The sequence below is a fragment of the Vidua macroura genome, chromosome 2 (assembly GCF_024509145.1).
Source record: "Vidua macroura isolate BioBank_ID:100142 chromosome 2, ASM2450914v1, whole genome shotgun sequence".
In the NCBI taxonomy this organism is placed as follows: domain Eukaryota; kingdom Metazoa; phylum Chordata; class Aves; order Passeriformes; family Viduidae; genus Vidua; species Vidua macroura.
The window spans coordinates 29,601,743-29,673,831 of NC_071572.1; the positions used below are offsets into that span (position 1 = coordinate 29,601,743).

Below are 72,089 nucleotides of genomic sequence, written 5' to 3' on the forward strand. Positions count from 1 at the left end.
ATTTTCAGGTACAGAACTGTATTTCATTGCTAATTCAGTATCGGTACAGAAGAAAAATCCCACCCTGTTTTAATAATGTACCACTGTTTTCATAAAAGGAAGTAATATAATTTCTCTGGCACAATAAGGAAATACAAACAGAACTTGTTTCATAAAGCTTTGTACAATTTCAATACAGATGATTCATTATAACCTGCTAAGCATAAAAGCTCCAAACATGAGAAAATGGGGAAAAGGACTTGTAGGTTTTTCTTCCTCTGGCGGTGCTTTTCAAGTTTGTTAGTTTAGATTCTACCTGTCCTGAATCAGAAACTATTTGTAAGAATGTGAAATTGTAGCTTACAGAAATAAATTCTTTTATGGACCAGGACATACAAGCAATACCAGCAATATAAAAAAGAGAAACATGCAAGTAGCACTGCTATCTCTGACTCTTAGAGTAGCATTTACAGACCTTGAGTTGGGCAGCTAAGCAAGGTCTGAGGGGAGGAGACAGGAGGAAACTTGACAAAAATGTGACTGAATTTGGTGCATTTCTTAACCATAGATTTTACCTAAGTGCAGCTTTATGCAGCTTTAAGTGCAGGTTTATGGACTTTTGGATTCATCCCTTTGAATAAAATCAGCTCAACTACAGTGCCAAGACACAGAAGAGAGTGGCAATGCTGCTTCCACTCTGCAGAAAAGAACTTCTTCAAAGAAATTAGATGTCTGGGACTTAGCTAAAATTACTAAAGACCATTCTTCTTGCTTTTCCTGCTGCTAGGGAGATCCACTATTGAGAGTGGAGCATGGGCACACAGAGCCACTTGGAAGGGAGCTCCATAGAAAGGTTGGGAGTTCAAGTGCTGTAATGCACATCCCTCTAGTTATTTCTGCTTTCTTTTACAGAAAATCTTCTCTGTACAACATATAGGAAGACACTACAAAAAGCTGAGAGGCAAACACAGGGCCTCTCTTTTCTGCTGGCCAGTAGGCTGCAGGGTTAGGCTCCCTCTACCCTAAATCCTAATTTCTTGCTTCCTATCTGCATTGCTGGTCCGGTTGTAGTGTGAAAAATGGTACATGGATTTGGGCACACAAGGTGGGAGTGGGGAATGGAGACATTAGATACCTCACAAGGAAGCCTCCCGCTTGCTGAATCACAAAAATATTGTGTGTGTTCTTGCCATTCCATGCTTACAAATAAAATCCTGACAGCAGTCTTGCCTGAAAACTCCTCTGGATTTGTACATACAAGTATCCCTCCATTACTCATCCAAAACTGTAGGTGAGTGATAGGAGCCTACATATTGAAATTGATTTAAATAGCTGGAGTCACAGCTCACCACTGTAGATGACTTTACAGACTTTTGCAGAACCAAAACCTGAGTTACCAAGAGGTTCCCAAGTTGAAAATGTTCACTGAAAATCCTTTTGAGTTAAGGTCTTGCTTAGGCATCTTCAGTGACATTTACGTGCCCTAAAAAATGCCTTTCTGTTTTTAACCCTTTCCCAGAATGCAGCTGATTCTGATCTGAAATCAAAAGCTCTATGCAAGTTGAGGTAATCAATTTGTGCATTCACATGTCAAGGATGTCTTTATGTATTTCTGGATGCAGACCATAGTATGAAACAAAGGCAGTGTCAGCTTCTACCCATAGCACTGCATGCACCCAACTACTGCTGTTTAAATCCGCGTCCAAACCCCTACAAATATCATGTTCTCCTCTTTCCTGCAGTGTTTTATTGGAAAGAAAGCTTGATATTAGCACATAAGAATTTGAGTCTTCTCTGAGCCACTAAGTACCTTAATACAACTCTTGAAAGTGATACGAGAGCAAGTACACTGGTCCCCAGAGGAAAATCATCATTTGGTTCATATAAAAGCTTTGTTATTTCTTTTGAAGCAGTGCACCAGGGGCCCTAGAGATGCAAACACTGATGATCTCTGCTCCTCATATAACTAATGGCCTGACTGGTGCCATTGTTTCTGTCTCTTCTTCTGACTCATACTCCTCCACTTTTCTGACAGTGAACCAAGCCTCTGGCATTGGAGCTAGGTTGTCTGCTCTGGTGAAACGATGACGGCTGACTGAATTTCCTCTTCGACCTGACGGATTGGATGGACCAGCTCGTCTGTCCACATGTGCCATTGGAATCAGCTCTTGGCGCTGCTTTGCTTCCAGTGGCCGTATTCGGGGCTGGGATCTTGATGTAAATGGCAACACAGCATCAGAGCCACTTCTATGCTGATCTAAAGATAAATAGACAAATAATTCATTTTCTAAAGAAGAGAAGAGAGAAATGTCATGGTATTGGAAAGGAGAGATAAAGGGTATTCAATACAATACCCTGGAACTGAAGCATTTTAAATAATTACTATAGAATAAGGAAGCAATCAAGAACTAAAAATAGCCCTAATTATTAATTTTCATCTCAAAGCTGATGTTTAAAAAATTTTATTTACTTTATTGCTGCTCTGAAACCCCAGAAGATAAGCGCATTCACTTAATTTTTTGTGTCTCGCAGACCTGCCCAATGCCTTCACTGCAAGGGTGAAAGGCAAGAGTGAAATGCAAGAGTGTTCCTTTATGTAATTTGAATTTTCCTCAAATTTCACAGGTGTTAAAAAGAATTTTTAAATCCTCAGAACAAAACAAAAATGTGACAAAGGAGAAAATTCTGGTCCATCAAAAATGAAGTTTGCCAGTGACCTGTGACTAACAAGTGGGAAGAGAACAGTTTCATCTGAAACCAGAGGTGCTTTGATTACTTTGGGTGTGTCAGATCTGCTCCTACCAGCTTGCTTGGCCACAAGTACATTGTAAAAATTTGCCTGCAAGAGGCCAATAACTGGCATTCTCATCCTGCTGAGGTTATAGAATATACCTTTTCACTTTCCTAAAGCCACTTGTAGGAACATAGTTAATGTAAGAAACAACTCCTAACAATCTAAGCTAGGAGATTCTGGGATATAAACACTACAGTCTATGAACAGTAAAATTAGTCCAAATCCTGATACCATTAAAGTGCACATGTATTGACTATGGTCACAGTTTCAAAATGTAAGAAATTATTGCAGATCCATAACTAGTAAATTATATTAAGCTAATGTTTATTTCACAGTTGGCACAGTAAAGCGCTGCTGCTCATAGGCCACATGGACATACTACACCCTAAGCAGGATAGGATTTCTCAGATTTCCAGGGCTTCTACTTAGCCCTTTGGGAGCACCACTGCTACAAAGTGTGAGTGATATATATACTGCCAAAGAAATAATTCATAAAATCATAGACTGGTTAGGTGTGGAAGGGACCTTTAAGATCCCTTACTTCTACCACCCCCTTTCATGAACATGGAACCTTTCACTAGACCAGGTTGCTCAGCCCCATCCACTTGCTCATGAACATCTTCAGGGATGGAGAGTCCATAATTTGTCTGGGCAACAACCTCTCTGGACAATTCACTTATATGAGTGGCAGAAAGAACTGATAGGTGACTTAAGGATCTATTTGTGGTCATTTATGACCCTTTAGTTCCTAAAATTTCTGCACATGCTATATATGAGACCTAAATCAAGCCTGCTGGAAGAATTTTTTTCCAGAAGGTCTTCCAGGCATAGACAGAGGAGATTACATTTATCTCTGAAAATGCATGTGTGCATGAATGAGGTTGTCACTCTAATTCCCTACATACTGAGTACTTCTCTTCCTAGTTTCCAAGTGCAATTCATCTCATCCCAACAGTTTATGAGAGGACTTTAGGATGGCTTTTTCCTGCTGAAGACACTTACAGTGGTGTTAACGCTACACAATGGCCCTAAGGTGGGGCCAGAGACTGGACCAAAAAGTTTACTTATTTGGATAGATTACAAGGCAGGGCTTAAATTCAGGCCTATCTAACAGAGAAAAAAGTACTTGCATTCACTGCTTCAGGATTTAGCTCTCTCCCCACTAAAATAATGCGCCTACCTCCCATAACAGCATTTGGTTCCTTGAAAGTATCTGCAGTGCTTTTTGGTCTGAGGCTGCGGTGTGGAATACTTTAACTCTTTTAGAAAGACACATATCTCCTGTGAAGAGGTCCTGATAAACAGGACAAAAAACATCCCCCTGAGTAAAATTTATTTTCCTCTCTGAGCAGATCCTATGGGTTTCCATTTTGCTGTCATTATGTGTGGGCACCCATACAGGACTTTGAATGGAGTGTTTAGGGCAGCAACCAAAGACAGTGAAAGGAAGAGACTTGAGAAATCCAGGGAGAAACAAGTGCAGGAAAATACAGGAAAAAGAAGATAAAAAGGGCCAGTCTGTACATATGTCCTGTAATGCTCTGCACTTGATCAACACAGTCTGTCTTGTTTGTTTGTTTGACTACACTTCTGACTGGGTTCCTCTATCAGCAGCCCCATACTGTGTGCTTGTGTGTATGGAGGTCTGAGTGCCAGCAGCTGGAGGGACTGGGGTGCATCTGTCAGTGCAAAATTACTGGCAATCACCAAGCCAGAGTAGCCATTAAGTGTTAGAACCCTAGATCCTGAGAATTTTAAACTTTCTGTGCTGAAAGGCACAGACCCACAAGAGAATACTATATTTGACTTGAAGCCATAAAGAAACTTCCACAATTAATTGATAACATTAAAATTACCCACGTGTAGTTTAAATAGAAGTGTGTAATATCACAAAGTAGAAAACCTAGAGTTTAAAATTTTAGAATCTAATAATATATATATAAAGCAAAATAGAAATTTTAGGGCAGTAGCTAGTTGCTCTTCTTCATATTCTTCATAAGTTTAGATAGCGTTTTGTAATTAGAAAGAAAAGTCCACATTGCAAGACACAAGTAGTTAGTTATTGCCTTAAAAATAAAAATAATTTAAGTATAATTTCTTATAGTTAATAGATAGTTAAGATCTTAAAAGACAGATAGTTAAGCCTTAAAAGACCTTATATAAAAAAATAGCCATTTTATAACTTGTTAGTAGAATGCTATAAAACTCACAAATTATTAGACTATAATATAAATGAAAAATAATAAACATTTAAGTCTAAATACAAAATACCATCTCAAACACTTCAATTCCAACCTTAACAAAAACAACAACAAAAAAAAAAGAAAAAAAAAACAAACAAAAACAAAAACCAGCAATTCAGTGGGATAAAAGGCTTTGGGACTGCCTATTGGAGCAACCATGAGTCTGGAACAAAGACTGAGGAGGGCAGAAGGTCTTCAGGTTGACTACTGGAGGGAGCAGGAGGTGCAGAGCAGTGACTGAAGATTGAAGAGACCATGGGATCTGTGGTTGGCTACTAGTAAGGCCATAATGTGGACTGGATACCAAAGAGACAGGTCTGCATGTGTGTGTCCCTGTGTGTGAGGCAAGAGGAGACCAGGGGATCCAGGAAGTTGCTCCAGGAAAGACTGGCTGCCCAAGGCCAGGTACTGGAGGGTCCTACAATACATGAAGTGGAGTGTAAGACCATGTCTCTGTGTGCCTGTGTCTGTGTACCAGCAGCTGCTATGGGGCTGTGTTCTCAGGAGCCTACCTGCCCAATGTGCAGATGGAATGTCCAGGGCCAGCTACTGAGCAGAGCATGTATCTCAGGTCAGCTACTGAAGATTGAGACAGCATGTACGTATTTATAATTTTTCACTAACAGTCTATCAGCCTCATGAGCCAGAAAGGGGACAAGGATGAGGCCATTGATGCTGTTTGCATTTGTGTGAGCCCTGTGCCATGTCTGTGCTGCTCTCTGTGTCTGGCTGTGTGTACACATGCACTGAATTTTGGTGTGGGGCTGCCTGTTGGGAATACCTGCTCAGTCTTGGTACCTGCAGGACCTGGGGACATGGAGCTCACCTGAACTGGGCTACAGGTTCAGCAAGTTATAATAATTTTGCATACAGCTCTGTCTGTGGGGCTGCGGGGAATGGCTAATTGGTCAGGTGGAACTGCAGGGATCACACGAATATTTGTTCAAGAGGGGAAAAAGAGAAAAGCAGGAGGTGCTGCAACAAAACAGAAACTGCTGTAGTAATGATCATATAAACAACATAGATAAAACAGAAAGGAGAGAAGGGTGTAGCTCATTTAAAGAGGCTGTTGACTTCCATGGGAAGTAGTACCATGTAGTACTGTTAAATCCACCAAACAACCGGCCAAGTTTCTTTTGCTACTAGAGTAGGATACAGAGTAAAGCACTTCCATTACCTGTAAAAGTAACATGCCTGGTTTTTCTTCTAGTGGGCTGGCGTGGACCCTGAGGCAAAGAGAGGTAGCGTACTTCCGTGGTGTTAACCTGTGTAGGAGACAGAAATGTGTCCAGTGCCTTGGCACTTACATGGTGAAACAGTAAAGAGGTATGGCAATATGCTGCACCTTTACGGACAAATTTTGAGAGGTATGAATAAGATCAATGCTTGGTTTGGATGGTTGAACTCAACGTCAGCTCCAGCGAGAATGCCTATCTGATATAACAGCCAAAGGGTTTTTTACCGTCACCAGAAAAAAACATGTTCTTCTAAGACTCACCTTTCTTATTTCAGGTGAAAAATTTGAATACAACTAATCTATCCAACAAGAACTTATTTCTCTTCCTTAACCATGATTATCTCAGCTATAAATGTCTGTGCTGTTCAATGCTTACCTTTGGTCAGACAAATCTCTTACTGATTGAGAACCCAAATCATCAATGTGCCAGAGGCTTTGCATCAGGCCTTTTTTGATTACACTGTACTTTGTACATGCAAAATCAATGCAAGTTACATTATTTTACTACATACAGCCAGAGTAGCCGATTTCTGACCAATATATGGAGACTGGACACGAAAACTTTGCTGCTCACATGCTAAGTGAAGCTCTTTCTTTCTAAGTGCTGCACGAGCACACCGGGAAAATATCAATTTTAATTACAGCGAAGATCACATTAAAACTTGTGTCTTTCCATATTTACAAAGAAGCAGAGGCATTTCTAAAATTAAAATAAACAGTAGATGGATAACAGGTACCGGTCTACCCCAAGGCAAGCTGTTTCCCTTCCTGCAACTTTGCCTCAGGCTGTGTTCCCGACGGATGAGGATTTCTTGTGCTTGTTTCTCACTTGTGTCAGTAGGAAGATTGTGCCTGTTGTATGCTGGTGCCTGAAACAGAAAATGCAGCCAGCTCATTTTCAGTGCATTTGCAATGTCAATCAGTCTGATCAATCACAGGGCCAAGGGGACATCTGCCTCAGCTCGGTCACTGACCCAACACAGATCTCTTTGGTATCACATGGCAAAATGCAGCCATGCACAAATCTCATTCATGCAGAAGAAGATGGGAGGAAGCATGAACACAGCTGTAAGTCTCAGACCTCAAGGGCTGTGTTTTGATGCCATTTTTGATAGACTCTTGCCTGCTCAAAGTGCGGGTATCTAAAATATACCTACCTAAGAAAGCTGTTATCACCTCTGGGCTTGTCTTGTCTTTGTCATCTCTTCTCTCATCTCATCAACTGTAGTTGGGAGCTACAGATAGGTCCCAAGAAAGAGATAACTGGTTAACTCAGCTCTGAGCTTTGGTACTAATAGTACTGAGCCTGGAGCAAGCTTCAGATGCACTCAGGAACCAAGAATGAATCTCCAGAATGAGATGCACAACTGAGTTTCCTTTCCATACTTGGACAAACTACAAATTAATATTACTCTAAAACTAAGCATCATTTAAGGCAAGCTTTTTAGTTTATTACATACAGCTAGTGAAATGAAGGAAATAATTATCTGCCTTAAAGAGAAAAATTCACTGAAGTTTATAATCCCTCTTAAAAAGTAGAATCTGATTTCAGTTTCATTCGCAAGGGTCCTTGTAAAACTGGTCTGGCGAGCAACAGCTTTTCAGAGCTGAAAAGGAGTATTAGAAGTGGCATTATTTTTCATCCAATCTTTCATTTCCAAAAGCACACCATTCTCAATACTACATAGGAAATGACTAGCATAAATAGGCATTACTGTAATTGATTTTGAAGAGAGAGAGTTCATTTCAGTAAGCTAAGAGATAACTATATATGCAAATTGTCGCTGCTAAGATAAGAAATTGATATCATAAGGATAATTAGCCATGGCAAATCAAACAACGTTAGGAATGAATAACATATTAATAATGCCACATTCAAATGAGCAGGCCCTAGCATTTTCTAGTACACGTGTGTTACATGAGTTAGCCTTGTTTATCGACATAATTTCAAGGTTACTGTAATGTATCCTCTCCCACTCATTGCTGTGGGCGAGCTCTCAACTATTCAGTACCCGAGACTGGATTAAGCAGATACCATACCCTGGGCTGCATCAGGGTCGCTACAAATTTCTGCGAAACAAATCCACGCTGAGGTATTATCACACCACTTTTACAGGGAAAAAAAGCCACCTAAATGTGTAAAAATGAAGCTCGGAGGACGAGGAATTTTTTTTCCTTCTGTTTTTTTTCCTCCTGCGGTGCGGGTAAATGCCGCTCCCACTCAGGGCTGCGCGGTGTTTGCGGCCGCCCCCGCAGCGGAGTTTCGCCGCTGCTGCCGGAGCCCTGCCAGCCGCCGCCTCCCAGCCGGGCTGCGCTCCCGGGAGCCCGGGCAGCCTCGAAAGGCGGCTTCCCATCCAGACAGCCATGCGGCGAGGGAAGCCTGACCTCTGCAGCTCAGCCACAGATTTTCCTGGCTTTTTGCACCGCCGTCAGGGTGAAAAGCTGGTTAAAAATCTGATCAGTGCCCAAGCCCGGGGCTCTTCCCTCCTTGCCCTCCCCGGTTGGCCGCGGGCTCCCAGCGCCCGGCAGGTGCCCCGGGGCCGCGGTACGGGGAGGGCAAACAAGGGCTGCGGGTCCGCAAACAGAGCGCGGCAGCGGCGGCTCACGCACCCTTTGTCGCACTTGGTACAGGTTGTGTGCCAGGACGTCTCTCATGGCCTCCACCTCTGCCGGGGACAGCCTCTGTGCACGCTGGTTCTTGCCGCTCCTGCAAATAAAAGGGGAAATTAAATATGGTATTAATGAGCTGATTAAATACTAATCCCATTAAATAATGCATGGTCTATTTTTAGTGCTAGAACAGAAGACTATGCAGAAGTTTTAGTGATCAGCAACACCTGCAAATCATGCGAATATTAATTTTAAAAGGTCAAATTTTGCTCTTTCATTGTTTTCATCCATATAGTGGGTACTCAAATTGGGCCCTAAGCCCTCATACAGCTGAAACTCTTCTTTCTTAAACCTCCAGAAGTTCCTATTTAAGGATTAAATTAGGCCATAACCAGCTCAGGAAAGCACTGCAAGTTTCCTCCTCTGTCTGAACAAAAACCTCAGCATGGTCTAGCAGTCTGGGCCTTGCCATCTTACTGGATTTTACTGCTTTGAGAAAGTGAAGAAAATCCTTAAGAACAAAAGAGTATTCAATTATGAAGTCTGAGAGACCTGCCCTGTGGTGAGGAGAACATATAGAATTTCCTTGCTACTGAACCTGTTTCTCCGTGTGAAATGAAAGAACCACCTAAAAGATAGTCATCTTCGTGTCTTTAAAAATCTTTGACAAGCCCACAGTCACTTGTAGCTGCCTGGCTTTTTCATCAGCAAAACAGTGGAGGAGGGCTGCTGTGCAATGTTATCGGGTTTCACTACATCAGTCAATCACTGTGAGAGTTAGTGTTCAGATGAATTCCCAGGAAAAGAAAGAGAAATAGATAGTGATCATCCAGGATGAATCAGTCTGAGTTTGTCTTGTTGTTTCTGAATTTTTCCTTTCTCCATTTTGCTTTCTTGCCTTTAAAAAAAAAAAAAAAAAAAAAAAAAAAAAGTGATTGCAATGATTGCAAGTGGTGTTTTTCAGCTAAGTGATGTCCTTAAAGTGTTGTCTGTAAATTGTGCAATTAGAAAATCAATTATGATCTATGTATAGTATTGCCAAAGTTTTGTGTGCATCTATTTCACACTTCCTCTAAAATAAATTTTAAAATTTTAATGGTAAAAGATGATGGATTCAAGCTAAACTGTGATTATAATGTAAACATAGGGAAAAGGTTATAATTTACAATTACATCTAGTTTAATAATATTACTACTGTTTTGTTCTATAATCTACCATGAACATCTTGAAAACTTGTAGGACCAACATGAACTACCTGGATTCTATATTTTACTGCTTCCTACCATCAAGTAGGCAGTGATCCCTGGTGCCCCGGCCCCTGTCCAAAGCCCCTGCAATATAAGAATTAATTCCTGATATATTTCAAGATTTTGGAATGTGTTTTCATTCTGCCATCAGGCTAAAACAGAGGTCTTTTTTTTTCTATGAAATAAAAACAAATAGGGAAATTAACAACAGGTTAAGGTGTAGTATTAGAGCTAGGACTGGGATAAGCAACAGGTTAAGGACCTCACTGAATCATGAGTGACCCATGAGTCTGCCACTGAGATGCTGGCAAGTCAGTGTGACAGAAAAGGGCTGCCTTTCTGGATTTGACCAGAAATCTTATCCCTGATAAATCCTTCCCATCAAATGTTTAATTGACATTCATCAATTCTCAACAATTGCAATAACAATCAAATTAATTATCTACCATCAGGGAAAAAAAGATCTTCACCATCACCCAATTCCAGGCTGAATTGGTGGGTTGGTTGCTTCCTTTTCCACTTGCTTTCAGTTCTCAGAGATACACTGAGAGGATTTGGGGATACTACCAATTTTTCAGGCTTGGGTGCACTGCGCCTTTACTCCCTACTGGGTGTGGTGTGTCTCAGACTGGAGCACAGCCCGTGTATGCTGCCCTCCACACAGGGAAACCAGATTCCTTGCTGTCAGCAACCCCTGTCTGATGTCCCTTTGGATAACAGGGAGACCCTAGACGCGCCTGGGAAAATATGCACAAGCACTGGGGACTGTCAGCAAGTATTGGTCTCTAAAATACAGGCTTGGCTCATTTGTGTAATGCAAATGGAACTGGAATAGTTGCTGCAGGTGGCTTTGACATCACAGGGAATAACTGCCTCCCTGCTTTGTGCTTCACTGAATGTGTCCACAGGGTCTTTATACCTTACAGATGGGAATAAACAGGGGAAAGCATCTAAACAGGGAAAAACTTGACTCCACTGGGGACATTATCAGATTATCTCTACTTTTCCAGCTGCACACCTGACTTTCTCCATATGACAGCACAGAAGTATCCAGTTTAAAGTAATTTCAAATCTTATTATTTTGCTCCTAAAGTGAATTGAATAGAATAAATAAAACTGCTTGAGTCTCAGTTGAGCTGGGGTAGCAAGAGAAAAAATAGCATGAAGATAATCCATATTGTTCTGCAGCACAAATAAAAAGCCATCATTCTTTTAATGGGATTGGAAATTAACCTACCCAACTGGTAACAATGCATGTATATGCTAATAAGGAACAGATTGCTTTTACATTTTACAATACATTAAGAAAGGGCTTCCAAAAAAACCTACACATGTTCAGTATGCTACTAAACCCATAAAGTAATCCTTATTGAAGCAATTTCTTTTGTTCTTATTGAATCTTCCAACATGTTACAACAAAGAGCAGCACAGGAAAAAAATTATATTATAATATGCCATGAAAGCTGTCTCTCTATAATGACTGTCATGACATTATTTCTTTCTTCCTTAGATATGGAGATACTTGATATTTGATACATTGAGACTTGCATAATCTGTGTAATATTATTTTTTATATTATATCTAAAATTTTGAACTTTGTAAACTCTTCATTAATCTTCACTCACCCTGTGAATGAATAACATTATTGTGCACAACTTTCTCATAACTGTATCACCACAAATGACAACACAACAGTTGGTTCTGATCTGTACTGTAATGATATATTCTAAGATTTACCAAAGTCAATATTGCAGCAATATGAAGCCAGCATTAAGTAAACTCAGTACCAAACCATCTTTCTCTCTAATGGTCATATTGCCTACAAAAACGAGCCATAAACTCTCAGTTTAGATAATATGTCCTAGACTCCACTTTTGCCATTTCTATCCTTATGTATAAGGCTTATGTTCTCCAAAATATCATAACCAAATGCTCTGCTTTCATTCCAGCGTGGATTCTTTGTGGATTTGCACAACCCATGGGCAAATTTTCTCACTCCACACTGAAAATACTGTAAATTGGACACCCACTCCACCTGCAGGAATCACACCAGCATGAATGTAATTCTCTAATTCACAGCATTGGAAATCTGCTTTGATTCATATAAAGTAAATTTCCTTGTGTGCATAAAAGCTGCAAAAACTGATCAGAAGTGTGACTGAGAGTTTTCTCACTACTCTGGCACTGCTAATAATGATTTCCATGCCATACATTGGAATTTTATTTCAAATATCCTCTTGTTCATGGCCAGAATTTTATATCTTCACTGAAGACAAGAGACTTTTGGTACACACTGCATCAATGACAGCAATCAGAAAATTTATAAATACATTTAGAAACCTTTTACACAGGTTCATTTAATTGCTGTGGGGAAAGGTAGCAAGAACTGCTGTATTGGCTCAGACCAAAGATCCACCTACTAGCTCAATACCCTGTCTCCTGCAGTGCTCAACAGCAGACACTTATCAATGACCAGAGGTGGAGAAACATGTATTTTCCTAGAATATTCAGAGCCTGCAAGATCATAATGGTTTTGAGCCACAGGCTGTTTTTGTGAAGTTGACACTTCATTTTTAAAAAGGCTTTCTCATCAGAGGATGATGCACAGCAAAATTCAATTATAGCCAGGGTAGAGATGGCAAAAATTAGTCCATCATATCAACTGTTTATTAAAGAATATTTTTCAATCCAAATTCTCAGCTCAAGAGAAAATTTCTGAACTATGCTGGAGCGATTTGTTTATTTTATCATTCCCTCAGGAAAAGAAGAGGGATGTTGTTTGATTGCTATGGATTGTCTATCAACCTTGCACATTTTCTCTTGGCTCAGAATGGTTAAGGGATTACAGCAGACAGAAAGGAGCCTGACATACATGCAGTCTTTTTTAATAGCATCCATTCAGCAAAGAGTAATTTAGAGAGAAAAGGGCTAGGTCTTACACTGCATGCTGACATCAGTACAAGAAAGCAGACTGATCCTGACATGATTAAGCCAGAGTTTCAAGCAAGATTTTAATGTAATATCCAGTTGATATTTGGATTTTCCATTACTGGCAGAGCTCATCATTCAAAAAAGGTAATATGCCAGACCCTACCAGAAGCTGCTGCAAAATGGAGAGTGGTTTAAGGATGTAACAGGAAAGAGCAGGTGATAGCAGCAACAGTGGTGAGCAGGAACCCAGGAAAGAAATTATGGAGGCAAGTGCCTGCAGCAATACCTGTGCTCTGGACAGTGTGTTGCAAGGCAAAGATAAATGCATACATATCAATTATAGTATGCAAGATGGAAGATTTGTGCAACTTTTCTCCTAGAGGGTGTTCCCTCAGTTCCTTCTGGAGATCCTACCAGTTTTGTCCCCTGGTCTGTCTGATGCCAAGTTGCATTACTGTTCAGTAGAACCATAGAACACCTTGCATTTGGTTCCAAACCCCCCACAATGAGCAAGGGACATCCTCAACTCAGTCAGGGTGCTCAGAGCCCCATCACACCTGACCTTGAATGTTTCCTGGGATGAGGCATCTGCCATCTCCTAGAGCAACCTGTTCCAGAGTTTCACCACCCTCATCATAAAAACATTCTTGTACCTAGTCTGAACCTACTTTCTCCTAGTCCTGCTGCTACAAGCCTACTAAAAACTCTGTCCCCATCTTTCTTGTAAGCCCTCTTTAAGTACTGGAAAGCTGCAAGCAAGTGCTCCCAGAGCCTTCTCTGTCTCCTAGGAGAGAGCCTTCTGATCATCTTTGTGGCAGTCCTCTGGACCGGCTGTAACAAGTCCATGTCTTCCCTGTATTGAGGACCCCAGAGCTGGACACAGCACTGTAGGGTCTCACAAGGGCAGAGTAGCAGGGGGGAATCCCCTCCCCCAACCTGCTGGCCATGCTACTTTTGATGCAGGATCTGATTGCCTTTCTGGGCTGCGAGTGCACATTGACAGTTAATGTCCAGCATTTCCACCACAAGTATCCTCAAGTCATTCTTGGCAGGCTGCTCTCAATGTTTAATTGGACAAACTTGTTTGTTTTGGAAATACCAAAATATGGCAAGGTGGTTTGAGTGATTGCAAACTGGAGCAGCAAAAATTGCAAATGCTACAAAGAAATCTGCTCTCAGCAAAAATTCATGACTGGGACAGTGGAGTCAGGACCTGTATGCTACACCATCCTCCAGGTATCTCAGCACCTGGCAGGGATTAACAAAACCCACTGGCCAGGGGGTGATAAGTGATAAGTACATCTGTCTTGAGCCACTACTATGATTTAAAGCAACCAGAGTAGCTTCTGTACCTGACTCATGATTTCTCTTCAGGACTGCCTATCATGGAAAAGAAACAGGAATGTCCATGATTTTAACTTTCATGCTCTGAGCAAAGCACAAGTGTGATGAACACCAAATTGCGCCTTCTCTTTTCATAACTGTCTTCTTTTTTCTTCCATTTCAATTAAGTCATGGAATACCTTGAGTACTTCCTCATTTTTGTCCCTGTCCTCTTGTCCCTACACTGCAAAGGGTCAGGAGGTTGGTACTCACTGTAAAGAAGTAGTGGATGATTTTGAAATTTTCATGCCACTCTCAGCCATCTCAATGGCCAGTTTTATCTCCATCTTTTTGTACAATGACACAAGGCTGGATTTGGGCTGGTGCTCCCGAATTAAAATTTTCTTCAAATACTTATTGTCAAACTTCTTAAATCTGCAAGAGAGATACCAAAATCAAAGTGTAGAAAAAGAAATATGTTTTCATTTCTGTAGTACAAGCTGATCTTCATTCAAATGCATATATCTACAATTCAGTGGAGGAAACTGAATACAAATTAGAGGCACCTGTGGACTCCTGAAGGCCTGGTGAGCTGAGACCTTTAGGGGGATATTTGGCATAGTCTACTGGTCCACAGAGATTGCAGAGCCCGCTAGACAAAAGAAAGAAACAAGCTGCAATCAGAGCAAAAAAAGAGGGCTGCGTGTATGTTTGCATATTACACTGCCACATTTGTCAGAAAAGAATACAGCCAGTCTCCATGCTTTTGTACAAATGTTGCATTATAGAAGGACATAACAGCAGCAGCTGCTCTTACTGTAATCCTGGCCTATTCAGCCAGCCACCAATGAGGCTCTAAGTGGCCCAGCAGTTACAGTAGTTAGGGCCCATTACATTGCTGATAATTTTGAATCCTGACAATTAGAGCAGAGAAAATACATTTCTTTGTATTCTGAATAACAGAGAAATTGAAAGGACCCCAAAATACTATGTGCTTACATGCTGCAGATTGTAAAATATTGCTAATGTGTGGCATAATTTGAATGTGAATGTGTGTGGGTGCCTTGGAACAGGTACATGCTTTCAGGCAGACATTTAGCAGAACAACAGCAGATCTTCAGCAGAGCAACAGTTCTGTTTCTTTCAAAGGAACAGTTTACCACAGCAAGGTAAGGTGCTCCACGATGCTGGGAAAAACACTAGAGGATTTGTATCTTTTTTTCTTTAGCAAAGACCATTTTTTATTCATTAATAGCAGAGGAAGGTACACAAATATTTGTACGGGCATTAGAGCTCTTTATGCTTTTCTGTGTAACAAAAAGCCTCCTGGATTGTCATTGCTTAGGTAATTAATTCTGATACACAACTTTAAAGTTGTGTACAAAAGTTTAGGGAATACTTTTTAATACAATCTTCTTCTATTAAATGTCAGACACAGTGAGTTTTTTGAATCTGTCCATGAACTAAAACACTACAATTATGGCTAGTTCAGGGAAAATTTTCTTTTCAGAGATATCAGGTAGATATGGGACAAAGGGATAGCATTTAGTCACAGATATGTATAATGCAGCTATTTCAACGGATTTACTGCTCCAACAGATATTTGTTCAGTTTATTGACTGCAAAGGCAGTGGTGTGGCCCCAGAAGATGGATATCCTAAAGCTATCTCTGTACTCAGAGCCAGGAAGACATTTTAGATTCTGTGTTATGCCCTAGTACGTTATATCATTACTTCCCATTGGGACAAGACTTGGATGCAAACTAGTCATCAGCTTCCCACTCTGAATTTCTGGTTTCCATAGGGAGAAACCCAGTCATGAAAGGACTTGCCACATGTCCCAGCAGACACCCTTGGCTGGATTACTGGAGTCCAATACTGAAAGGTCAGACAGGATTCCAGCACAGGAGCGTAGGCATAACTAGGGATAACCTTTAGCCCACAGCATCATAATAAGATGTTTGGGGGAAAGAAAAATCAGTCTTTACCCTACTTCCCTTCACATGCTGTGGTGGTGGACAACATGTCCACAGGACTCCCTTAGGGAAAAGTTAAGGGAACAGCAGATCTATCTCTTCTGGGCAGAGCTTGGAAGAGCTGCAAAGCTTCACAAAACCACCTCACCCTGCTTATGGAAGGGACAATGCGGGCCCTGCATTTCTGAGTAAAGACTAGCTTGAGAGTATCTGCTTATGCTACTGGCTGTTTAAGTTCAAACACTCTCTTCAGCACTCTTATTTTAGATAAGAGTCATTACTGAATGCAAAGACCTGTAAGGACAGGTGAGTAATTATTACTGATTCTCTAATACCAGCAAGGGCTCCTTTTTGCTGTGGAGGCTCACAGCAGTGAGCCTTGACAGGTAAATTCTCTGAGGATTTTGCAGAATGACATGAGACTGGTCCCTGCTAACTTCTATTACTTTTGGTCCTTTTTTGTGCATTTCCAGCACTATAGAGAAAGAAAAAGGCCAATTCTTACAGACATGTTGTCATAAGGGGTGCTTTAAAATGCAAGTTCTCTTCAAAAAAAAAAAAAGTCAGTGAAGCACTGACACCATGTGTAGCTTATGTTCTAAATCCAGAATTAAAGAAATGTTTTATGGGATCTCAGATTTATACCAAGGCTATGCACAGGCTGATGTCTGCAGCATGAGTTCCCATGCTATGTTTTTCTTTCTGAAGGCTTATTTTCTGCCTGTGCACATCCAATTTAGGAGGCAATGTATGAGCATTGCACTCTCAAGAGTTAATGGTTACTCAGGAGTTCAGTTTCTAAAAAGAGATACAGTACATGACCCCAGCATTTTGATTTCCTATTCTATTTACCTACTATATTTAAAATTATAGATAGGTTATTTTATTATATTAGACTGCAATAAGAGATACTTACTTATCTCTCAGCTGATAATTACTCCAATGTCCACATATGTCTTCAATACCAGCTTTCAAGTGATCCATCAACTACAGAAAAAAACATGGAAACATTTTAAGCGGCCATTATAAAAAAAAGAATGTTACCACAAATATGCACGTATTGACATGATTTTGAGATTCCTTTTTTTTTATTGGAGCATGTAAGTTAATTCTGAAAGCACCTACATTTCTCTAAAAATCAAGGCAAAGATGCCACTGCAGCAGCTTGGCTGCAGTGGCAATGTTTTGATGGAAACAAAAAATTGTTGGGTCCTTTTTGTCTACTGAACCCAAAATATAAATTCTTGGTTCTGTTTCCCCTCCAAGTTTCCCCTCCTCATGTGTGGACTTTGTGGGAGAGGCACAGGGCCACATACCAACACCTTCACCTTGACAGGTAAATGCTCTGAGGATTTTGCAGAATGACATGAGACTGGTCCCTGCTAACTTCTGTTACTTTTGGTCCTTTTTTGTGCATTTCCAGCACTATAGAGAAAGAAAAAGACCAATTCTTACAGACATGTTGTCATAAGGGGTGCTTTAAAATGCAAGTTCTCTTCAAGGTTCAGTGTAAAGGTTCAGATAGTAATAATTAAATTCACTTTAAATTCAAAATCAGTTCAGATGTTCTAATTTTGCTAATGTCTCTGCAGCTTACATCTCTGTGTGTGTTTCATTTTTAGACACAGTGTTTCTGTTAATTTCAAATGTATTGCCTATTGTGAAATGAAAGAATGTACATAGCTTTTCTGTAATGTTAAATCAGATTGAAGAACTTCCTGTTACTTTATATAATAGTAATTTGGGAACTGAAGTAAATGTTTGAGAGGATAAAAGATCACTACTCAGAATAACTTGAAAGTAAGTTTGCAGTTCAATGGTTCAACTCAGTTCAATAAATCTGGATTAAAGACCTTTAAGGCTTCAGTGTCTAGAACTGGTCAAAAGATGGCAACAGATGTTTCTGACTAATCCAGCTAGGAAGGATGGTGAGTGCTTTGGTAAACATTACCTTTCTCTTTCTGTCCTCCCATGGTCAAAGTACCAATAAGTAAGGGACCTACTACACCATGACACTTGTGGATGATAGTATAATATGATTATAAATATGAATATAAATGAAATGCAAGATCTTAGAAAATGATGCCTAGGTTACCTCCACACATTCTTAAATGCACTGAGCATCCAAATGCACTGAATGCCAGGCTTCCAAGTGCCTCCCTCTTTCCAGCTCTTTTGGAATACCTGTTCTTTTCTTTTTGAAATACTGGCTATTAATATAAAAAACTTACTCGCACATGAATTTCTTCATTGATCGATTCCTTTTTGTTCGTCTTTTTAACATCCAGATATCTGACCAATGGTCCAATTGTGATTCCCTGCATTTGGAATAATGAGTTGAATTGTTAATTATCTTTTAGGCAAAAATAGAAAGAAAGAAAAAGGGGATAATTTTAATCAGCTAGGAAAGCTGTGTCTTAGCACATAAATGAACCGTTATTTGTATGGAGAGCTACAGAAGAGAATTTGAAATCAAAAACTTTTTTAAAAAAGGTTTTTTAAGTGAGATTCTATTTATTGGCATATTCTAATTATGTAAAGTAACTGACTCATTGGCATTCATCTTCAAAAGAGGACTCATTTGAAAGAAAATATTATCTTTGTGAGATCTTGAAGTCTTAAAACCATTTACGTCAACATTTCAGAATTAAACATTCCAGGGGTTTTTCACTTAGAAACTGTTTTCAGTTTTTCCCATTTCTTTACTGCACTGCTACAGAAAACCATTTTAAAAGGGGAAATAGAAATGAATTGGTTTTTTGTGAAAAACAATGTCCTGATGGAATCTAAGCACCTTACTCATCACAAGTTCATAGTGCCCCATTGGCACCCTAGAGGATCTGAGACCTTTGTATTGGAAAATGCAAAATATGGGTTGCAAGTAGTCTAGAAGTTTCAGTTCTTCCAGGTACAGCAGTAAGCCAGGTGGAATAACTCAACTATCTAAAGCAGACATCTATACTTACAAATGTGACTTATTCACTTTATTTTTTAAAATATTCTTTTACAAAGGATTTCAAAATATTTGTATTTGGACTCCAAGACAGACGAAGATAAAAGTATAAGATTCGAAATCTGTCACAGAACACACATACTGTCACTGACCAGACATTTCTGGTCAGTTTGAGATATATCACAAATAAAGAAAGAATTAGTACTGAAAGGTAAAGCTAAAATACTTCTTAAATTGATACTTCCTGGAAGCACCAGGAAATGCATGTGGAATGAACATAAATAATTTTGGACACCAAGTACCCTCTCCCCTGAATATTTTAAAAGATACATGTTTTCAATACAGAATTTTTGTATTACCTAAAAGCTCTAAAAAAGGCTAATTACACAGTATAGTGCTAAATCTGGCCCTAAAATGCAATAACTTGTCTTAGCCTAAGAGTGACTTCAATGCAATTTTCACTATGAAGCTTTCATCTTTTTCACTTTTTCACCTCTATTACATGAAAGCTATCCATTAAGAAATATACATACTTGGATGAACACAGTGAAATATATAACCACAAGAGTCGCAGTGATGAACAGGTTTTTTCTGGGGAAAAGATTCTTTGGAAGCAAGAACGCAAGAGAAAAGCTGCTGGCTCCTCGGAGGCCACTGTAAGAAATAATGAGTTGGTCTTTGAAGGTGAAGGGATATGTTCGAAACTTGTTACTGATGTAGAAGAGAGCAAACACACCTAGGAAGGGGAAAAAAACCCACAGCTATTATTAATCAAGGAGAAAAAGAAAATATTAAATATTAAAAGCAAAACAGTGTCTTGGCTCGGGGAACTGTTGACAGCCCACGTTTTTTTCTGTTTTGGTTTGTTGTAGTTTCTCTTTGACCAACTGCTAAACTTGGCTTGTGAAATATCTCCTGTAAAATACTGTGGCTCCTAACAGCTTCAGGATTTAAAGTTTAGAAGAGAGATTAGGGGAAAATATTTACTTCCTATACTTATGTTGCATAGTTTCCTCCAAAGTGTTCTGGAGAAAAGAAAAACAACTGGATGAGAGTTTTCCCTGTGCCTTCCCTTGCAATGTTTCCAGCTTTCTGCACAGTATCTGCCTAAAGTGTTTGAACAGTGCTTTACCAACAAGTCCTGTGGACAGGTTCACTGAAAGACAAAGAATAATAGCATTTTAAATTTTAATCCTCAGGCTTATTGTGTCTCTAATTCTTTGTTTATTTCTCAAACTTCATTTTACTTTTAATAAAATTTAAAATTAATAAGATAATCTGCAGCTGTGTAAGGACTACAACTTGTCTTTATAGTGTAATTTTAACAATTTGTTTGATTCACTTCTTCATCCCCCACAATAAATATATATCTTATGTTTTATGTGGAAACCATTAAATTACTGACATAAAAACTGACAAATGCTGATAACTGGTGTTATTTTACACAGCTGTCACCGATATACTCGGATTATTAGAGGTAAAGCCAGTAACAGCATCCTCTTATGTAGGTTGCTGGATATCACTTTATGCAAGACCTTTTTTGGCTACTTATAACTATGCTAGGCATCAGGCACTCAGTGAAACAGCCTATGTGAGGTATCAACCTCAGGCCACTTCTCTTTATTTTATTCAAGCTTCAGAGAAAATGATGTAATCATTCTAACACACAAATTTAGCAGAAAATGTTTTGTCCTTCCTCTAGAAAGCTCTAGCACTCCCCTTGGTGTCGGAGAGAAGGATGGACATGTGGCTGGAAAACAGCTTTTATATCAGGAGAGCATTGTTTCTGTCTTAATTAGAAGGATATTTCAGAATGGAAAGCAAGCCTTTAAAAGGTCACATTTGGTCCAGATATAGCAAGAAAATTACTTTCTTTTTGCTACCACCTCCAGAACACCAACCACCAGCCTTCTTATTCCTTCTCCCTTTTCAGCATTACTTTCAACCCATTCTGGACATTAGGAGGAAATGTTGTCTCACAACTTGTCTGACATTATCTATAAACTGTCTTGCCCATGCTAGAGGAATCTGTCCCACAGGTCAGGGAGTAGGTTACCTTTGCAGGAATGGGACGAAGCGTGTGCAAAAATGGAGTAACACATTATCTAATTAATAAGTTAATGACAGTGTGCTGTGAAATCATTACGAGGCCCACTTACCCAAGGGGCATATAGTAAATTAAGATATAAACATCTATAAGCGTAATCATGATATTTTAATTTTGCTTTAAAAAATTCCATTTTCAGCTAAACGTGAAGTGTATGCTTGGAGACTTGCGTTCAGATTTGTGTGGGGCTTTTTCCCCCTTTTCCTCTGTGTGTAGATTTGTGAAATTTGCTTGTCACTAATATAAACTAGTAAATTTGTTGTTAAACCAGTTGTGCCAGTCCCCACAGAGTTTTCTAACAAAATTTTGTGCCCAAGAGTTTTTCTCATAGGTGCAGAGAAGGTTGTCTGCAAAAGCTGACTTACTCAGTGTCCGCCAAATGAGGCAGAAGAACAGAGTGAAGCAAATGAAGGCCCAGTTCCATTCATGGTTTTTCCCCACTGTAGACACTCCCATGAACACAAAAATCAGGGTCTCGCTGATGCTGCTTAGCATCTTCATGAAATATTTTATGGTGGTATAAGAATTCTGGGAAACATTCTCCTCCACGTATTTTTTCATTGTCACTGCACATGCTGTCATCCTGTATCAAGCAAAACATTAGAGATCAGCCACAACCTGTTCTTTTCAGTTAAGGACAACATCAGCCATCATTACCTGTACTCTCCACCACCAGATTCTGTCCTTCATCACAACCAGCATTTTAGCTCTTCAGTAACATTAGCTATTTTATTGGATAGAAAAAGATCTTCATTCAGGTTTACAAATCTGTTTTACTTATAGGATAAGGGAAGCAAACTAGTCAGCCTTTCTGACAAGGAAGGGAGCATATCACATTCCAGCTCAAAGTCCATTTTATCTTGAATGCCTAACATGGAGCCACCAAGCACCAAGTATTTGTCTCAAACAATAGGCAGGTCAGTTTTGTACCAGCCTACAGATGGATCAGTTAGAGAGACATAGTCTGCCTCTCAGTGGTATTCTCCCTTGAGGTGGCAGCGGATGGTAGCCCCATGCCAGGGCCAAAACTCCCAAGGCTCCCTGGCAGCTGGCTGGCAGATAGCAGTGCCAGGGCAAGCTTCAGAACTCTCCAACCACAGCGGCCCATTGTGGAGAAAATTCAATTATTCTATGGAGGTGTCCTTCTCCCTGTAGTTACGTAGGATGTGTGGAATGTGCCTAAGGAAGCAAAGGGACATTTTCCACTTCGTCACTGTTAATGAAGCCTAGAGCCTGTGTCAGAGGCATCAGCAGCCACCCAGCACAGACGCTGGTGACAATCGCATGGAACAGCAGTCTTTGATCAGCCCTAGTGAAGGGGATTCCCTTTTCCCCTCTGCATTTTCCATAGGTAACGCACAGATTGAGTGCTATGCTAGTAACATATTCCATCACCTATCTAGTTTCTACTTTTATGATTTTAGTCTCTGGGGGCCTCTTGTAATGATATTTTTCCAAACTTGTGAATTCAGAGAATGATGACTGTTCATTAAATAACCTTCCTCTAGTTTCAGTTCATTTAATTTCCACTGAAGAAATCTCAAGGGTATCCTGGTGGAGCTGAGTCATTTAGCATGTCCAAGGACACTCTAAGACAAGGCCATTAGGCATTAATGATTAATACTGTTGACTTTCAGATACACATACATAATAGACTTTCATGATCCAAGTGAAAAATGAATGAATCCTCAATAATTCAGAAAGGTGACAATAAGTTCCCATCTCTAAAACAAGCAATAATTTCCTCAATGAAGCAGTAAGAATAATAAATTACCATTCTTAAATTACTAATAATTTCAGAACTGTAATGAAAACAAGAAGTTAAAGAAATAAAGAGCTATGTAGTCTTGTGCAAGTAGTAGGGGGGAAGCAATATTTTGGGCAGTGTAGGTAGGAAAGGGTCCATATGGTTTTACTGTTCACTGTACAGTACATCTAATCCTGCTCAACTAAAGTTGCCAGTCACCTCAATCTGAGCATATGTGTTAGGTATACAAAACAGTACAAGAGTCATCTGCCTTGTCTAATTGCTCAAGATAATCTATATCCAGTCTAACTACTTATTTAATAGGTTTAAATATTCAAATACTGCTTCCCAGGACCATCCTGCAAAGGTTATTTTTATAAAGGCAATTCTGCTCTGAAGCTGACTAACCCAGGGTTCTTCAGCCTGGAGATGAGAAGGCTTCAGGAACACCTTATTTCAATCTTTTGACCTTTAAAAGAGGTCTATAAGAAAGATGGGGACAAACTTTTTAGTAGCACTTATTGCAATATGACAGGGGATAATAGATTTAGACTAAAAGATTTAGGTAGATTTAGACTAGATGTAAGGAAAAACTATTTTACAATGAGAGCAGTGAAGCACTGGAAGATGTTGCCCAGAATGGTGGCAGACATCTCACCTGTGAAAACATTCGAGGCCAGTTTGGACAGGAATCTGAGCAACCTGATCTAGCTGAAGATGTCTTTGCTCATTGCCAGGGCATTGGACTAGATGGCCTTTAAGTGTCCCTTCCAATCCAAACCATTCTGTGATTCTGTGAAATCAGAGATTCACCAAGTTGAGGTGAGTAAATGCACCTGTCTGGACAACAGCATATGCAGCCATATGCTTCTATTTGTTAAGTTTAAACTGGTTTGTCCTCTACAAAGGGAAGCACTTTATGCAACACAAGGTCATCCAAGGCCCATCATGAACGCTCAGAGGCAGTAGAGGCCATGCAAAGCTGCTGCTACCCACCAGCTGTGCACTGAGCCTGTGGCAGCAACAGCACCAGCTGGAGCATTTAGCAACGTGAGGGCTCCATGTCTTTATTGCTGCACCCTGCAGGTGGGCTGTTTTGGGTGGTATCCTTGCAGGTGACTTGTCAGCAGCTTTCTCCTTAAGCCTCTCACTTCCATCCCTGTTCCTTTCTTTCTTTTCCAGTTCCTTTCTTGCTGCCATCCTCTTTCCTTCCCACAATTCTCACCATTCCTGCATTTACTCCAGTCAGGAACCTAACAGCTTTCTCTCTGCAGCAGGCACTCACATCATCACATACTTTGAGGAGCATGTCCCCAGCATTACAACAGTATCAAGCTATTCTGACCACAAAAAAAAAAAAAAAAAAAGAAATGATTGTCAATATTCATATGCATGACTATAAGTATGCATGTGTAGGTGATGTTCTCTTCCATCTGGTTTTTCTCCAGTTTCAATCCCAGTGATACTGTTCAAATGTAACATAATTCCAGTGAATTGTGTTAGGGCTAATGTTCACAAAGAACTCAGGTGTGCTTTCTTATATTTTTCATACCCATTGTTTTATGTCTCTCTTAGAATCTGATGGTGAAGCTTCTTAGAAATAAATACAGATAAACTGATGTAGTATCAAATCATTCTCTCCTGCTGCTGATCTTATCAGAGATAGCAGACAGATGGTGGCAGCACTGGCCACTTTATCCACAACTTGCAGTACTTTTGCCAATGCCCCTCGATAGCATATCTGTGCCTACACTGACTGTAGGTTTGCTTTTCCTAGTTACTACTGCATTTTACAGATCTCTAAGAAGCTGTGCACTGCATCTCTAAGCCAGAGACTGAATGCCTGTGTTGTACCAACCTTGAGCAAACCACCACAAAACAACGCCAGTTCCTCAAAGAGATCACCCAAAAAGCCATAAGGAATACTCACGCCAAAATGCCAGAGATGTAAAGGGTTTCAGCAGACAAGTATGAGAGGTAGCTGAACATGAAGACCAGCAGGGGTTCGATTGAAGAGACGTTGTGGGTGAAACGAGTCATGAATGCTGAGACAAATCCAAATACGATGCCAAACAGGACTCCACCCAGCCCTACCACGAAGAAGCGCGCAAAGCCAGCAAAGACATCGATGGATTCAATTTCTTCATACCTGTGCATCTGGGTGAAGGCGATGAAGATATTATATAAAACCTACATAAGAAAATAAGAAGACAGCAGTTAGGCATCTTTCTGAACCTGGCAGGCTTACTTATTTAATAGGTGAAACAATGTGTGTGTTTAAATGTCTGCGTATGCCAGAAATTGCTTTAGACAGATCAGCAAAGTAACAATTGAAATCTCAGCTGGTTCTTAACAAGTCTCAGAAATAAGGGTCCATTAAGTGTCCTGAAAAAGAGAAAAAAAAAAAGGTAAATGGCTGTGGAATAGTAGTAAATTACTGGGGGACCACATGCCATTGAAAAATAAAAAAGTACTCTCTTTTTTTGGTTTTTTTGATAGTTAATTTAATTTTTTTGTCTTTGTAGAAGAGGTTAAAAGCTCAGCTGGGTACCTTAAAAACCCCAGGCTCTACGTTCCATTTTCTCCTTCTGAAAGGCTGGGGCAGGGCAGTGACTAAGAGTCACATATTTGATTTAAATACCATTTAGTTTGTCTATAGGATCAGTCAATAGATTTGACAAACTTCATCAGATGGACATGGGAATGTTACATGCTTTCAATAGCACTTGACACACAAAAATCATGAAACATCACTGGGAATGGGAAGGGAAGATGGTAGCATCAGTTTCATAATGTCTACAGCTAGGTTAAAAAAAGCCTCTCTATCATCATATATTTGGAGTGTGATGCCACTTAACCACCTCCCCAGATAATAACCTCAAAGTATGAACCAAATGCTGTGACAGTCTAAATGCTTTAAAGACCCTGCATATATACACATTTTGACTAGAAAGCTTGATATTGCAAAAATTAAAAGAAAATATAAGATTAGAAGAAAGATTCAATTTAATTCAAATTATAATTTTATATAATGTATTATATAATTTGTTCTGTAAAGATAATATCTTAGAGCAGAAAACTTTACCAAACTTCTATTATCAATAATTTATATTCTGCAGAAACATTAATGAAAGATTTTCATCATATTCCACTTTCATTCATCTTTTAGAAACTAATAGAAAATTTCCAGAGTGGTGTAGTAATAAAAAGGCCTTAGAGGTTGCTGACAATCAGTTAATATTAAATCTTGTCACATCTGTTTACAGTAAGTGTGTAACACATGAAAGTCACCTTTCAGTTTTGAAGAGAATTTGGGCAACAAGCAGACACCAGCTCTCCAAAGCTGTTGCACTAAAGCATTAGTTCAAAAACAATAAATAGACCAAAGTAATTTGAATTTTATGGTTTTCTTTGGTCTTTCTTCTTCATCTAGTTAATTCCAGAAGGTTATTAAGAAGACTAAAGCAGGTATTTGCAGGTAGAAGACTCAAGCTCATTAGGATAATAATTACTGCTCAGCTACTATCTAATCTTAAATTGCTGCTGGGGACATATAACCTTGAGCTGTCATGCAGTCTGTTCTCCAGGAGGCTCACTGCTGATAGTTCTGGGAGACAGACAAAGCCAAACAAAATATTTCTTTTAAGAAAATACCCAGAACTTCTTTTTCCTAATGCCAGGGTATGAAATTTGTCTCTTCAGTGGCAGATAAGGAAAAGAGGGCTCATGTCTTCACAGTAAGCAAACCTCACCTTACCTACCCTATAGCTTTTAATTTCAGAGCCTGTTTTCTCTGTTTCCCTTTCTTGTAGATTTTGACCTCTTCCTAAGACTTGTGATTCTTTATAAATTATTCTATGCTGACTTAAGAAGAAAGATCCTCAGCAAATGACTTAAGAATTTTTTTTCACTTTTCTAGTTCCTAAAGTACCCGTATGATTTAACTGATTTGGCATAAAAATGAAAGTTATGGAAATATGACATAATTTGTATTTCTTTTTTGTAACATGCTTTGTGGGAGTAAACTGTTCTGTACCACAGCCTGCACTGTGTCATATAAGTAAGGCTCAGCTTAGTTACATTGCAGTGTTTATGCCAGCAAATGGATTACTAGAATTCTTTATATATTAGGAAAGCCTGAATCAGATTAGGAGGGTTTTGTTCACACAAAAAGAAGAGATGGATTGGTAGTGGTCTCATGTAGCAACTCTGAGAATGTAATGATTTGGGTTGCTTAGAGAGGATTTTGTACCACTGGGCAGCTCTCAGAACCACAGAGAGGAACAGAGAGCATGACACTGCTGACACAGGAGACTCCCCAGGGACTGCTCCATGCTCCAGGGGTCTATGTGCAGTTAATGCACACATAGTCCACACCAGAATCATTGGAAGAAGAGATTTTCAAGTGACTGCCTTAACCACCAACACAGGCTATCTTGATAATTCTTTTTTGCCACCCTGCTAATTCTTTCTGACTACTGTAGTTGGTTTTACTCTAAAGACAGTGGAACAACTTTTACAGCAGGAGCAAGGAATATCTCTATCCTCCTATCTAGCATCCAAAGTAGTGGTCAAGGTCTTTCTCAGTGACATCAAAGAGGCAATTTCAAATCTCCTCAAATAAAAATAGTAATTTTACTTAGGTCTTCAACATGTATTAGATTTAACTGTTCTGCTGCTTACAAAGAGAGAGTTCCATTAGAGAATACAACCAGTGCCATTCATTTGGAGTACAGCATGACATATAGGCGTTCTCAGTATTTCTAAAATCAAGCCTCAGAGATGAAGCAGTCAGGGAATATTCCATTTCCTGATTCATTCTGGTGGCTCAGCTCCTGTTTAGAAACAAAATTGTCTGTGTATATGTGGGAGCAGAACTTTAGATGGGTGAAACACTTCACAGAAAAATCAGGTATTCCACCTGAGTTCAGTCTTGAATAAAATCTGCACTGGATTTACAATACTTTTTTTGAACAGGGCTTTGAAATTCTACTACTGTATGATGTATCCTAGGTCCAGCCTTGTTGCTATCTGAGCTATTCTGATGCTAACAGCCCACTCAGATATAACTGGGGAAAGAAGTAATTAACAGGACTTGGAACTTTCTTTTTTCCACCACAGACATGGCTTTTTTTCCTTTACTGGGGAAAAAAAGAAAAGGTACCAATAAGTAAAACAAGTAAATCATGCGCTTTTCTCCCACCCCCTTAAGGCAAAGTCATAACTTCTAGATTACAATTCTAACTCTACGGTCTGAGTATTTAGTTCAATACCAGCATATTGAACTAAATATAGGAGACAGAGCTATTGTTGCCCCACATGTAATACACAAGTTCAATAAATACCAGTTTTTCCTGCTGGTGAAAAAAATGTTTAAGCTGATAAGCAGGCTGGAGAGTACCAGGGGATATTTGTATTTAAACAATAAAAAAATATGTATGCTTAACATATCTTGGTGATATTATCTTTTTTAAACAGAGTTAATTCAAATGAAACTGTTAAGAGAGAAAAAGAAGGAAAAGGTAAGAGAAGATACCTGAGATAAATAGTTTTAAAGTCTTGGAAAAAAGTAAGTGGTATATCAGAGAGGAGACAGTCACCTACTGGACTCCATTCAGGTGACAAATATTTCAGTCTTCTTGAGCATGAAGCCAGGTAGAGATTTTGAAAGCTCAAATGCCCAGAAAAGGGATGAATGGTGGCTGATGCAGAGATGCAATAGCAGGAGCTGACAAAGTGATGGCAGTGCAGCTGCTCCAAGATGAACCCCAAAGATGAGTGTGTGGGGCAATGGGAACTCTCAATGGTGCACCCAACATACCCCACGTACAGCCCTTTCATCTCCTTTACTAACACACCCAGTGCTGCTGAGGAGTGCCTAAATCCACTGCTTTAACAGGCTTTCTGTCTGCACATTTGCACTGCAACAGGATCCTGACTGAAAGCTCAGGCAAATACCGTCAGGAGTTGGACCCACATGATAAATCGCTGGGAGAAAAGCAAAAGCAAGGTAGGGAGCCCAGGAGCCCATCAAAAAAAGCATGAAACAAGCTCTTCCAGTGTGAAAAAGAGGTGCTACATTTTTGAGGTCAGTATTTGAAGGAACCAAAAAGACAAGTGTAAGAGATAGATGCATTGGGGATTTTTCTGTTACAACTGTAGCACCCAAGTAGTTTGAAAGTAAATTAAATAACATTTGTCCCTTAGTTCTACATCAGCCCTGTGTCTCTGATCACCAAGAGGAAGGATTTATCATCTACAGGCTGTGCCTGCAAAAAGTTACTTTGTTCCTTTTTCATTTCTCAGTACTCATAAACTGCACTTCTGCCATGAAGCCTTTCAGCAGTGAACTCTGTCCTGATTTTACAAGTCCAAGTTGGGCTGTACCTCATGTATAGCAGTATCTGAATAGTTTTTATGTGGTTTAGATTCCTGTGATTTAAATTCTGTAAAGATCTTATCTAGTGAAACTCCTTAACCTGCTGTTAACTTGTACCACGTGAGCAGTCCTGTTGGTTTCTGAGCAATAAACTTCCTACTTGAATTTTCTTCCTTGAAAAACATGTGTTTTAAATGCTCTTGTCACATCTGCTAACAACTAGAATTTCAGGTTGCTCCAATTTTAGCAGAACTAAAAAGAGGAAAAATATTAGCAAGAGGAGTTTTGTAAAAACACTCTTCTCCTATTAAAAAGTCAACGACAAAAAACAAGAGCAACAACAAAAACACAACCAACTAAACAAATCTCTCTTATTCAGGAAACATTGTTTCTGGATACTTATGACAAGACAGCCAAAAAAGGTAACCATTTGTCAGATGTCAATATTTTTACTTGTAGAAACAGAGTTATGTAAAGTTCTTAGAGGCATTTGGAATTCCTGTCTAAGGTCTCTGGTGAAATTTCTGGAAGGGACTGGAGGACAGAGTGTGGCCTCCAGAGGTTATCCACATCTGGTTTGCCTTTTTTTCCCCAGGGGACTCTCTCAGGTATATGACAAAGCAGGGTCTCCTGTATTTCTACCCTTTCTGCCCTCAGTCTTTAAGCAGTACAATTTTCTATTTATTTGCTTGCACAATGTCAAGAACATTCCAAGGTCCTACACTGATCTGACCAGAAAAATCAGCTCTAGCTTATGCATTCACTTCAGTGAATGCAAGAGCACTTCTCACATGCACGTGTATGTTTTCCTCTTCCAGCAGCTCTAAAACATATGCTTTGGAAAGAGGTAATATAAGATGTAATTTTTGCATACATTAAAATCCCTTGTGTGTAATTGAGTGGAGTATTCATAAAATAAATAACATTAGGATCTCCGTTGAGCTGTTCTTGTCCTGTGCCCAGGAACCCTACAAGCCAAAAGAGTCCAAAGAGGGGAAGACAAGGAGCAGAAAGAAACTCACCACAGTTATGCCATCATTTAGCAATGACTCTCCAAAGATCATCATGTAAAGCTGCTCATTCACAGAGGCTTCTTCAAAAACTACCAGAGCTGCCACGGGGTCCACTGCTGAAATCATGCTGCCAAAGAGCAAGTTCTGCAGCAGGTTCAGGTCAGTCAGGCCAAAGGCTTCGATCTGGCAGACTCCATAGAGGGAGAGGCCAATCCCAAATGAGTTTAGCAGAGATCCCAGAACAGACCACCACAGAATGGATCCAAAGTTTTCAAAAAATGGCCGAGTTGGCATGAAATAACCCTCTTCCAGAATAATGGGTGGAAGGAGGTACAAGAAGTAAATACTACTGTTCATCACTGGTGGAGATTTGTGATGGGAAGCAAAGATGATTGCTCCTACTAGTGCTCCAATGGCAATCAGGATGCAGCTTTCAGGCATAAGTCTTGGTAGTCGGTGAAAGATATGGAAACCTTGAATAAAACATTAGGGGATTATTCAAGTTTAAATTAACCTGATGTCAGACAATTGTCTTGCCTGTGTTTGGACACTGTCTTCAGACAGCCAGCTTTTGCTCTAAGGATTATGAAGGTAAAAACAGGCACTACTGTTCCCTTCAAAACTAAACATTCCCACACTTGTATCACTAAAGCAGGGCAAGACTTTGACCATGAATTTCTTCTCTTCCTGCTGCCCAGCTCCTGATTTCCAAGCAAGCATATCTGAATTTAAGCTCCAGTTCTGGGAAGAAACCTCTTTGAAATTATCCTCTACATTTTGAAAAGAAAATATTCTTCAAGAATCCTTACTACCCACCTGCTACTGGCTTGTCTAGTCACTATACAAGGAACTGTGTCATCATACTGTGAGATGTGCCTGCACTAAAAATGACAGGATTTTTTAAAATTAACAAGAATGAGACTGAGGCAGACTAAGAAACCTTTAAATCTAATGTCTGTGACGCCATGCTTGAAGCTAGGTCAGCCTTCATCTTGCAACTCTAGAAGGTTCTGCCATGACGATATTTCTATGACCCTTGAATTATCAGTCTTCAAAAGCAAAGGAACATAATATTTTTATGAAAGTTTCAATATTTTTTTAGGACACTATATTTTTTTACCAAGAGTTTTTATCATAACTCTTCTCATCTGCTTTTTAATTTAAAAAAATAATTTTCAACTCATCTTCCAGTTTTAAAGATAAGGGGATTGTTTTGCCTTTCAAGATCTTGGAAGTGTTTCCCACCCTTAAATACTGAAATCCAGAAAGAAGATAACACTTGATCAAAACACTGAAAACTTTAACAGTTTGGAAATCTTCTTCCCTGGCTAACCCGATTACTCAAACTAACTCTTTCTTCCAAATATATTTAAAATTAACAGCTCATCAAAAATAATGTTATTTGAAAACTCACAGTAAAAGTAACAGATCCGCCTGGGAGGCATCACACAGTTCTTCTAAAGTATCTATTTCATGTTCAAAACAAGAATATTATGTAGATGTGCCTTTATGGATGATAAATAAAGAATTTGGTCAATATGCTTAATATTAACACACTCTGCTGATGCCACAACAAGTTTTATTTGTTAAAATTTTTATTGTTATGTTATACCAGTGAAGACATTTGTAGGAATCGGATTGAGGGCATCAGCTATAATGAAACTGGCAAATCATGGATGTAATGATTTTTGTCAGCTGGGTAAATCCAGCTATGACAGGAAAAATGTTTCTCTTCAGGCCACCTCCAGAAAAACATCACTCTCACCTACCAGCTCATTCTAAGGAAAAGTTTGTAAATCCCACAAAAAGATGAAAAGAAAAGGGATATTTTATGTGTGCAATTCTTCACATTATTACCATCTTCTTCATTTAATTGATATTGCTGCATTAATTCTAAATGGTCAAAATAATTTCAGCCCAGCCATGAAAATGTGTAAGACATGATGAGCCTTTTTTGCTATATTAACTACAGTTCCTACTGCAATTACTGCTCCCTGAGTTGCCTTTCCCCTTTCAGATACCCACATGGAGTTCTAATAGAAGCTAGATGCATTCTCTGTATTCAAAAGATACTTAGCCTACATCCCTGGTGATCCACACCCTCAGAGACTCTCATTCTCTCTCCCTGGTATTACTTTTCACACCAACTTTTAGGAGCAAATACTTAAAACAAAGACTCAGAGGGAAACGTTTCCTTTTATTCATACAAAGGAAGAATGCTTTACACTGTCTCCCCAAAATTCAATACACTTGAAGACTCAGCCTGGTGTAACTGAGTTCTACAGCTGTGTCAGGTTGCAAATTCCAGTATCTTGTGATCTATAAGGACTAGATAATGAATGGACAGCACTGTGTCAGGGAGCTCTCTTGCTGTTTGCTTCTCACAGCTCAAGAGACCTGAAGGTTAGAGGTCATATGTTAACTTAAGCAAGATGGAATCATTCTAAGGTGGAATTTTGGCACTGCCGTGGTAACGAACACACTTGTTCTTTTGAGGACAGACGCTGTAAAATCAATCCCAGATACAAAATGAATGAAAGTTACTTGGTTACATTGTATTTTTTTAACTTCTTTCCAAGTTAGAAGGACCTAAGAACACATTTTCTACTTACCTATTTTTGCGAAAGAGGCAAGGAGGATCCAAAGGGTAACTTCATAGGGAATTTGCACATAGTCATAGTCCAATGTGAAAACATGTAGCCTCGTGTCTTGAGAAGAGTCAACAGCACTACTGGAATCATGTTCATAGTGAGGCAAGGACCTCTTGCCCAGGCTGGACTCACCCCCATAAGCAGCAGCAAAACAGGATACCACGCTCAACAGCGGCAGCAGCACGTTGGAAAGCTTTGCATGTGCAAGCGTGGCAAAGCCCATGTCCAGAGGCTGTGATAATTTTATTACAAATTTAGCATATAGTGGGTGCATGAAGGTATGCACAGTCACTTCTGGTGATTCACACTGTCCACAGCCACTTCTTCCTCAGGGCTCTTTCATTTGCCTGTTAGAGGTCATTTTATAGTTCTTATGTGCCTGTCCCATTCCTTGAGCTGCAGACAGACCTGGAGTTTGTATGAAGATACCGGTTGTGCAGGTTCCACTGACCCAGAAAAATCTTGGCCACAGCATTACCCTGTTGAGGAATAAAAGGACTTTTCCAACTACATAATTTATGCAGCCTCTCTGATTTTTCCACTGTCACAAAAAAAAAAAAAAAAAAAAAAAAAAAAAAAAAAAAAAAAAAAAAAAACCACAACAAAAAACAAGCCATACCAAATCAAGCAAAAAAGCTTTCAATGCTCACCGTTCAGGCAGCAAGTGCAGCACGAGGGAATTGCATCGTCTGGGAGAGGTGGTGGCAGCCTGGGCAGGCAGGAGAGCCTGCTTCGTGCCTTCCTCTCTTGCCCTCTCTCCCCATCTGCCTCCCCAGCGCAAGTGGCACCCCGGGCACCACACTTGGCACGGCTCCCTGGTCCTGTCACACCTGTTAGCAAAACTACTCAGTGTGTAAATAAAGGGACTGGGCAGGGCTTGCGGGAGGGACATCTGGTGGGGGACCGCGCAAATGACAGCCTCGCTTGGAAAGGGGGCTCCCTCTCTTAAACACATGTATGTAATTTAGCAGGTAATACCAGCATAAAGAGGAAGGGCTGAGTCACACCACTTGCCTGAAATTGGATCTTGAGTTGTCTTGTATTTGGCATTTGTTTTATTCATACCAGTAAGGCACTTACTGAGTGAATACATTATCCTCCTCCAACTGCTCTTATGGATTTTTTTAAAATGCCAGCGTATTTTCTCCGCCACAAAAACTACCATATTTAGTGTCACATGTCAGGATAACAGGGTGTGCAAACATAGTGCTGTTGATTAGAAGCTTCTAAAACCTGTATTACATATCTTAGAACTGAGTGCCTTTAATTTACTGACAAATTATTCAAATTATTCAATGATTTGACTGTGTTAGAAGACAGTGCAGATAGGGCAGGTGGTGAGAACAGTTGTGATACCCCAAAACAGCTAGTTCTGAGGACCCTGAAACCACGCTGCATGTGCTTGTGAGGGGATTCCTTCAAACCAACTGGTCCCACAGACTGAATGTTCCTTTATGGTGGAGAATGTCTTCCACTTGACTTTCTGTGAAAGGGATCCAGTGTTTGCAACTGTGATGGTCTGTAATGCAAAGCAAAAGGTGACACGTGGTGACAAGTGGGAAATTTGCATCAAAATGGTAATTATCTAAACCAAATCTCCAATACAGGTGCAACTGCAATGTCAAAATTCTCTGTGGTACAGTGTTTGAACTCTAGTTAATGAGAATTTTGGACTTTCTGTGCTGAGAGACACTGACCCCCAAAAGAACACTACATTTAACCTGAAGCTGGAGACAAAGCTTCCAAAATTAAATGATAGACCTAAAAGTATAAGTGTGTATTTTGAATAGAAGTATGTAATATCACATAATATAAAAATTAGAGTTTAAAGTTTTAGAATAAACTAATGTCTATAAAACAAAAGTTTTAGAGCAGAAACTAATCCTTCTTCTTCACCTTCTTCTTCATGGGTTTGGGTGGTATTGTGTAATTAAATTTAAAAGTCTGCATTATGAGCCATGAGTAGTTAGTTATTTAGTTAAAAGTAAAAATAATTTAAGTTTCGTTTCTTAATTAGACAGTTCATCCTTAAAAAAACCTTGTAAAGTGAGAGATACAGCTCCAGTTTTTAGTTTATTAAAGTACTGTAAAACTCACAGTGTATGAGACTGTAATATAAATAAAAACTAATAAACATCTGAATCCAAACAAAAAACATCGTCTGCTGCATTTAATCCCAACCCTAACAAAAAAGAAATTAAAACTCCACAGTACAGTCAATGATGCCCTTTGATATTCTGCTTCTACACAAAGCGCTATCTTCTGTCAGCCTCACAGCACCATCAATCCTCCCATGAAAACTTGGAACCCAATATTATAGCATTAGGTAGATAATGCTCAGCCTGCTTGCAAAAGAGTTCTTTTTTTCCAGTGTACTGATCCTGTTAACAGCAGTATTTCTTGAAATCCCTTTCCAACAAGGAATCAGGCAGATAAGATATTCAATTAGCATTATAAAACAAGGATTTGTTAACTTGAAGGCCAAATGAAGTAAGCAGAACAACAGACAAGAGCCTATACCACTCAGATTGCTTAATACTGACCATTGCATTTCACTCAGCTACACACAAACTGCAAGATGGTTTGAGAATAAGTGGTATGAGCTGTGGAGAGTTGGCAGCCAGAGGACTGCAAGGGGAAGATTTAGAGTCCCTGGAAGTCTACTAGCTGTGACAATCAGGGCTTAGATTTACACCTGCAATGCACCCATAATGCCAACAGGTTCAGTGGGCATTGAGTGACCAGCACCAGACAGGATCAACTGTGATCAGGTGCAGGTGTCCCTGAGCGTGAATTGATTTACAGTTTTTCCCCTCATTGAAGGAAGAATGGAGATGCCTGGGATAAGCCTACACAGTGGTCCTTCTTTTCTGAATCCCTTTGGCATACCCAACTACAGCAGTCTCTCATGGTATTGTCTTGGTGTTCCCACTGGAGGAGGTAACTCATTTGAAGAATTTGGGTATGTCCCACTGGACTGCATCAGAAAATTAAACTGCAGGCTTCCTCTGGAGTTCCCTTTTTTAAGTATTTTCCTAGAAAATAAGTGTTAAAATATTCCAGAAAGGAATGCAGTGCAAAGAACATTGTATGTCTCAAAATCAGAGCAAAATGGTATAATAATTATAATAAAAATTGTGATAAAATATTAATTTATGAAAGATGGCTCACATTTACAGTTGTGTGCAGTGGCACAGTTTTCCTGGGCACTGTCACACTTCAGTCCTTCTGACTGTTTCAGAGGGAGTTATTGCTGGCTGTAGTGACAGTTGACAGCAGTCAGATGATACAGAAAAGGTCTTTGACAATCATGTTACCATTCCTGAGCCTGATGTCATCCCCCTGTGAAATATCTATACCACTCTGAATAACCTCTGGGAGAAGCCCTTGAGGCTGAAATTTTCCAGCCTCTTAGTAGTTTTCATTGGCATGTGGTAACGCATGTATTTCCAGAACTTCTTGTGTGGAGCAGCAGAAATGGAAGACTTCCAGGTAATGATTGGTAAAATCCGAAGTGCTTTCTTCACTACTGGAGGCAAAGCCTCTGGCTCTTTGAAATCCTGGAACTTTATTAATACCAGTTTGATCCCTTTATCTTCCAATGCACAGTTCACCGCTGCCTGCAGTTCAAAGATGCTTGGTCCACTGACATAGGCTGGGCTCAAAATAATTATTACCCGTCTGCTTTGTTTAATAGCAGTTACAACTTCATCTGCGTATGCTGGAGAGGAAATGGTGAGAGTTACTGCATTCTGCAAAGGAGATTTTATCTTATCAGTTCCTTTATCAAGAGCTAAAACCCAGAAATAAGGAAAGGCAAGAATAGGAATGCTGAGTAATCATACAACACCTAGAAATTAGTTTGCTCTCAGAGGGTACCATGGCTGTTCTTACACAACTGAAGAACACAACTTTCTGCTCAGGATGCGAAGAGCATAGCTGAGACCTCAGCACACTTCAACAGGGTCTCAAGGGACACTTGGACTTGTCTTCATCTCTCCCACAGGGCTTTCTAATTACTGAGGTAGCACTGGCTAAAGCTGCTCAGAAAGTAACTACTGAAATATTTGAAGTCTTCTTTCCAGGGAAAGGATTCTGCTTGCAAAGAAATTCTTGCACAAGAAGCTTTGTCTCAGCCTAGTAGCTCACAGTGACCTCACTCCAAATTATGTATGTGTCAGGCGCAGGGACCAGACACAAAGATCAAAACATTACGAGATTTGAACATAAATTCCACTAACTAATTATACAATTTGTCGCTCTGGTGCATAAAGTTGTTTTTTGTTTTTAAAGTGAAACGCAATTTTATAAAAACGAAAGATTTTCTACCATGCCCAGGGAACTTACCTCCTCCTGGAAGAATATCTCTTTCAAGAATACATAGCTTGTATCCATATTTATTTTCTAGCATATCTGGAAGAAGCTCCAGGGCAAATTTTTCCTCACTAATTAAAGCAGAGTCACTTTCAGAAGAATTTAGTTTTGCATAGGATACAAATGCATCAAATTCCTTGCCATCTGAAATACATGAATAAATAAATAATAAGTAAATGACCATATACATTAACAAGTCTGGCTGAAGCATTCAGCTTCTTTCTTAATGCCCTGCTTCCATTCATATGTGTTTAAGTAGGCAAACACAAACCTAAAATTATGACGTATTCATGGATTACAGCTATTCAGTCACCAAAGACAACCTTGCTGTCTCACTGTCTTGCAAATTTTGTAGACATATGCTACCAAAGCAAGCAAGCAAGCTAGAGATGTTTAGTGCAAGGTAGTTTAAAGATTTAGTCCTTTCCAGGCAAAAGCTATGTGGTAGTGAATGATTCCCAATCTTTTCTCTCATTTGCCCAAATGCTGATAAAAAGAAACTTGTCAATGGCCAATCTTATTTTAAAATATAATAAAGCTTAAAGGAAAAATGTTCTTGAATATTAGTTGCTTGCAAAAGATATGCTGTTTTCATACACTGTTATGTTTGTAAACAGAGAGACTTGTGTCTCTCTGTTAAGGAGCAAAGTGTAAGTCTGATCAAAATATCAGCTCAGACACAAAGTACTGACCAGTTATTGAACTTTAAGTCTCCTTTAAAGAACATTTGTACAGTGCAGATGAAACATAGATAAAGAATTTTTCTTAGCTTTGATCACTCTGGTACCAATGTCCTGAGTTAGGCGCATTCTTAACTACAAGGCAAATTATATCTGCTGAATAAACTTTGAACTACACTTGAGGGAGAAGGAATATAAAACAAAATGATTTCTGGTTAAAGCAAAAGGCACAGTGGACCCAGTTCACTTTCCCAGTTACTTCAGGCATTTAAGTTATCCTAAGACTGCCACATTTGACAGGGGAAGTATTGGAGACTCAAGCGTTTTGGAATGGTAAGACATAGTCAGGCAGCCCAAATACCATCAGACACCTAGGTTCAATTAGCTGAATTGTATCACATGACAATAGAATGAATAGGAACCAGAAAGAAATTCCCCTGTGTAGAGCAGGGTGCTGCTGCAGGGTGAGCTGAGAGGCTCTCTGGATTCCACCATATTGACTGCACCTTCACCTTCACTGCTTGGGACCTGAGACACCCACAGCCAGCACAGAGACCTAAGTGCTGAGTGTCACAGACCTAAGTGCTGAGTGTCATGACCCATATGCCTTGGTGTTAACTCCTGATTTCTATCCACAGACACAAGCTAGAGTCACCAAGTTCCTACAGGATCTAGAAGAGCCCGTATGTAAAACAAATTCAGAAAACTAACATGGATGAGCTTGGGCTGAACACTTAAATTCAGAACCAGCATATAACAGAAAGTGTGTCATCAAAAGAAAACAGAGGTGTGCAGGTCTGGAGGCCAAGACCTGGACACACTTTCAATCACATCATTCTACTGGTGCAGAAGCTTTTGTGATAATAGTGGGAGATTATTCAGTTTGCTGGTTACACACTGTCTTTTACTGAGTTATTTTTCTGCCAAGCTGAGCCAATTTGAGCCCACAAGAGTGAATCACCAGCAGTAGGCACACAGGACTAATGTGGGAATTAAAGGCGGGCCAGAGGTTCACTAGATTGGTTTCGCTGAACTTCAATTCATTGATACCCTAAATTGAAGCTCCCTTGAAAACAGATTTTAAATAACAATAAATTGCACTACAAGCCCGGTATTCCTCATTTCACCCACAGAGGTCACTGCAGTCTTATTAGACCACAACCACTAACAAACACATGCCTTTATAACATTACTATTACAATAGCAAGTTAAAAATAAATACAAAATAAGCACCATTAGGCCATATTTTCACATATTTGCACAGGAAAATTACAAGCTGAGGAACTTTTGGTACTGTATTTAAGATGCTGAAAGTGTAGGAAATAAAGAATACCTGAGCAAAGTGATGGCATACATGTTCTAAAAATGTTAGTATCAAATCTCCTGCATTATTTCTTTATACATGTGGAAGAAGACAGGAGTTTTGAGATATATCTGAATTGGCTAAGGAGGCCTATTAACCCCAGAGGGGTCGTGGTTTCTCTCTCCGTAGGGTTCTGCACAACCTAGGTTGGCTCTGCTTTGAGCAGGTGCCCAGGGTACCTTCCAGTCTTGTAGGATTATTCAATTGTCTGATTCTGTGCTGAGAAGCACACAAGAGAAGAAATGATAGAAAGGAAGAAACAGCAAAATCAAGTCATAACTGCTGCTTTGCTGCTTTATGAGCAAGGCCTTTCAGACCTCAGGTGCACTTCATGCATCCATGAAGTGAGAAGGACATAATCCTGCGGGTGATCACACATTTTCCTTGGCCAGAAAACTCTCTGGGTATGCATGGTTGGTCTGCACACCCCCTATACCCCCATGCTGCAAATGGAGCTGCGTGCACGACGTACCTGAGAAGCAGGGGACAGGCAGGGGACAGGGGCTGTCATGGTGAAACCCAATGGTGTCTTCAAATTCAGTGCACAGGTCTTGGCAGGTCCTGCTGACATGCAGGATGTGCTCTAAAGGGACTTTCCACAGGTCCTTAAATCACTTTGTTACCAGATAGAGGGGAAATTTTGAGTGATTTCTGAAATTGCTTTTGCCAAATGTTTTAGTACTTGTAAAAATATTTTCCAGAAGGGCATTTAATTTTCCAATTGTGCATGTACTTAGAGGTATCTAGATACAGTTGTTTCTCACTCACCTATGAGATACATTTACAAACATAAAAACAGACTCAGACATCCCTATCTCAAACTGCATCAAGATGCAAGAATTTTTAGAAAAATTTTCTCAGGCACAAACTATCAGAATTCTTTCAACATGCTTTAGAAAATCATACCTTAAGTTCTTTGAAGTAGTTGTAGTGATTCCTGATACATTTTTACTCTGTCTACTATTTCAGGGGCCTGTTTTAGCTGAGGTGATGGGGCAGTGCTACTACAGTGACTTGAAAAATCAAAAGTTAATCACTTGGGTCAAAATGTCAAGTGGTTTCCAAAGATTTTAGAAAGGAAATACGAATATTTCCCAAGCATTCATTTGCCAGTTGGTGGCCTTTATCATCTTATTTCTCTCTTTTGTTTATTCTTCTGAGAAACTTTTTGGCTTTAAGTGAAAAATACAATAGACTCTGGAATCCTTTACTTTTTATGCCTTTACTATGTTTTTTTCAGAGAACGATTTCAAAATGTTGGAGATGCTAAATTATTCCCTGCAAATAGACTGCCAAAATTCAACTTCCTACTCGAATCTTCTATGGATAAATTAAGGCAAAAATCTAACTGACGTTTCTGTTGGTGTTAGGTATTTCTTTCACACTATCTGACTTTTTTCCATCTGCATTAACTGAGCATCTTGCAAGGTTTAATAGACTTTGTATTGGCTCAAAAAGAACAGACTCATTAAAAAAACTTAATTAAATGAGTAATTCATATCAGATTATTGCACATGGGAAAAGGCAGTAGGAAAACGGGAGCAAATTGATATTATACAAGGTTTCTTACCTTCTGTACTTTTGTTGTGGACCAGATAACTTCGATACATCAGCACTATTTCAATCCAGTGCTGGTAAATAAAGGCAGTGCACAAAACAAATGCAAATAGAGTAGAAATGGCACTGCATAGTACATATAAGAACAACACTGCAGAAAGAAAAGAGTCTATCATAATTCGAGTTTCCAAAATAATATTGACACTTAGATAAAAATTCAGTCCAGAAATGGGGAGAAACCATCTTACAAAATCTTTTTTCTTGTCCCTCTGGCAAAATCTAGGGAAGTCAAGATCTCACGTAGCCACAAACCTTAACACAGAATTTCAGTCTACCATCAGTGACCTTTTTTGCATGGCATCTCTTTGGTGATATGAAAAACCAATCTATGACAGAGTGCACAGAGAAAATAGTTTCTGGTACACTCAGCAATGCTGAAAATAGCCATCACCTGAGATGGAAAAGCTACATCAGAACAGACACAGCTGCACACAGTGCCCTTCTGGCAGCTTCCTGTTGCACTCCAGTGATGAACCTCCACTGTGAACTGTGGTTTAACACTTTAATTTCCACACCGATTTTGGTTTGGGCCTTGAAAGGCTGCCACAATCATATCAGTCATGGTAACTTCTCAGAAACATGCACTCTAATGACTGGGAAAAAAAACATAAATATCCTATGAAAATCAGGGAATACTGTTGCTTTCAGCAGCCTCTCTGCTTCAGTTTAGTAGATTGCCTATTAATGTTCAGAGACTACACTCTCCTCTTTTTCCTTCCAGTTACTCTCTAACTTCTACTTGGCTCACCTGCCTGCAGTAAGTCCCCAGATAGCCCTGTTCTTCTGAGGAATCCTCAAAATACTGTGGCTTTCAAGACATCTGACAAATCAGACTTTCCCCACTCAGGTTCAAAAAACTTCTGCTGCTGGCTAAAAGCCAGTGTCAATGGGGAATTAATTAGTAGCAGAAGAGTAAATTAAAATGTGTCTTCAGGGGTAAATAGTCTCCAGGTGATAGCTTTACCTCTCTTCTTTCTTTTCAGCTGGATCACAGCAGTGGCATTCCCCACTGAATTATCAGCAAAGCATGTGAAATTGCTTCTGAGGTCCTTTTCAGTAACTTCTTTCAAAGTTGCAATGTGAAGAAGTGTGTGCCCCTTCAAACCTTTTGGATAGACACTAGAGAGAAAAAAAAAATGTGTATTTGCATGATACCTTTGCTGTTCATTCAATAGACTTACACACAAAATGTCTTACAAAAGCAGAGGAGCTTGCAACTTCTTAACATTCATCTTGAACTTTTAATAGTAATGCAATATTCTGGTTTGGAACCTTCTCTTGGTTTATACATGGTAAGAAAATACTAACTAGCATCATAAGAAAATTCTTTGATGAGCCTGAAGACTGAAAGGTTTATCCTTAATTCAGCTACTCAGCAAAATATTTACCACTTGCCTAGTTTTAAATATATAGTCCCCTTTACTTCTATAAGATTACTCGTGGTTTTCTAAGATGTAGAATATTAACCTGGAAGAAATGAAGAGAAATAAAACTTCAAAAAGGAACCCCAACAGAGAACCCCAACAGAGAACTAGCTGGGCAAAAGACTGAGCAGCTCAGCCTCTTGCACAGGGGTAAAAAGCCCAAGGACATGATAGGCAAACAGAATAAGACAGAAATAAGGGACAGAAGTATAGCAAATGAAGAGGTGACTGAGGAATCCCTTCAGGGTTGAGTGAAGGATACGGGAAACAGATCTGTATCTGCAATCATTCCAGAATACCCAGGGTTTCTGAGTTTCAGCATTCCCCTTTGAAAACCACAAGTATAAGCATCTCTGGGTTATCCCAAAAGTCGTCTAACATCATGCCTCTGCAAAATGACAGTAGTCCATGGCTCTGCCTCTGCTACCTCAAGATATGTAGGAGTGAGCATAGGCAAGGATTCAACCAAAGTCTGTTGGGGATGTTTCACTTGTCTGTATTTTAAAAAATAAACAGAAACTCTACCCACGAAAACAGCTAAAAACTTGTTAACAAGAATATTCCAAATCTAAACATTCTAAAGTTAGGAAAAATTCCGGTCTATCTCATGAGTGTGTGGGATATCATAATTCTTATTTTTTTCCCATATGACTCCTATTATGAACTTGATTTTAGCAGTGACATCAGGGCCTTTGCTTCCTGCAGTGTACAGAAAGTTCACCTATAAAGTTGACTCAGGGCTGTGTGGTGAAAGACAGACTTGCCTTGTTGCCTCTATTCTGTTGCTTGCCCAAGTTGAACACTGCATAAGTGAATGAAAACAGGAAGGAAAGGGAAGTGTAATGACTATAGGGGTTGTCCCCAGCTCACAGGAAACCTTTGCCCTGCATGATTCTTCTCTGCAGGGTCTGGTTAATTCTCACCAGGGAGGAGTCCCAAAATTCAGTGTCCTGAAACTCAGTGCTGCAAGCCCTCAGACCTGGTCTGTAACACCCCGATGTCTGAGACACACAAACTCCCTTCATTGTCCACAGTACTGTTTTGCTGATCTGATTCATTCCCCACTCAGAGACAGCTTCCAAAGGCAGATTGTGTGAATTGCAAACGAGGCACAACAGAGACTGTGCTTTCAAGAACACTTGAAAACAAGAACACTTGAAAACAACTGATGCAGGGACAGGCAAGCAGGAACCCTTCATGTTGAAACCGTCTATGAGCTAAAGTTTTAAGAGCTAAGATTATGCAGAGTTTGAGTTCTTGATTTTATGGCCATCAATATGTGCTTCTGTATGTGAGGGTCACATGCCTGTCACTTCCTTGTGGACATATGCATTACTAGGTGAAAGTAAAGAGCCTTCTAAAGTTTTTTTCAATAAAATGTATTCAGTAAAGTTGCTATAGGACTTCTACAGTTGCTTGTGGTGATAGTAACCAGATTACTAGAGGAGATGGGGGAAGAGGTTCTCACATTGTTTCCTGATTCAATTTCTCATTTACATTCTCTTCATCATTTCTTTTCCACGTTACCCTCATTGGAGAAACTGTTTCAAACCCAAACTGTACACGACATTCCAATTCAAGTGGCTTGCCTAGAAAAAATAAACACAGAAAAATCACGCCTGCAGAATATTATTCTCTTAAATAGCCTAGAGAGCAAAGCTGGTTTGCTTTATCAAGATCTGTCATCATTTATCAAAACCTCATTTAAGTATTTTCATTTGCTTCTAGAGGAGGAATTGAAGCTTACCAACTTCTACTTCGAGGATCACAACACCACTGGGATACAAAAGGTTTGGTGGATGAATAGTGTTTTTTGCTGAAATTAACAAGAATATCATTAAGTATAAAGTTATTGGCAGTGCAGAAAACCAAAGAAAATAACTTAAAATTTAATTTTTCAAGATTTAGGTGGAATTTAGACACCTGAGTCCAAGAGGAGGACAACAAAACTTGCATAGCTACTCAAACACCTGCTATCTCATTTACACTGAGGCACTGTCCTCTTACATGAGCTGAGAAGCTCAGCAACTAGTCTGCACTTTAAATTATTTAGGATTAAAAAGCTAGGAACCCCCCCTTGCAAAACCCCCTGAAGGGTGCAATCCTCATACCAGTTCCCTGCCAAACCTCTTTTCATGCCCCCTTCACAAGCACAGATACTTGTACCAAAATAGCCATGTTGTTTTCAAAACTCAGGCTGCCACAGGGCACAGATAATGACACCCACGGGTTGTACAATAAAACCCACAGCTCTGATATTCTAGGAAAGTCACATACTGCAGGAAATGATGCCACATATCACCTTTTTGTTCTGTTTGTTTTTTTGTTCTTGTTTTTACTGGGTCACAGCAGAGAAATATATCACAGAATCACAGAACAAGCTGAGTTGGAAGGGACCCACAGGATCGAGTTCAGCATCCAGCCCTGCACAGAACCATCCCCAAGAGTCACACCCTGTGCCTGAGAGTGTTGCTCAAACACTCCTTGAATTCTGTCAGGCTTGGTGACCACTTCCCTGGGGAGCCTGTTCCAGTGCCCAACCACCCTCTGGGCGAAAAACCTTTTTCTAATATCCATCCTAAACCTCTCCTGACACAACTTCAGGCCATTCCTTGAGGTCCTGTCACTGGTCACCACAGAGAAGAGATCAGTGCCTGTCCCTTCTCTTCCCCTCACATGGAAGAGCTCCACTGCAAGAGGGTCTCACCTCAGTCTGCAAGGTTATAGAGTAGGATGCATATGGTGCTTTTTAAGTGTTTTTCTGACTGCTCTAGAAAGTGAGGGAAAAGAACTGAGAAGAACAATGTGTTAGCTCAAATACAGTTGGATCAGAATAAAAACAGAGCTAGTCCAAGCCTGCCTGGAAAATATTGTAGGAATAAAGTCAGAAGGAAGTGTGAAATAGCAAGAGGTATTTTAAGCCACCACACAGAGCTCTCACAGGTTGGTAAGACATGGTTTCCTGTCCTGATGGGATGGATACATTTTTCCCTTGAACTCTTATAACCAAATTCTTAAAACACCTGGGGAAAGAAGGATCACCTATTTCAGAAAATACCCTCATTATAAAATATCCATGACGTTTCAAAGGAGTGTTTCTTCACTAGGCCATAGAACCAGGTTGCCTCACTTGACACATTTCTTTTGCTCCCCTAAATCTTGATCTCCTTTTCACAGAGTGGCCTACCTTCCACCAGGATGCTGAGGAATAGTCCTGTGCTGTTTTCATACAGAAACAGCTGTACTGCACCATACAGTTCAGGATATAGAACAGATTTATACTTTTCTACAGGACCTAGTGCTATTACTATTGGATGTTCTAGCTGGTGTCCCAAGATGTCCTCAGAATACTTGGAAGAGGATTTGAATGATCTTGTAGCTAATTCAATTTATGGGTTTTTCAGAACAAGAGCCTGAACAAAAGACAGAAATAAACATAATAAAGAAAACATACTTTACTTCAGGTATTTTATTCTGGGTTATTATATTACTCACCAGTGACTTCTACTGTTACTGCTGTTCTCACTGTCCACTTGATAATGTTGTCAGACAGAGTGTAATCACACACATATATCCCAGCATCTTTGTCATAGGTTGGATTCAAGTAGATTTCATTCTGCTTAAGCTTTAGGCTTGGTCTGCTTTTCCTGTATTTTATCTGATGACCATCCTAATGAAAAGAATGTCTAAGAATTAAAGGGATTTTTTTTTTCTTGCTGTTGTTGCTGTTACTAAATTATATTTTAATATATTTGGACAGGATTTTCATGGCAGAAGGGCTAAACTAAAGTTTTTCCACTGAAGCCCAAAAAGGGATGTATTGGGACCCTGAGGACATTTTCAGTTATATTAAAAAATATGTGAAAAACCTTGATTTAAAAAAAATTATTTAAAATTTATGGTTGATGCAAAAATATGGAATCACAAAGCTAATCTAAATTAAACTCCTATTACTAAGAGCAACTTAGTAATAGGAGTTTAATTAAAAGGATCGCTTTTTTGATGGACTAGGTATTTTTTCTTTTGTAAAGAAATAATTTTGAAAACATTTTCAAGTTATTTTATGAGAAGTAAACTATGAGTTTGGATGGTCTGAGGTTGAGAACACTGTCACTATTTTTAGAAGCATGAAAATGATCTATTTTTGAAAAGCGCCCCTATTTTTCAGCTTATTATATTCATATTCCACAAAACCAGCAAGAATTTTCCTTAAATCAAGTTCCTGAAAAAATCCAGTAACGCAAATGTGAAGACGCTCCTTAACTTCAGTGCGTTTCAGTTCAAGATGTAGGTAAAGATAAACTTCATTTAAAATTTTAAAGCAAATGCAGAATAACTTTGACTAGGTCATAATTCTACTTGATAGAATAAAATAATGTAAATAATACCAGGCAGGAAAATGCACAATTGCAAATTTTAGTCATTTTCCTTTGCTCGTTTATACAGATTTGGATGCTATATTACCATCCTTACAAACACTAAGTCAGTAGTGGTTCAGTGGAACAGTGTTTAATTTAAAACATAATTTGTGTCTAACAAAGCCAGTTTTTATTTGGTATATTGAATATTTTCAAAATTTGAAATGTCAAAACAAATCTTAAAATGTTGCATTTCAATCATGTCAGTTTTGTAAAAAGCCTATTTTAATTCTCAATTTCTTCAATTTCTTAGCTGAAAAGCAAACATTTCTTGGCTTCTGTTTCATATAATAATGTTTTGGGAGTGGCAAATTTCTTCAAAACTCTTCCTTAAATACTTGGTATATATCAGTCCAAGATTCTACTTTTGGATTGAATTTCTTTGCCATTGCCTGCCAAAGAAGAGTTCAAGAACTATGGCACATGGACATTAACTAGACCTGAAGCTCCACCTCCACTCTGGTTTCCAGGACTCAATAGACTGACTCTTACCTTGTACCATTTCACATCTGTCTTTTTTATGTGGCTGTAACATTTTGTCCCAGGACAGGTTATTGAGTTCCCATTGCCAGCAAGCAGATATAGAATATTTGTGTCATAACCTGAACATTTTGCTGCCGCCTTTGTTTGAACATCCAAAACAATTTTGACACATGGGATCTTTCCCCTGAGTGATGAAAAAAAAAAAAAAAGTTAAACACTTAATGCACAAACCAAACCAATACTTCTCCTATAGAAATAGAAACCTTTTGCTCCTTTACTCCATTATTCCATTACTTTTTTGCTCCATTATTTACCATATCCTACAGATGTACACTCCAGAAGCACTGTCCCTTATTGGTTTAAACCAAAGTGCATCCCCTTGGAAAGTCAGGTTTGAGCTTTCCTTGATGTCCTTCAGTGTCTCTTTATCTTTCTCATGCCAGAACCATTTCACCTTATGTTGATTTAGAAGTGAGTTGTTATAAATGTTGGTAGCATCTCTATCTGGTAAAGCACATTGTAGAACAAACTCCTCACCATCAATGGCACGATACCATATTTGAGGTTCAACATGGGAACATCCTGAAAAGCAGGACAGTAAGATATCAGTACCATCTGAAAAAACACAGAGTCATGGTGAAAAAAATAAAAATAAAAATTAGGAACAAAAATAGAATCTTACCTTTCTTGTGTTGAATATTTCTTTATGTGATCAGCGCATGGACTAATAAAAAATAGGTTTTCTTAAATATGTAATTTGCTAGTGTTCTTGAAAATTTATTCAAAGGTTCCAAAGGTTTCTTAGGCCTTTTTTCAGAAGCTTTATGTGAAGAGTTTTTGTGATGTGTAGACTTTTGCATGCGTGCTAACCTGTTAAACCTCAACTCTGTAGAAAAGCAGATGCAGCTCTTCTTGATCTCACCATATTAATGGAGAAGGGACTGACTTAAGCCTGAGGAAGCAGAACCTGCCCACCACATGCCCTATTTAAGGTATGATTGACAAACATTATTGTCTCACTGCTTTTAAATATTTACCCTCCTATGTTTCAGCAACTGTCTCTAAAATTACACAATTTTTTTTATTCTGAAAGATGTGGTCAGCCATCCTAATGCCCATCCTGCCACTTAGGCTGCTGTGACCTTTGAAGGTATGGCAGGATTTCACCCCAGCAGAAGGGAGGTAATGAAATCTGTTCCTCACCTGCCCACCTGGGAAACTCTTTACAGTTTCATTTTCTCTCTGTGCACTAAATTGGATCAAGCTCCTCTAGATATATTGTGTGTGTGGAAGGCTTTGATAAATCACTCTCTTTCTGCTTTTGTCTTCCTTGTCCCCAGTCCCTGCCTCATTAGACCAGATACTGGAGACCTAAGTCACAGAGGCAATTAATTTGTTTCATTTAGGCCTCAGAGACTCTCCTTTACATTTATCCTTTTCATTGGGGAACTGATTTTTGAGTCAAATTTAGGCTAGCTTGTATACTTCAGAAGCTTGCAGAAAGGCTATTTGTCTGACACAAGCATGGACATGTGCAAAAGCAAGGAAAAATGAAGATCTCCTTTTCTAAGTTTTCAGAAAGCACCACAAACACCAAATACCACTGGAGCAGATTCTTACCTGGCAAATTAATCTCTCTAACTTCTACCCCACTGACAAATAGTGTTAACATCCAGCACAAAGTGAGCATTATTTTCTTTGTCAATTTTGGCTGATATTCAGAGACATTTTCTTTAAGAATCATTTTGCTTTCTGTAAAAGAGGAAAACAGGGTGTTTTTTTTGTAAATAAGAGTCCAATAAAATAGCATATTTCATTGTGTACCTCTGTAAAACTTTGCAAACATTATTTTCTGCATATTGTGTTTTTTAAAAATGAGGTTTGCAGCACTTTCCCTACTCACACTATTTCACTGAAATACAGAATGGATAATACTCAAGAATATGCAACAATCTCTCTAAATACACCTTGCATAGAATTGCTTAGAGATTAATTTCCAAGTCATACCTACAACAATGCAGAACTCCACCTCTGGAGTGGAAATGCAGATCCTTCCTCCTTTGATAGGAGCATGTTCTCTAAGATGAGAGGTAAGATACCAAATATCATCAGCCTTCAGCTAATGATGCCTATCAGCAAGAGACTGAGACAGGCATAAATGGCACCAAAAATCCATGGAGTGCTGTTGCAGCTTGAAGGTCAACAGGCCAGATTGGATTCCTTTGGGATTGAACCAAATCTGAAGATATGTTGCAGCTGCAAATGCCATTGAGCCCATGTGACTGGAGAACCACGCAGAAGTAAAGCCCTCAAAGCATGTCCTGTATGGGTACATGCCTTTGGTTCTCTCTTTCACCCAAGAGTCGTGCTCCTAGTGGGCTTTGTTACCAGCCAAAATGGGCATACTTAGGATGTCTACTAGGGCCAGCAGAGCAACCTAAAACCCCTTCTCCTCCCCCGTGGTGTGCCTGTGTGTACAGCATCAGGCCTTACTTTTGTACTACAATGCTGTGCTGCACTGCTTGAACAGCTGCGGCAGAGCTCTGCTGAGAAGGGTAACACCCATACCAGCATGAGGGACCAGCTGTGTGGGCTGCCCTCTGTAAACTGAGACTGGGAACACCCAGGGGATTTGGAGCAGGTTCACAAAGCACTCAGATGCATCCAGACTCCCATATGACAGTACCCTGTACAAGGTGAAACCCCAAACCACATTGTTATGTTTTGCCTCTTCTACTAAGTCTGATCTGCATCCCATAGCCTTCTCATCCACAGGCTTCCCAGTGTGCATATTCAACAGCCATGGCTTAATCTGGGTATTTAGTAAGGACATACCCAATGCCTGTGACTGACACATCTGCAGTGTCTGCTCCAGGAGTAAAGGCACAGTGCCTGGTTCAGGAGCAAAGTACTTTGCTGCTGTTCCATTTGCACAGCTGTACATTGTGCAACAGAGCCCTCGAGGGATTTTTTTCCTTTCCTTTGGCCACAGAGTGACTCTGCATTTGCAGTGCTGCCAGAGAGGCACTGAGTCAGCCCAAGGGAAAAGCAGAGAGGTCGGGCAAAGGCTAGTCCCTTGTCTGTTGGCACCTCATGCAAATCAGACACTACTCATACTGGTTAGCATCAACTGAGCATCCAGTGCACACTGAGCTAGAGAGAGAGGTGATGAGAACTCCCACACTGCACTTTTCCAGGCAGCTGTTCTGTGTAGAGGGGAGAACTTTTAGTCACCATTCTCTTCAGAATGTCTCTATTCCTTGCAAGTGAATGGAATGATCTATTTTTATGCTCAGAAGCCACAGGAAGTAAGTTAACTCATTTGTCTCACCACCCCCCCCCCCCCCCCGTGCTTTGTTACAGGTTGGCTGCCAACTATCATCACCCCACATATTTTTTAAAATCATCCTGAAACTCCAAGTCTCTATGTATGTCTCAATAAAGTGAGCTTGCAACCAGCACTGGGAAAAATCCCTCCATAAATTCATCCAACCTTTTTATCCGCTGCAAAAAGATCAACAGATCCTGACTCTCGAGTCTGGGTTTATGACACCTGTGAAGACCTTGCTCAAGGCATTCACTGAGGCTGCATCTCTAGCCATGTTAATTCTGTATAAAACCAAGAATGGTGTTTGGAGTTATGTCATCCAACAGCCCACATGGCAAAGACATGCTGGTGCCAGTAGCAATCAAGATCCAAGAGCCTTTTGTGTGGTTCAGTGCTGTAGTCCCTTAAGCAGGTGTGCAGGTGTTGCTGTTGTCAAAAGCAGAGGAGCAAGCACTGATCTCTTCATTCTCATGACCAGTGACATGACTTGAGGAGACAGCATGAAGCTGTGTCAGGGGAAGTTCAGGTTGGATATGAGGAAATTTTTCCTTACCCAGAGGGTGGCTGGCCACTGAAACAGGGTCCCCAGGGAAGTGGTCACAGCGCCAAGCCTGACAGAGTTCAAAAAGTGTTCAGACAACACTCTCAGCACATGGTGTGATTCTTGGGGTATCCTGTGTAGGACCAGGAGTTGGACTCAATGACCCTGATGAGTCCCTTTCAACTCAGCTTATTCTATGATTTTATTATCTATTTCTCTGTCCTCTGCACTCCACTGTCCCTTGACCCCAGGTAAGTGGTCCAGTCTCTCTCCTGTGACAGCTCTGGTCCTTCCTGGTGACTCATTAAGCCACCTGTGACTCTGTTAAGCCATCAGAAGCTATTTGAAGAGTGCCTGACAAGATAAGCAGTGGAAGTGTTCACTTCCCAGCTTCCCATTTGTGTGTAACTGGGGATATACAGGCCACATGTATGCATGCACTTCACTGCATGAAGCGACTGTTCACAAAGCATTTAATAATTAAATAATTAAATAATTCACAAAGCATTTAATAATGCCAGTGATGTATAATCTCTTTGTTCTGCAATTTGCTGCCATACTAATGATACCTTCTTTAAGCTCCAAAAGGTCACCATAAATGGGAAAGAAGTGCTAAAGGGAAGGTTGACTAATGAATGTTACATCTTTGGTTAGCAATCTTTTCAATTCTTCTGTTGTCTTTAGCTAGGCATGGGAAAATACACCACTGCTGTTTTGCGGATTTTTTGGTTTTGTTTTTGGTGGTTTTTTTTTTGGGTTTTTTTTTTTTTTTTTTTTTTGCTAACTGATAACATTTTTATTAGAGAATCTTGTAATCTTTGCATTTTTATAGTGTTTAAAAAGTATGGTAGGATGTGAAATTAATAATTGTCATCTTGCAAGCGTGCTTGACAAGAACAGGGAAATTCACAGCAGAAGCAGACAGCAATCATCATTCAGGTGCATTTGCACTGAAGGTGGACTTGGGTGGTTTGGTGACTCAGTTTACTCAAGGACTGATTTCTCTTTATCAGTATCTACCAAATAAAAGACTCTACTCCAGGCAACTTGCTATCAAAAGTCTCTCCACCTTCTCCTGCCATGTACACAGCCATATCATGATATCCTTAGTCTAGGGATTGAGGGTGCTACTTAATTGGAAAGTATTGTATATACAAAGGAAATTAATGTGATCTTCACATAATTTCTTGTGCTAAAAGAATGCAAGTGAAAAATAGGAATTGTATTATATTGCCTATGTTTCAACTCCTAAAGGACTGTTAGAAGGAATGAGTAAATTTCTATATCATAGAGTTTCCACAGTATCATAGAATAAGCTGAGTTGGAAGGGACCTATAAGGATCACCGAGTCCAGCTCCCAGCCCTTTTTGAACTCTGTCAGGCTTGGTGCTGTGACCACTTCCCTGGGGAGCCCATTTCAATGCCCAGCCACCCTCTGGGTGAAGAACCGTTTTTTAAGATGCAGCCCAAAACTTCCCCTCACACAATTTCAGGCCACTTCCCCAGATCCTCTCACTGGTCACCACATAGAAGAGATCAGTTGTACACTGTGATGAGGTCTCCCTGCAGCCTCTTCTTCTTCAGCTTTTTGCATAAAATATAAGCAAAAAAATCAAAATCAGTTTCTTGAGAGCTGTGCCAAGTTTCAGGATATCTCTGAAGTCTAGTAAAGAGTGGCATACCACAATCCTACCATAACACAATTCTGAGTCTGATGAAAATCACTTCACCATCAAAGCTATCAATTCCTGTGTCTTGTATTCAATGGAAGGGCAAGCATAATCTGATTCTAGGACTAAGATTAGTAATAGCCACACAGCAGATGAAAAAAGCTTTACCATGTCTACAAAATGGAAAAGGATATTTAATGAAGCTAGTTACTAAGACACTACTGTTTGCCTGACCAAGCAGTTAAAGCCAATTTACTTTAAAATGCATATTCAAAGGCAATAAAATGAACTCACCTTCAAGCAGACAGGGAGAGCTAAAATCTGAAGCTAAGACATATAATTTAAAAAAAAATATCTCAAGATCTTACTTGCACATCCTACACAACATGATAAGAATTGTGGTTAATTCTAGCTGTGTGCTGTGTTGAGTCTGTTTCCTTTACAGGAATTTCCTCTACCTCACTGTCATCATCCCTTCCTTTCTTAGTTTAGTTGCATTATGTTGAAAATTTATGGGTCGCTTTCTTGTAAAAAAGAACAGGGGAAACACCTCCTAGTAAAAGATCAAAGCCTCTTGGGTTCTAAAATCTTCTATTTGCATTGTGTGCAAAATTGTGTTGGATTTTTTTAGTTTGCTTCATTTAAGAAGGGTAATGTTTCCTTTTTTTTCCTTTTTCCATATGCTGCTTTTAAACAGTTCACAAGAATCTGTACTGTCTGAGGTCTACAAGATTATTCCAATACGCAATAATATTCACAGTAAGAACTGAATTCTCCTTACCATTAATGTCTCCAGCTACCTTCCACACCCACTGTAAGTGGGAGCTATATGGGGGCACTGTTATCTTCTATCTGTGTCCTAGCTCAGCCTCACTAGTTAGCCAAACACAGCCTTGGCAGAGAGGGAAGGCAAGCCCTGATGAATTTGAGCCGTCTGTGACTTGTCCCTCTTGGACCTGCTAGGAAGGCAGAGCACTTCAACATACATAGTCCCACACAGTCTAGCCCTTCTTTCAGGCTTCCTGCTTGGATGTAAAACCCATAAAAGACTGACTGCAGATTGACCCAAACTACATCAAAGCATGTGAGAGCACTTTGCCATCAATTCAGATCCCAATGATCCCTATTCCAATAGAGGATATGTAAATATTTGTCCGTCAGTTTGCAACAGACTTATTTCAAGAACAGTAGGACTTGTTTTTCTATTCTTGTGTGAAGTTCTCTATCTTTACTGCATATTGGGTCAATCACTCTATTGGCACAAGAAGGTTAGAAAGGCTGTTTGTCTCAAAGCAGGGGATTTCAATGTTGCCTCTGTTTATGCACATTCCTTTATGCAATGACCAATATTAATGCTTGATTCTGTTGGCTTCTGAGCATTTGGAGATAAAGGATTTGTATTCTCAGCTTCCACCACATTTTTAGCTCTCTGCTTATTCCAGACCTGAGTCCACTGATGATCAACATTGGTGATTGTCTCCTAAACTATAGTCGATGTTTTGCCCTATTTCAAAATACATGTTTGAGTTATAAATTACAAAAGGCTCCAATTTATCTCTAGAAATTTCACTATAAAGAATTAAGCTTTTGAAGGTGTCCTGACAGACTAGGAAAAAAAAGCACTTTTGTTCCCTCTTCGCTTAAAGGAATTACAGAGTGCAACACAGCTGAATTCAAAGCCCTTCTTCTTTCATACTCAGATTGTCAGAAAAAATGGTTCTTTCATGGAGATGCATCTTAAAGACATAAAATATACTTCATTAATTTTAAGTATAAATTTTTGTAGTGTCCAAGTAATAAGGCTTACCACAAAAATCAAGCAACAACTATATCAAGCAATCAACTAAATCAAGTCCAACAATTATATCAGAAATACATTTTAGAAATACAACAGAAGCACCAGTCACACAGAGTTTTGAAAGCCAAGCTACCAGAATTCTGAGTGGTATGTCATACTAGTTACCAAACTGATGAAAATCTAGTATTTAGTACCAAATATTTGGCTAAGCCTCTTCTCCAATTCACCCTTTTGTCTTCTGCAAAAATAATATAGACACTAAAAAAGCAGCCTCACATATTTGCACTTCCAAGGTTCATATTTATCTTTGACTGCAAGGCAAAGTGCATAAAGAGGGTAAAGGACCACTCCAGAATATCCTCCCAGCTTCCCCTCTCTCCCCGCCCTCTCTTGCCTTTTACTCACTTACCCTCCCACTCTGCTAAAACTTAGCACACTTTATGCTATATCTCCATAAAATTTTACCTCTCCACCCCTGTGGAAAGTCAAGTTTGAGGGCTTTATCTTACCTTGTCCATCTCACTTCTGCTCAAGTGGGGAAAACGTACCATCTCAGTGTGTATGCAGGGTAGTCTTGCAGTGCTGAGAGGATTAGGTTTTTTTACTATTCTGGTACTATTCTGGCTTGACACATTTACACATCACCTCCTCCTCTGCCCAGCTATGGTTAACACCTAGTGGGTAAGAAATTTTCCACTCCGATTATCTTCTACACTGAGTCAGTGGTGCTGGTTCTGCTGTTGCAGGTGTCTGAATAATATCTAAACATGAACCTCTGTCCATTTTGTACTAGTTTATGTACCTAGTGAAATAACATACAGTCATAGGTGGTTTCTGGAACTTGTGGGTGATTGTGAAATAAAGGAAGTTGGTGTTACTTACCATCAATTTGCTGCGCAACAGTGAATTCTGCCTTGCGCATCAGGGACTAACATATCTAGAGCCACAGAGGTACTTTGAATATACTAATAACTGAATAGCTACATGCCAACAGAGAAATAGCAAAACAAATTCTCACCATGCAAACCTTTCAAAACTTTTAACTCTCACAATTCTTAGCAGTTAATTAGAAAAGATTGTCTAGCACCTCAAATTCCATGACAATTCCTTCTTACCTTCCATGATAGTCCAGCCTGCTTACTGCAAGCCAAGAAACATAAACCTGACAGAGATGACCACTGCTGAATTTTTGGTTTTCTTTCAGAAACTTACTGTACTTCAGCTTCAAAGTAGGTCAGAGTAGTTTCTCCTTTGCTCTCACGGGAGACCTTACTCTTATAATGGCTTTAATGCCCATTATACATTTATTCAAGGACACGTCCTTGTATGCATATCATTCCTTAGCTTGAACAGCTCTTCTTTCTAGTGCTTTTCTTTTCCTGTATGCATTTGGTAAAAATGCTCCTATTCCTTTCCCTGGCCATTTTACCAAACTAGCAATTAAACTCTTCTAGGATCCCTTTTCATGGTTCCCCTGCTGATCCTCAATGGCTCCACATCACAGGTCTCAAGATCTTGTTTCACTGGAAGCAATTCATTATTTGTCTTTCCTTCATCATGCTGGAAGCTGGAGACACTCCTGAGATTGTCACAAGTTTTCATTTCCAGTGTATGAGTTCCTTCCTTGTAGATGAATTTTTGTTGCTGGTCCATAAAGCTGGTATCTTCCTTATATATTACATAGATAAATATGCTTAATGTATGGCTTATCAACCCAATATGCACAAATAGTGACATTGCTATCACAGCTGAGAGCTAAATATTTACTTTCAAGTCTCCTGAAAGAGGAGGTCTCGTAATGAGGTCTCATAATGAAGTCCTCAAGAGATCTTTTTGCTAGTATATTCAGATAATTCCTAGTATGTACTGCCTGCTCTTCAAGGCTAGGCACAGTTACTTCTGAATTTGCCCAACTGTTTCTAAAAAGTTGGGTTTGTACAGCATTACAAGTAGTTTTGGAACCTCTTATGGAACAGCATTCCTTCACCTTAGTCAAAACCCCTAAAACAGCTACAATTTCCCAGCAATGAAGAGAAAAGAGTTTTGTAACATTATAGTAGAATGAGGTCTCCAGCACACCACTGAAATTGGCTTAGTTATGGTAGTGGTTGAAAGCAATACAGCAATAACCCATACATCTATTTTATTGTCTTTAAGAAATACCTTAAGGCATCAATGTACTGAACTCTATTATTTTTATATTTAATAGGTTACAAGCAAAAAGTATATTACACTGGACTGTCTTGCTAAATTATACTAGTTCTCACCCGAAGAGGCCAGATGGGAGATCAAACAATAAGAGACAAAACCCTGTGATGACTTTTTTATATATTTAGCTGACAAAACAAACGAACAAAAAATACTGTTGTGGCCTATTTGCAGCTGCTTTCACTGAAATTCAGAAAATTTGGATTGCTGAACTACAGGAAGCTGTAAGTTGTGGATACTGCAGAAAGTTTGGTAACTGCTAACCCAATCTAATTCTACTTCAGAAAATTATTTCCCAAAAATACATTCACATTTTCTTTTTCAAAATATTGAATGCTTTTCAAGTACCTCACAAGCATCTCGTTAGGAAAGGCAATGTTTCAAACATTTTTAAAGTCTGCAAGCCAGAACATAGTTGTCTCTAAAAAGAAAGCAACTTTTTTTACATTCTCTGAGAAATCAAGATAGAAAAGGACAACTTCAATATAAAACAACAGGTCTAGAGTAACCTTCCAGGCCAGAAACACACATCTATCTTCATAACTGTTAATCTCTATTTTCTAACAATTTTTAATTACCTGAGGAATCAATCTACCGAATTCGGGATTTGAAACATAAAATTCTGGACCATTTTGCATAAATCAACTATGTACCCTTACATAGGGTACTATGTACCCTTATGGTCTGAGATATCCAGTGAACACTAACCTTGCCCTGCAAATACAGGAGTGTCTGCTCCAACAGATTCCCAGAATCTGTTGGAACATCCTTATTGGTGCTCTACTTTTTTGTGACTGCTGACTGCAACCACTGTGTTTACCTTCAAGTTTAGTAAACACACTGGTAACAACTTGCTTCTGCAGGCATCATCAGTTGCTCTGCAACAGAACCAGCAAATCTTAAGGTTCCCTCTGTCCAGCCCTTCTGCAAATCTCCTGCTTTCATTACAATCTGGAGAGTGGTGGAATTGATAGGATTTGTCCTTATGCTTGGATTCAGAGTGACATAGCTGCTTAGGAGGGAGAATTTATTCTTGTTTCACAAGTTCTACCTCTCCAATATCTCTAAACAATGTAGATGGTCATGAAGGAACAGAAGTACTTATAGTAGGGAAAAAAACCCTTGAACCAACAAATCTTATGAACTTATCAGCCCTTATACAGTACTATCCTACAGCAATGATGCTATACACAATAGTCCTAATTCTTCCTACATTTATGTTACAATTATCGATAGACAAGAAGAGTTGATACTGTTTTGTTTCCAGCCTGTATTGTTTCCAGTGGAAAGCGGTCAACCAGCAACACTAAAAAAATGCAGACACAGACCATGTTCTCACAGCCAGTAACTATGTTATAGTACATAGAAAAAGAGACAAGAAATTTCAAGACTGGTGGCATGCAACAGCTGTCTCCTTACTGATCCCATCTGTGTCCTCCTCAGGGAAATTACATATTTCAATAGCTTTTTTGGATTTGGCTTTGTTTTAATCTTCCTAAATTACACATGAGATATTGGTTGCTTGTGATCTAACCACACTTGCTTTTTTTTTTTTTTTTTTTTTTTTTTTCCATTTTTTCTTCATACCCTAAGCTTGATTTTTGACACTTGTTTGTGATGGTGCATCTCTCCCCCCAGCCCATCAGGTCACACTATGAGCTGAGAAGTGTTCAGTAGGCCTCGGCCTCGAACAGCACATGGATTGAGCTCTCTTGAAGAAAGATTCCAACCCAAATTGTGGCTAGGATGAAAAATTACTATGACTAAAGCCCACTCTCTTGCAACCCTACAAACAGCAGTCCTAAGTAGGACCCTTTGAGCTCTCCAGGACCAGAGTTGGCTGTAACCAGCAACCTCCTTCTCAGGGCCAGTGAACTCTCAACTTTGTTATACTTGGAGAATCACCAGACAACAACAAAACCTGGGCTGACACCCCCACTGCTCAAGGCTCAGCCCTTTGTCCACTGAGAATATCCAAAATCATCTGATGGGAGCACTTCACTGAATTTGAGGGATACCTGATATATACTTCTCTAGGTCTGCGTGCATGCGAGTGTGAATATGTTATAGTAAATGTACTATGAATGTTGCTCTCCTAAAATACTTAAATATGTATGCTAGGCCTGTAAATGAGTTACTGTTGTACTGTAGTAACCTTTGTTAAATTGCTTAACTTAAGCTATCAATTAAGTGCTGTTAAACCTTTAGGCCTAAACTGTTGGTCAAGAGTGGCTAAGTTTAGCTGTGGCTCTGAACCTTGTGCCTAAATGGGAGGGTCTTCTGAAATGACCCATTACCTCAAACCAAATGACCCATTACCTCAACTCAACTATCATGTAAATTCACTTATACATGATGAGGCAAATCATTACAACTATAGTCTATAAAAGTAATATTAGAAGTTCCTTTTCTCTATGGACTGGCAAACAAAAATAAGGCATTACCTGATTAATGTCAGCAATTCAGGATATAAGAGCAATAAGAACAACATCTGGCATTAGTATGAGTATGTATATCCTTAATTTCCCTTGTTCCCCTTTACCACTGATCCTTAATTTCCTTTGTCCCCCTTTACCACTGCATCATGGGCAGTGAGGATCATCTATAAAGTGACTGTGTCACAATACCTTTCTGTGCAAAAATACTTCCCCTTTCACAGATTTCCCTTTCACAGTCATTCAATGTGCATCTGCTTTGCTGGCATTCAAACAACTTGGGAGTTAATGCCATTTAGCTTTCAATCTTCCTTAAGTATAATCCTCTGTTATTCTGTAAAATCTCAGGGCAGTCAAATTCTGTATGGTGTCACAGGCTTTAGGGTACAATCTTCATAGGGTGTAGCAGGTACATGTTGTCTCTCCAAGCTGAGGTGAGGGGGCATCCATGGCAAATTCAATTTCAATTTATAGTAGCTGATTCTCATAGAGAGAGGGTAGGCTTGGTCCAGAGCTATTAACAAACCATGAGCACCATCCATAGTAACATGTGTAGTAAAACACATTTGACCTTTAATTTGTTAGGCAATACATTGACGACAGTATATTAAAAACTACATGTCTGAGGAGAAAGTTTAATACCTCAGTTAAGTATTAGGAAAGTTAGTAACATTTCTGTAAGATGTTTGGCCAGAAAATTGATGTGCCTAGTTTGTCTGATGACATTTCTGTGCTGACAAAGAATGTCAAAACTTATCTGTGACTAGGAATCACAGGAAACACTGCTAGAGAAGAACTGAACATTGTGAAAGGTTTGAGATTTGGAATGTAAAGGCACACATCTGCAGAGGAGAAATCTTCTTCAGTAAAAGCTTACACCAGGGAATGGCTTTTGCCTATGAACTACATTGGCATAGTTCTTTAGTTGTCTGACAGAAAGGAGACCTCCTAGAGCTGATCTGAAGGTCACTACAATGTTTGCCTTCCATCTACCTCTTAACCTGGCAACAGTGTTGTCTCCATTTTGGAAATACATACTTAGCTTTTTCTTTTACCTAAACATCTTCCAGAAACTATGCATGATTAAAGGCTATTTGACAAACAATGTTTCATTCCCATGAAACTTGAGACATTGTCATGACGTCCATCACTCCAAATGTGTTTTCAAGTGCACGGAGAAGGTAATGGAGCTCCTCCACCTCTGTGAATTAAGTGTCACTGTAAAAGAGATGCCTTCTCAAAATCAGCAGTAATGGCATGCAAGGCAATGACAAGAGTGGGCAGAGCCTTGATGATTTCCTAAAAACCTGACAAAAGATCTTCCAAAATGATTGTCCCTTGACTTCTCTCCACTGATGCTAGGAGGAAATACGGTTCAATTTTATCCAGGAATTTATGTCAGATTGGTATCTTCTGCCAGGCAGCTAATAATAAGGGAGGATTAGCATAGTTTTGGATAGTCATTCTAACATTGTTTTAAAAAACAATATTAAGACAAGAGCTCCAAAGGACTAGGAGTCTATATAGACACCAAAAACCTCATTTTCACCTAAATCCCCTACATGCAACAGCTGAAGGCAGCTCAGGATATAACAGAATCATGGAATGTGTCTGTTTGGAAGGGACCACAGTGGGACATCTGGTCTGACCTGCTCAAGCAGGGTCATCCCAGAGCACATTGCACAGAATTATGTCCAGTCAGTTCTTGATTATCTCCATTGAGGGAGACCCCACAACCTCTCTGGGAATTTTATTACATTGTGGTATCAATTAACAAAATCCATCAACAAAATACTATTTTTTCTATCCCACCCCCCTCTTGTCCCTGTCAAAATGAGCATTTGCAGTCTTCCCAGTGAAATAGGATGTAAACAGTCTTTACCATTCCTTCAAATGATTCCCAGTCGTAGACCATGTACAATTCAGTAGTAAATACTGTTAAACCATCCAAAACTGCCCCGCTTTTTCTAACCTCCCTTTTATCTGTTGGCTTGGGTTTTTTTCTACTTGATGTTGCCTAAAGCCTGCATGCCAAGCTCTTTAAGGCAGGATCTGTTTGGGTCTACTTACAATCCTTAGGAAATACCAAAATACAAAACAAAGAGCATCTAAATAATAATAAGAGATTGCAAGTGCTGATTTATTTATTGAAGTATATATTGAAGTATATAAAAAGTATATGCAAGTAAAAATAGCATCATTCAACATCACTGAAAATCATGAAATAAAAATGTTTTTTATTGTGCTTTATGCCATGTGGTAAGTCCTAAGCAGAATGAAACTTCTGCACCTTCTGCAGATTGCTGAGGAAACCTTCTCTGGGATGGGATTTATCAATTGGGGTTAACATCATCCTGGCCACTGCAGTAACTTCTGCATTCTTCTCAGATCTCAGAGCTGGCCTCTTAATCAACTATTTCTCAAAATATTAGTTCATTTAGTTCTATTAGTTAGCAAAACACACAGTTTTCTGCTACATCTTCTATCTCCAGAATTGTTATACGATTGCATTAAAGTCACAGCCCTCAGTCCAGGGTTGAGAAGCTTCTGAGCCTAAGTCAAGATTACTATAGTGCCCTTTGGTCTTTGCCTTGATAGGCTTTGCTGGCATCAGGTACCGAAGGTTCTTCCAAAATCTGGAATTCATGGGAAGGGATTTATCTTTTTTCCATTTAACCATCCTCTTTGATGGTAAAAGTGACAGTGATTCTGGCAAGAAATTGTAGTCACTTATAGGCATATATTCAATTAATATGATCTTAGTTTTTCTTTCAACTAGAGCTTTATGCAATCCACTCTCAAGTTCATATATGGCTCTGTCAGAAACGTAGTTCTGGCTCAGTATAATGATTAATCTTCTGCTTTTATCAATGAATGAATGGATATCATCAACAAATGCTGCAAATCAAAGATAAATTTATTGTTATATTAAATGTCAAGGATAGGGACCAAATCAACTTATCTTTTAAATTCACATATGTACCAAAGATGTCCCTCTTATAAAGTGACAGCATGTAAGCATCCTGTCCTTATGAAGAGATTACTATGTATCAAAAATTAGGAGTCTCTGAAAAGTAAGTCAGGTATGGTCAAAGATTGTTCTCTAGAGCAGACATAAATCTACTTACAATCTCCATCTAATCTAGACTACTGTCTGGCAGTAGTCACATGGACAGAAGGCGACAGCAAAATTAACTTTCCCCCAACCAGACATCTCTTTGCTCTTTCCTAATAGATACCATTGCAGTGATTCCACAGAAAGGCACAAACAGCAACTTCTCTCCAAGTATTCTGTAATCTTGGGGTTACACCTGCCTTTATGACACCAAACACCCAAATCTATTTCAAATAATCCAGGGCTGAGAAGACCAGCATGTGATGACAGAAGGTGTTCCAATTGTGTTTTAGATTGATGACTTTTGGTATGAAAAGTGATGAATGAAAGTGAATGGTGATACCCTTTAAATATCAAATTGAATTTTCATGCACAGCTTCTAGTGCTTGTTTGAACACCATGGGACAAAGTCTTCACAAACCAGAGATCTAGAAAACATGACTTGTAGAGAAAGGCAAAGCAAACTGCAGAACTAACCTAATGAAGAGAAAAATTAGTTTCCCCCAGTTTTCTGGAGGCTGACAAGGGCATTACAACACCAAAGGCTCCTCTGCAAAGAAGGAAATATTCTATTTTACATGTTCACAATGGATCAGACCAGAGAAAAGGAAATAAGCTAAAACTATTGAAAGAATCAGACTGCAAACTTCAGTAAACAATTTTTTAAGGCTTAAAGAAAGAGAATACGTAATAAAAAAAGGGCTTGGAGAAGCTGTGGCTCCTCTCAGGTTAGAAAATTTTTTCAGGAATAGATATAAAGAGACAAGATCCTGCTTAATGAAGGAAGCTAACTGATCTTACTGTTCTGTGGTTTGAAAAATGAAATTCTATTCCTCAGCTGTATCTTTGGACTAAATGGAAACTCATAGTACCCTTTATTCAAGCAAAAGGCAGATGCCAGATACATTGATAGGCAAACAAAATTCCATTTTTTATTTCTATTTTGTTATGGCACCTGTTTCATTCAGAAAATGGTTTCAACCATTGCGCTGAAGATACAGCAAACATACAAGTTACCTAAGAATAACTAGTACCAGAGTCATCACCTGCTCTGTGCAATAAATGTGAGTTCATTCATTGGCCCTCAGCAAAAGCAGAGAAAAAGCACTATTACTGGAAATATCTGATATCTTCTGTGTCCTCTCCTAAACCTTCTTGATGCTTGCTCTTTGATATTTTCATCTTGATTCTTTGTAATTAGTGATTTATGTGTGCATGTGTGTGTAAGTGTATATGAATTCATAAATATAACTATAAAACATGTAAAATGTTTGCAACCAAACTTTGCATGCACACAGTCCAGATTAAATGAAAAATATAGCCTTTCAATGCACAACATGTGACAGAATTCCTTCTAATTATAGACTCCTACCTATGTGTGAAAACGCTTAGCCTATTTAATGACAAGAATATTCAATACACTTACCTCCTCCAGGGAATACATCCCTCTCAAATATACATAACTTGTACCCAAAGTTTTCTTCTAATATCATGGGCAATATCTTCAAAGCAAATTCTCTCTCTTCTTCAGTAGGAGAAACACAGTCTTTCAGATAAGACACAAATGCATCATATTCTTTTCCATCTGAAAATAAATCAACAATTGTTGTCTTGCTATCAAACATTAGAAATCCAGTATCTGATTCACTATTCTGGTTTTCAAACTTAGTGTCTCTATGGTAAAGTATCAAGAAACTCCTGATTTTTCTTCTGAAGAGTCTTCAAACACTTTTCATCAGATTCAAAAATGTCCTGAAGAAATTTAAGGTTGATACAAAAGATTCTGATTGCATTTGGAAAATACTTGAAAATATTTCCTTTCTGCATTAAGGTGCTTTTTAAATAAAATCAGATTAATTTAACCAATTAATGTCACATCTGTGAAAATTAAGATATGAAGCGAAGCAAAAAAAGGTGTCTGTAACCTGAAAAAATTGTTATTTAAGTGATACTGCAGATTTCAACATTTATTGTACACTGTGTGTACAAAGATTATCAAGTGGAATGGGTACCAGCAAGAGAGAGAACAAACCAGCTAATTATTTTTGTTATGAGACTATGCCATGTCTGGTCATGGTTGGGGCACTAATTTACAAACAGAAAATCAAAGACCAGTCCAGAGGCCAGGTCCAAAACACTGCCACAGAGCAACTATCAGGGTTGATATACGAGAACATGTGGCTTTTCTTCTTAAACTGCCCTTTTTTGCTTCCCTTTCTGAATACTTTACTGCATGTAGTTCATAAGAGAAAGCATAAAGTAAACTCCATGAGACCCCACACCTAGATACTAGGCAATGGATTTCCTACTCCCCAACAGGCAGATCCTCCAGGGCAGCATAGTCCAGGTTCTCAGAGATCCTCCCTGAGTGAGTGTAAGTCACTGTGGTAGCTGATATCAACAGGTAGGTAATAACATTGGCAGGCATAAATGACATCCACCCATTACCAAAAAATCTCCAACTGCAGTTAATTCAAGTTATATTCAAGCTGATTCAGAGACCAAGGAAGGCCAAGAAAATGAAACCTATATATACCGCAAGTTTTGTTACCACAATTTTTATAAAAATAATTCCTAAAATTGAGTAATTGTTGGATTTGCTTGTTGAGAAGGCCTCAGAGCTGCTGCCTGGTAAGACACTGGTAATGTGCACTCCCACTCATGCTTAAGTGCATGTAGTGACAAACCTATAAACATGCAATGGCCTCTACAGTCAAGGAAACATTTTAAGCTTCACCCTACTGAAGGGCATCAGTGAGGTGAAAACAAACTTGTGTCAGTCTGCCCATCTGAAAATTTCAGTGTTCATCCTCTTCATGGATAGACAACTGAAAACCTTTCCACCCTTATCAACTTTTGTGATGAAGAATGTAGCAGAACAGAGCTCATCTGAACAACATCCGACCACATTCCTTCCACTGCCTGCTCCAGAGGCAGCTTCTTCACTGGGTTTGTCTGTTGTCATTGCCACACATATACAACAAGCACACATTAACACCTGACCATCAAATTCTCTTTTGTATATTCTTTGTTTCTTCTCACACCACTCCTGGATTTAAGATAATTTTTTAGTCTTCATCAAAGCTGATTACTTCATAGAGCCTGCCAGAAAATATTCTTCATCAATATGCTTATTTCAATGTCAGCATTAGCAAAGTCATACCTCCAGCAGTATCATCTCTCCTGCATATATTTCTGTAAAACAGAACGAAGTCAACCCTAAACATCACAAACACAAACACCGCAGCTACAGCAACAAATGGAAATAGCAGAGCAAGGACCATTCCAGTGGTAAATACGTGCACTGGCAAGTCTTGAATCTTCCCTGTAAAAGAGAAAAAAAGCAAATTACAGCCTTAACAAAGAGTATTATATGACAAGATTACTGTATCAAATACTAGTGGCACCTAAAAATCACCTCAAAAAAATCACAGTGTTGATGGGAATCCTTTCCTGCTAATACTTCAAGCACATATGCTTGCCACTGGTCCTAAGATAGAGAGAAACTACAAAACATGTTTTACTGTAAAAACAGGAGAAACAATCTTGGACGCAACCACATACAGTTCATTTATGTGTGTGCAGAGTATGTGAGATCAAGACTGACATTATAGATCCTCATAGATGTACAGCATCCCTAAATGATGGTCACTCACTTTTGTGAAGAGCTTCCTTCAGGCTTTTTTATTATTTCCTCTTATTATCTACCTTTCACCCCTCTCTCAGTCCCATCCATAAGTCCTTAATGTCCTATTTTAATCTCTTTGGCCAAGATACTTTTGCTTTTTTTTGTCTCTAGTATCTTTCTTTATTACTTTTATTTATTTATTTATTTATTTATTTATTTATTATTAATCCTTGATAATTTTCGTTCCAAATACAGAATTTTAACACTTAAATCTTTGTGAAGATATTCTCAAGACATATTCATTCTAGTCTGTATTTCTTTTGCTTTGCACTCCTCCTGTCCCTGTCTGAGAGCAGGAGGAATCACCCAGGGGTTGTTAGGTCCAGCACTAGATGCGCGAGGACCTTCTTAAGCAGACAGTATTTGGAGCAGTGTTTTAAAATGCCCTCAGGGTTGAGAAGGCTGATTAATACATTATTTCTAGATTATGCCATACCTTTCTTTAGTTTTACAATTTTTATCTGTGTGGTTTCATCAGCTTGCAACATGCAGGTGAAATTATGATGCATGTCCTCATCTCTTACGCTTTTAATCCGTAGTAGCCTTGTGATATAGAACTTGTTTCCCAACCTGCAACAAGGAATGGTGTTAGCAACACTATCTGTACAGAAACCCACAATCACCTGAGAGGCAGATTTTGAGGAAAAGTTCTAGAGAAAACCCTCACACTGTGGTTTTTAGTGAATTTGCAGTTCCACAAAGTGTAGGACATTATCACATACTAAATACAGCATTTTCAGGAAACCTACTGTAGTTTTTTGAGTTCTTCTTCACATATTGAAGGTTCATTCTCAGGGATACCTGTGCATTGTTCTGGAAATGTTTGGTTAATTAACCAGTAGAGGCTGGCATCTTCTTGCATATAATAACCCAAGAAACCTGTACAATTGAGTATCTCTTCTTTACCTACAAAAAAAAAAAAAAAAAAGCATAACATGGGAAGATTTAGTGAGAAGTTGGATTCATGTACACAATGCAGTGAAGTGTCAGCTTTCCAGGAAACATATCCTATAAGCTGGGCTCCTTTTTGAATTTTTTAGCCCCTGCTCAATGTCTTGTTACACCTGCACTGAGGTGGTGACCTCAGCAATCATGCACTGCTGCAGAGTGACAGTCATCCACTGCTTTCTTTCAGATAAATCATCACAGCCAGGTGGGTTTAAATAGTCCTGGAAACTTCAGGCTTTAAAGAACTAAAGGGAATTGGACTTGATGATCCTTATGGCCTCCTTCTACTTGAGATATTCTATGATTCTATAAACCAGACTGATTCTATAAAACAGTTCTGCAGGCTGAGAACAGAAGAGGAAAACCTATCACCAGTGCTCCAGGGCCAGGTAAAAGTAAGTAACTGGTAAGGGGAATTACAACCAGCTAATTATAATAGGGAAACTATATATGATTACTCAACAAAACCAAAGCCCCTGCTGAACATGCACAGAACAAATTCTTATCTCAGTATCACAACTGGAAATTCCTGAATACATGAGCAAGGCATTTACTTAGTCAGCTACTTGTCCCATTTCAAAGTATTAAGTGTAACTGACAGGAACCCCCCATAAGGTTCCAGTAGTTTGAAGAAACTGCAAAACTAAAAGGACAACTCTACACTTGGAAAAAATAAGGCCAGAAGACTGCAACTCTGGAGTGTGAGATTTTTAAAATTCTGTCAGGGGAAGCTTGACCTGAAGTTAGCTGCAACCACAGTTTCTAGGCTATTGCAGCATAATTTCCGGGGAACACATCCAGAATGCTTTTTATTAAGCCAGGAAAAATGTGTGTTAGTCCTTCTTCAGACCATGCACAAATACTTTCCAGTAAGCAAGGCCTACCCAGCAATTCTCTAAGAGCACACGAAGCTGATTTCTCAAGACTTATCAGATACTTCTAGAGCCTTCAAAGCAAGATCCAGCTGAAAAACTGGCCATCACAGATTCAGACCTTAGAAATCCAAATTAGAGTTGCACAGACCTAACCTAGTATCATTGGCCTTGCAGCTCTAGCATTTCCACCATACACAACAGCTATTTGGAGGCAAATATCATAGAACACCATCCTAAGCAATTATAGGATTTAAAGATTCTGGACCTGGCTCATCCTAAATTCCCTTCACTCTCCACCATGCCATCTATCTCATCACTTAGCAGGTAGTTCAATGAGCTTATCAATTGATCTTATCAAGGCAGGTAAAGGATGGAAGACAGGTAGATCATAAGCATTTGATGCCAAACCCTGAAAACTTCTACGGGCTGGGACAAGCACAGTAACAAGGAGGAAATGTGCAGGAAGGGCATTCTGGGAGGTTGGAAGGTGTGAGGCATCACAGAATTGGGAAAAGGACTTACCAAGCAGTATTGGTAGGAAGGAAGGAAAATGAGCACCTGAGGTCCTAGATTAGTAAATGAGATACAGGTATGAGCCACAGAGGAAGACTTTGAAAGGAAGGATTAGGTAACCAGAAGAGAGAGAAGCAAGGGGAGAGAAGAGGACAGGAAAAAGACTGGTAAATTTCTGTTTTAAAAAATTAATTACAGCCTCAATCACAATATCCTGGATCCTGTCCAAGACTGTGTGAAGCCTGCAGATCATTTTATCTAACCTACTTCCAGCTAGAAGCACAGATAAGATTTCTTGACAATACAGATGTATATGCACACGTTGCCAGACTGTCACATCTCACACTCCTCATTTCCCAGAAGAATAACATTCTCAACCACATCAGGTATCAGTGGGATTACTCATGACTGCTATTCATTGAGTAAACCATACATCTTTTACACATTACTTCATGGGGTTTTCTCTCTACAAAAGAGAGCCATGGAGAGATGTTTTATCACCACCACCATCTTCTCTTGCAGGTTGTAGCAGCGACCTCAGCTTCTGCCTCTTTGAAAGGGTACATTTAGTGCACTTGTGTATCAATCATAGGATACACTAGGCAAAATATTACCATATGTGAGGTTAGACCACATACAGGATGATGAACAGACAATTAGTTTAATTACACTTATCCAGACCATCAACCATAAAGAAATCAGAACAAAAGCATGTAGGTAGAGTCGTTACCTCAAAGATTTTTGTATTATTTTCATACCTATTTCTGTTTCAATCACTTCATGACGTCCAACTATCTCCAAAGTGAAAGCCTCCGGTGCATCTAAAATAAAAGTATTGCTATTGAAGTCATACCTCACTTACATTCTTCCACAGTAAAAGTCACATAATTGCTCTATATATAAAATTAATCACAAACATTCCATTAAATTCACAGACAAATATCTGGATTCTTGTGTTACTGAGTAGCTTAAAACCCAGTATGTCTTTTTGAATTTTTTTCACACACACACATATAGATATATATGCAGAGTACAATTTGCAATGGTTGGAAATGCTCTTGTGCAAAATTCTTAGTAAGTTTGTATGACATACTTAGAGCAGCTATTTTGAAAAAAAAAAAAAAAACTGCATGGAAAACATACTAAATACATTGTCCAAAATTGGTAATCTTTCATCTTAACTTCTGCTTTTTTACTTCTCAAATTATTCTGAAGTAGTTCAGACTACCAGACTAGTTCACCTTGGTATATATTTATCAAATGAGAACTGCAATTTAAAATCTCCTATGTAAAGTGAACCAAAAAGTATGCTTCAAAACTTTAGAAAGCTTTCTTACCTTCTTCTACGACAAGTTTAATTGTATTTGTGCTGTGGTATATCGTTCCTTCATGACTGATTAAAATTTTACAGGTATATATCCCAGAGTTTTGTACTGTTAAGGTTCTAAAATTTAGTTCCCTCTCTGTTTCATGTTCATAATTCTTACAGTCCTGCATCAATAAAACCAGAAAATACTATTCTGCAGCAAACATGCATTCAAAACATTAAAGAAATTAAGATTTTTTTTTTTAAACAAAGTGTTACCATCACCTTTTCACTATCTCAATGACATGTGTCTGATCCAAAAGAGGTGCTGGCCCAATTTTCACTCATGGTCACTTATATTCAACATTTGAACATTTAACCCATTAGAAGTTGAGAACACCGCAATTGAGGAAAACACAACAATCTGTGGCCCTATCCATCAATGGTCCCATCCTCCCAGGCCCCAAAAGCCAAGAGAACAGGGCTGTAAATCATTCTTGCCAGGCTACTCCAGATGCCTGTACTAAATCAGTCAAAATCCCTTCCTGAAACATTGATCTTGGGGTCAATAGGATCTGTTACTCCAGCCAGGAGACCTGAGAGGAATAAGGAGCACACCCCAAAGAGATTATTCACCAAAAATGAACAGATCTGGATCTGTTACACACTTAAAAACTGTTCAGAAACAGCAAAATTGAAAAGTTCGCAATTACTTTACAAGTACGTGCCAACTGTAAAATATAAATCTTGGCATCTCATTTAGCATCAGTACAATATCTGTATCAGCAAAGTAGCAGCTGGCTAAACCAGCTGCTGCCAAAATCAGCAAACAGACATGCACATCAGATCTTTTATCATTCCAAACTACTAGTTTAATAACTTCTGAAACAGGTATAATTTTTTAACAAATTGGAAAGCAGACAAAAGCTTTCCTTTGTATATCTGTCTAATGTTTTTCCCCCTAATCTCATGAGAAATTAAGGCTTTACAATGTTTGTAGATCCTTCTAAAAATTTGTTTGCAATTAATATTTCCCTGCAATCAGATGTTTTGTTTCTACAGCCAATGATTGGAGTAACACTGTTTCAGTAATTACCTTATACCATGTTATGCTGTCATTTTCATAGACAGACAAATCGCTGCATTTCAGTGAATGACCAGTTCCAGCACTTTTAATTTCTGTAGTTAAATGATTTTCATTGAAACAGCTGCTTTTATTTCTTTCAAGTACATTCAATGTCCATTTTTGAATTGTGAAATTTTGTTCTCCATTGCTAAGGAAAAAAAATATAGCAAAATCAGTTTTGCTTTCTAAAGGAGATTTCTAAAATAATGCAGCTTGGTGAGTTACAAAATACAAATAAATTCTCAAATACATCTGTTAGGTAAAAAGTACATCTACAGTGACACAATTATTTTTATTTCCCTTTATCACTTTCCCACTCCCAAATAAGTGTAATTTCCTTTAACCAAACAGGTTATCTAAACTAAATGCATGATTGCAAAACATTTGACAATACAATTACATCTATGGAACATGACAATATATGCTATATTGACCTGAACAAGGATGCAACAATCTGTGACATCATCCATAGTTACATGAGAGCATCAAAGAATTTTGGACCTTGAATAATCTGAAGATTTTGCAGGTTTAATTTCCTATGTGTTGCTAAGATTAAAAACCATGACAGAAAAATATATTTGTAAAATTAGAAATAAGATAGGCAAGTCTGGTATTGCTCAAAAAGCAACATTAATCAATTATTGATTGTTTGATACTCTGCTGGTATTTTGGAATATTTTGGAATACTTTGGAATTAAATGGTATTTTGGAAATATTTCTAAACTCCATAAGTCTCATGAATTATAGCATCATTTATGGATTCAAGCATGTCTGCAAAACAAGGCACTTTGGAAAGGATGCATCTCTTAGCACTGATCAGAGATCTGTAGCAGCTGAGCACCTCAGACTGACTGAAAATGTCAGGCACTATCATGTCTGCAGCAGAGTTATCACATTCCATGCAGTGTCTATAAAAGATCACACAAATATGCTCCAAAACTGCCTCTTTTGTATCTCTAGGAGCTGATCATTGTCATTTAGATATCCACT

General features: G+C 39.1%; 3 protein-coding genes across 3 annotated transcripts in view; all 3 read right to left on the reverse strand.

Annotated features, from left to right (window-relative positions):
• Positions 1-1,696: 1,696 nt before the first annotated feature.
• Positions 1,697-33,463, reverse strand: SLC9A4 (solute carrier family 9 member A4). The gene is made up of 12 exons (XM_053971306.1): positions 33,151-33,463; positions 30,548-31,011; positions 25,077-25,336; positions 21,765-21,982; positions 19,826-20,028; positions 18,571-18,657; positions 17,256-17,326; positions 14,638-14,799; positions 8,864-8,960; positions 6,991-7,122; positions 6,194-6,281; positions 1,697-2,236 (listed from the first exon to the last, which is right to left on the reverse strand). The coding sequence occupies exons 1-12, from the start codon at positions 33,461-33,463 to the stop codon at positions 1,938-1,940; spliced, it is 2,394 nt and encodes a 797-aa protein (XP_053827281.1). The 3' UTR covers positions 1,697-1,937.
• Positions 33,464-36,542: 3,079 nt separating this feature from the next.
• Positions 36,543-49,292, reverse strand: IL18RAP (interleukin 18 receptor accessory protein). Its single transcript, XM_053971927.1, has 10 exons — positions 49,169-49,292; positions 47,863-48,130; positions 47,558-47,732; positions 46,143-46,317; positions 44,395-44,463; positions 44,116-44,236; positions 42,188-42,342; positions 41,177-41,314; positions 37,537-37,707; positions 36,543-36,910 (listed from the first exon to the last, which is right to left on the reverse strand). The coding sequence occupies exons 1-10, from the start codon at positions 49,290-49,292 to the stop codon at positions 36,543-36,545; spliced, it is 1,764 nt and encodes a 587-aa protein (XP_053827902.1).
• Positions 49,293-61,714: 12,422 nt separating this feature from the next.
• IL18R1 (interleukin 18 receptor 1) overlaps positions 61,715-72,089 on the reverse strand; it is a 16,477-nt gene continuing 6,102 nt past the window's right edge. The window contains exons 3-10 of the mRNA XM_053970846.1: positions 71,070-71,247; positions 70,005-70,158; positions 69,426-69,488; positions 67,081-67,237; positions 66,768-66,901; positions 65,807-65,968; positions 64,070-64,228; positions 61,715-62,426 (exon numbers count right to left, since the gene is read on the reverse strand). Of these exons, the coding sequence (XP_053826821.1) occupies positions 62,026-62,426; positions 64,070-64,228; positions 65,807-65,968; positions 66,768-66,901; positions 67,081-67,237; positions 69,426-69,488; positions 70,005-70,158; positions 71,070-71,247 (1,408 nt within the window). The 3' untranslated portion in view covers positions 61,715-62,025. The remainder of the gene's footprint in view (positions 62,427-64,069; positions 64,229-65,806; positions 65,969-66,767; positions 66,902-67,080; positions 67,238-69,425; positions 69,489-70,004; positions 70,159-71,069; positions 71,248-72,089) is intronic.

Bases quoted from the DNA above. Each gene is read 5' to 3' on its own strand.
- SLC9A4 (XM_053971306.1), bottom strand. From the start codon at position 33,463: ATGCACCCACTATATGCTAAATTTGTAATAAAATTATCACAGCCTCTG. The intron at 18,658-19,825 runs GTATGTATATTT...TTCCAAATGCAG, and splicing joins ATTTCACTGTGTTCATCCAA to GGAATCACAATTGGACCATT. The intron at 17,327-18,570 runs GTAAGTTTTTTA...TTTTTTCTGTAG, and splicing joins ATGAAGAAATTCATGTGCGA to TTGATGGATCACTTGAAAGC.
- IL18RAP (XM_053971927.1), bottom strand. From the start codon at position 49,292: ATGATTCTTAAAGAAAATGTCTCTGAATATCAGCCAAAATTGACAAAG. The intron at 42,343-44,115 runs GTGAGAACCTCT...TTTTCTCTCTAG, and splicing joins AAATTGAATCAGGAAACAAT to TGTCTATCCAAAAGGTTTGA. The intron at 36,911-37,536 runs GTAAGTTCCCTG...TTTCCTCTCCAG, and splicing joins AGATATTCTTCCAGGAGGAG to CATACGCAGATGAAGTTGTA.